Here is a 72,089-nt window from a genome sequence, read left to right on the forward strand (position 1 = left end):
CCCCACTAGTATCCGCCATGGTGGATTTGCCGCACTGGTCCTAGACCCAATCATTGATGGATTCCACCCCACTCGAGTCCTTATGGATGGCGGCAGCAGCCTGAACCTGCTTTATCAGGACATAGTGCACAAAATGGGTATAGACCCCTCAAGGATCAAACCCAAAAACGACTTTTAAAGGCGTCATTCCAGGTGTGGAGGCCCACTGCACAGGCTCAATTACACTGGAAGTGGTCTTCGGATCCCGGATAATTTCCGAAGCGAAGAGTTAATCTTTGATATAGTCCCGTTCCACAGTGGTTATCATGCGCTGCTCGGGCAAACCGCATTTGCTAGATTCAATGCAGTACCGCATTATGCATACCTCAAGCTCAAGATGCCAGGACCTCGCGGAATTATTACAGTCAATGGAAACACAGAGTGCTCTCTCCGAACAGAGGAGCACACCGCGGCCCTCGCAGCAGAAGCGCAAAGCAGCCTCTCAAGGCAATCAATCAGTTCGGTGCTTCAAAGCCCGGACACCTTCAAGCGCGCTCGGGGCAATCGGCAAATAGACCACCTGGCGCGATCTGAGCTCGCGTAGCAATACAGCGTCCACCCCAATCCTAGCCCAACGGCGAAACTCGTGCCGCGCGTACATAATTACGCATTAAAAATACCATGGGCACAGGTGGGGAGGGGGGCACAACTGCGGCACGCCCCAAGACGCAGCTTAAACCGCACTAGGGGCTTCCCGTTTGGTTATTTTTCTTTTTTTTTGAGGACCTTAATCTCTAGAAACACTGTCCGGCAGCACTATTGCTGAACACATGATGCAGCAACCAAGGAGGCAGACAGCTACGTCATACCACAGAATTCCCGGGTTGATTACAGTAACGAGCGAAATATTCGATTTAATATCATTCCTCAGGTTGCCCTTGGAAGGGACATAGTCCTACTCTTTGCTTATCGCACTATCTGTATCACTCTGCTTTAACGCAATTTTTTAATAAACAATGCATGACATTATGACTATTATTGCATTCTTGTTATATATATATACATGTGTGTGTGTGTGTGTGTGTTCATTAATGACGCCTTGCAACCGTACACCTTGGTATGGCTAATACACCAGGGGCTTACGTACCTCACAATACGGTGTGAAAAGTCTGAACACTTTCACAAGTGCGGCACCCCGAACTTATAGCATTATATGCATCGGCTCCAAATCATGTCTTTGGTCAAATGTTGGGTTTGCCCGGCTCCTGTGTTTTGGTACCTTACGTTCCGCTCTATCGGCTAAGGTAGCGCTAGGAGAACTACTGCGATTGTGCCCCAGTTCTGCTGGGTTCAGCACCTCGGTAGAGAAAGCTAAAACTGACTGTCATGATAAGGCGAGAGACTGGTCGCTGTTCGGCGAGGTTTTCGAGTCCCTAAAGACTTATGCCGCTTAGAGCGAGGGGCCGGCCCTGTCCGGCTTAAAGGCGTGTATCGCGCCCCAAATTCGGCCTTCCGAATACCAGGGGCTTCGCCGAAATTTAAAATTATAGAATTTTATGGCTAAGTGAGAGTGATAAAGCATTATTAGTCCGGTTGCCTTGTTCGTTGTGCTGAGCACCTCCCTCGAAGGACCCAAACATGGGAACAAGAGTGCTCAGGTTTATCTCGAACACCCCAGCACTCATGGCATGGGGACAGAAGCCGAGGACTAGCCATCTCTCAGATTGGATAAGCAGCCAAACAGAAGGTAATATTTTAAATTCAAACAAGCGTTGCATAGCGCATATGAAACAAGTTTTCATAAATACAGGATAAAACAAGCAAGTCTCATTCAAATATTACATCTTTTGAACACTCATCCGCGATGAGACGGGCACTCGGCAGAACACCCTCGTAGTACATCTCGGGGTGGCGGTGCTCCTTGCCCTCTAGCGGCCCCTCCTTGATCAGCTTCACAGCGTCTAGCTTGACCCACTGCAATTTCACACGGGCGAAAGCCCGGCGTGCACCTTCAATGCAGACAGATCGCTTGACGACCTCCAGCCGCGGGCAGGCATCCATAAGCCGCCTCACCAGGCCGAAGAAGCTGTTCGGAAGGGCGTCGCCAGGCCACAGACGGACTATAAAGCTCTTCATGGCCCGATCAGCCGCCCTATGTAGCTCGACCATCTGCTTCAGCTGGTCGCTCATTGGCACCGGGTGTTCCGCCTTAGCATACTGAGACCAGAACAGCTTCTCCGTTGAGCTTCCATCCTCGGCCTGGTAAAATTGTGCGGCATCGGACATGCTGCGGGGCAAATCTGCGAATGCTCCTCGAGAGCTCCGGATTCGGGTAAGTAATCGGTAATTTACTTTTACATGCTTGCTTTGCATATAGAAAGCCTTACCCGCCGCTATCTTCTTCATCCCATCGATCTCCTGGAGGGCCTTTTGGGCTTCGGCCTTGGCACTTTTTGCGCTCTTGAGGGTCGCGGCAAGCTCAGACTCCCGCGTCTTTGAGTCAAGCTCCAACGCCACGTGCTTCGCCACGAGAGCCTGGAGCTCTTGATGCACCTCGCCCACCCGAGCCTCGTGCTTCTCTCGCTCGGTGCGCTCCTTGGCCGCTATATCCTCGGCCTTGGTTAGCGCTTGCTTTAGGGTCGCCACCTCGGTCGTGGCCCTTGGCAAATATACGTTGATCCTGTCATTTTGCAATCGCGTCTTTTTTTATTTATACATATCTATAGACAGGGTATTACTTACCCTTGTTCTCCTTGAGCTGCCTCTTGGCAAGGCCAAGCTCTTTCCTGGACCCCTCGAGGTCCTGCTTCAGTACGACGACCTCCACAATCAGTGCGGCGGACGCCAACAGCGAAGCCTGCATATGCATATCGACATACTTATATTAGACTCATGTGATATTATTTGATCCTCTGTTCGGCTTTTCTTTGTGAACGCCGAACAAAGCATCAGGGGCTACTATCTATGCAGTAATATTTCTACTACATTTTAAAACACTTACCTCAAAGCCTGTTAGAAGGCTGGCACAGGCTTCAGTCAATCCGCTCTTGGCGGACTGAACCTTCTGGATCACCGCACTCATGATAGTGAGGTGCTCCTCGTCGATGGAAGCGCTGTGAAGCGCTTTCAGCAGATTGTCCAGCGCCTCTAGATGGACAGAGGTCATCGGCACAGGCGTCTTGCCCTTCTTAGAAGGAGGCCGCCTGCCCGAGCCCGGAACCGCTGGAGGGTCCGGCACGTTGTTCGGCTGAGGGCCGAACTCGGAGCTCTCAGGGGCCCCGTCCCCTCGGCTCCCGGAGTCTGGAAGGTCGCCTTGAGGCGCCTCCAGGACTGTCTCCCCTCGACCCGGTGCCTCTTGAGACAGCACCTCGGCGTCGTCAGCAAGATGAGGGGAGGTGGCGGTCGGGACTGGATCGCTATCCATGTCCAACGAGCCCAGGGAGTCGTCCGATGATACATCGATACTGGCTCGTGGCGGCCTGTATAATTACGTTCGGCGTTAGGAAAAACAGTGTGACAAAGGAATTCTATGAGTTACTCTGGTATCCGAATACTTACGATCTCCCCGGGGGCTTGGCCCGGGGCAACCACTCGTCTTCGCCCTCGGCGGCGGCGGTGGAACTGTCCGGAAGGAGAGTCCTTCCCTTCTTGGACCCTTCGGCCTCCCCAGTTGGGGCGGCCTTCCTTTTCTTGTCTCCCCTGCCTGGAGGGGGAGCATCTTCTTCTTCCTCCTCGTCTTCGGGGGAAGAGTGTGTGTCGCAGAGTTATCGGACGATGAGTCCAATAACACCTGGTGCCGGGAACTCTTTCAGGTTCCCTTGGCCTTCTTGGTCTTCTCCGGCACCTTGTAAGGAGCCGGAGCCAGCATCTCCGTCAGGAGAGCGCCCGCAGTGTCTTCGGGAAAAGGGGCCGGACAGTTAATCTGCCCCGACATCTCCACCCAGTCCTATCAAAGGCATGGAGATTAGACCCTGCGCATAATTAAGCTAGGGAAAACAAATGTCCTACGGGACATATTGAACTCACCGAACGCGCTAGGCGCTTTGCGCTTAGTCCGTGGTCCTCGGCGAGAGAAGGGGGGACCTCGGCGCCCTTGAACAGCACCTTCCAGACGTCCTTGTGCGTCATATCAAATAGCTCCTCAGAGTCTGGTGCTGGGCTGGGTCGAACTCCCACAAGGTAAAATCCCGTTGTTGACACGGGAGGATCCGGCGGATGAGCATAACTTGGACTATGTTGACAAGCTTGAGCTTCTTGCTCGCCATGCTCCGGATACATTTCTGGAGTCCATCCAGCTCCACCGATGAACCCCACGACAAACCCTTCTCTTTCCAGGAAGTGAGCCGTGTTGGGAATCCGGATCAAAACTCGGGGGCTGCCGCCCATTTGGCGTCGCGCGGCTCGGTGATGTAGAACCACGCCGATTGCCATCCCTTTATTGTCTCCACGAAGGAGCCTTCGAGCCATATGACGTTGGGCATCTTGCCCACCATGGCTCCGCCGCATTCTTCTTGTTGGCCTCGTACTACCTTCGGCTTGATATTGAAGGTCTTTAACCACAGGCCGAAGTGGGGCCGGATGCGGAGGAAAGCCTCACACACGACGATGAACGCCGAAATGTTGAGGATGAAGTTCGGGGCCAGATCATGAAAGTCTAGCCCATAGTAGAACATGAGACCACGGACAAATGGATGGAGGGGAACCCCTAGTCCGCGGAGGAAGTGGTGAAGGAAAACTACCCTCTCGTGAGGTTCCGGGGTAGGGACGATCTGCCCCGCAGCGGGCAGCCGATGCGCGATGTTCGCGGCTAAGTATCCGGCTCCGCGCAGCTTCTTGATGTCTCCCTCCATGACAGAGGAGACCATCCACCTGCCTTGCGCTCCAGACATGGTTGGAGAAGGTTGAGGTGGTAAGAGCAGACTTGGGCGCTAGAGTTCGACTGTGCAAAAACGGATGAGCGAAGGAGGAAGAAGGCGTGGATAGAAAGGTGAATCCTTATCCCTTTATATGGGCGGACGAAGCTAAGCGTCCCCACTTGCCTGGTAAAACTCGCTTATCCCCCAAGCGCCGTAATTGATGGTGTGGTTGGGTTACCCACGCCCGTATTGATGAGAATCCCGTAATAAGGGGACACGATCTCTGCTTTGACAAGACGTGTCGAAAAACTGCCTCGCGTTATGTGCGGGGCTGGTTAAAGGGAATGGTTCGAATAATCACCGGGCCATGACATAACGTCATACTGTCAAGACAAGTCAGCAAATTAGAATTGCGAAAATATTATTCTCTCTATGGTGGTATGTGGAACTTATTTTGCAGGGCCGGACACTATCCTCGTTTTCAAATTCTTCTATGATGTATTCGGAGAAGGAACCCGCCTTGCAATGTCGAAGACAATACTGCGCGCCGGACTCATCGTCATTGAAGCCTGGTTCAAGGGCTACTGAGGGAGTCCTGGATTAGGGGGTCTCCGGACAGCCGGACTATCTCCATTGGCCGGACTGTTAGACTATGAAGATACAAGATTGAAGACTTCGTCTCGTGTCCGGATGGGACTCTACTTGGCGTGGAAGGCAAGCTAGGCAATACGGATATGGATATCTCCTCCTTTGTAACCGACCTTGTGTAACCCTAACCCTCTCCGGTGTCTATATAAACCGAAGGGTTTTAGTCCATAGGACAACAACCACAACATACAATCATACCATAGGCTAGCTTCTAGGGTTTAGCCTCTCCGATCTCGTGGTAGATCTACTCTTGTACTACCCATATCATCAATATCAATCAAGCAGGACGTAGGGTTTTACCTCCATCAAGAGGGCCCGAACCTGGGTAAAACATTGTGTCCCCTGCCTCCTGTTACCATCCGGCCTAGACGCACAGTTCGGGACCCCCTACCTGAGATCCGCTAGTTTTGACACCGACAGTGGTTCTCTTGGATGTTTGGGGGGTACGTGGATATATATAGGAGGAAGAAGTACGTCGGTGGAGCAACGAGGGGCCCACGAGGATGGAGGGCACGCCCAGGGGGTAGGCGCACCCCCCTTCCTCATGCCCTCCTCGATCGTTTATTGACGCCCACTCCAAGTCTCTTGGATAACGTTTGTTGAGAAAATCATGTTCCCGAAGGTTTCATCCCGTTTGGACTTCGTTTGATATTCCTTTTCGGCGAAACTCTAAAATAGGCAAAAAAACAGCAATTTGGGCTGGGCCTCCGGTTAGTAGGTTAGTCCCAAAAATGATATAAAAGTGTAAAATAAAGCCCATTAACATCCAAAATAGATAATATAATAGCATGGAGCAATCAAAAAATATAGATACGTTGGAGACGTATCATTAGGCTAGGTGTAGGATCGATTTCCTACTGAACGAACCGTCGATATCGACTAGGTTATGGACGCACGGATGAGGCTGATAATTCATGTAGCAGCACTGGTTAGTGTGATTCATGCATGGGTCATGTTCATGCACCATAGAGTTGTTCGTCATGCTGGGAGACCTTTGATCCGCTATGGTCCATTGTATGTCCGGGAACAGGAGAGGATCCAAAATCTGAACTACATCTACAACTGCGATGACGTTGAGTCTCTGTGGATGCTTCGAATGAAAAGAACACCATTTTCCAGGCTTGTCGAGACCTTCAGGAGCAGGGAGCTGCTACAAGATAACATCAACCCCAGCGTGGAAGAGCAAGTGGTCGTGTTCCTCCATGTCGTTGGCCATAACCAGAGGTTCAGGGTCATTCACAACACGTTCAGGAGATCAATGGAGACCATTGATGTCGCTTGAAGTTACGTTGGTATTTCCCCAAAGAGGAAGGGATGATGCAGCACAGCGGCGATAGGTATTTCCCTCAAATATGAAACCAAGGTTATCGAACCAGTAGGAGAACCAAGCAACACAACGTAAACAGCCCCTGCACACAGATAACAAATCCTCGCAACCCGACGTGTTAAAGGGGTTGTCAATCCCTTTCGGGTAACGGTGCCAGAAATTGTTGCGTGGCAGGAGAAGTTGTAATAGATTGAATAAATAGATCGTAAATAAAATATAGTGCAGCAAAGTATTTTTGGGTTTTTAGATTAATAGATCTGAAAATAGAAGCAAATAAAAGTAGATCGTAAAGGCAAATAATATGAGAAAGAGACCGGGGGGCGTAGGTTTCACTAGTGGCTTCTCTCGAGAAAAATAGAAAACAGTGGATGAACAAATTACTGTTCGGCAATTGATAGAACTTCAAATACTCATGATGATATCCAGGCAATGATCATTACATAGGCATCACGTCCAAGATTAATAGACCGACTCCTGCCTGCATCTACTACTATTACTCCACACATCGACCGCTATCCAGCATCCATCTAGTGTATTAAGTTCATGGAGAAACGGAATAATGCAATAAGAATGATGACATGATGTAGACAAGATCTATCTATGTAGAGATAGACCTCATCGTTTTATCCTTAGTAGCAATGATACATACGTGTCGGTTCCCCTTCTGTCACTGGGATCAAGCACTGTAAGATCGAACCCACTACAAAGCACCTCTTCTCATTGCAAGATAAATAGATCAAGTTGGCCAAAAAAACTCAAATATCGAAGAAGAAATACGAGGCTATAAGAGATCATGCATAAAAGAGATCAAAAGAACTCAAATATTTTCATGGATATAAAAAGATAGATTTGATCATAAACTCAAAGTTCATCGATCCCAACAAACACACTGCAAAAGAGTTACATCATATGGACCTTCAAGAGACCATTGTATTGAGAATCAAGAGAGAGAGAGGAATCCATCTAGCTACTAACTACGGACCCGGAGGTCTACAAAGAACTACTCACGCATCATCGGAGAGGCACCAATGGAGGTGGTGAACCCCATCCGAGATGGTGTCTAGATTGGATCTGGTGGTTCTGGACTCTGCGGCGGCTGGATCAATATTTCGTCGACTCCCCTAGGGTTTCTAGAATATTGGGGTATTTATAGAGCAAAGAGGCAGTCCGGGGGCCACTTGAGGTGGGCACAACCCACCAAGCGCAGCCAGGGCCCGTTGTGTTCCTTCTGGACCATAAAAAAATTTCATAAAGTTTCGTGGCATTTGAACTCCGTTTGATATTGATTTTCTACGATGTAAAAAACATGAAAAAAATAGCAACTGGCACTTGGCACTATGTCAATAGGTTAGTACCAAAAAATGATATAAAATAATTATAAAACATCCAAGATTGATAATATAACAGCATGAAACAATTAAAAATTATAGATACGTTGGAGACGCATCAACCATCTCTAGGTATTTCAAGTAGGTGCTTTTTGCTATTGGGGAGCTTAGAGGAGAGATGATCAGGAGACCATCTGGCTAGACTCCACCCAAGATACACGGAAGCCCAAGATGGTATCCATGCTTCAAGGTGAGCATTGACAATATACACTTTTCATGGCTTGTTATGCTTGTATTGTTCAAGTGAAGCACTACACAGGCTTGTGATGCCATTTTCAGGATTGCATTGGGGCAATAGATGGTACTCATGTCACTGCCAGAGTTCCTAGGTCACAGTCTGCAGCATACAGGGGGAGGAAGCACTACACAAGCCAGAATGTGCTTGTTGTTGTTGACTTTGATCTAAAGTTCACATATGTGCTGGCTGGCTGGAAAGGGTCAGCGCATGATGCTAACATTCTCAGTGACAGTATGAGTCGACCTGATGGGATCAGCATCCCCGACGGCAAGTTCTACCTTGGACATGCCGGCTATGCATGTCGGTCGGGTATTCTTCCATCCTTCGGGAAAACCAGGTACCATCTCAACGAGTTCTTTGGTAGGAACTATCTTAGGACTGCACAGGAGCTGTTTAATCTCAGACACTCCAGTCTTCGAGTAACTGTTGAGAGGGCATTTGGAACTCTGAAGAATAGGTTTAAGATCCTGGATCAGAAGCCATTCCGCCCATACTCCACTCAGGTTAAGCTTGTTCTTGCTTGTTGCATTTTGCACAACTGGATCCTCCAGTGGGGCTTTGATGAACACGTGCTTGAGGAGGAAGTGGTCGAGCCTGACGATGTTGTTAGCTCCGGCCATGGTGTGGAGACATTTGACAATGACGCTTGAAAAAACAAAAGATTGGAGTGGGCAGAGGCAATGCGGCTTAACAGAGGTCGGTGCAAGATTTAAAGAAGATGGAAGAAGAAGAAGAAGCAGCAGCAGCAGAAGCGGAAGCAGAGGAAGATCTGGTAGCAGCAACACCGATGAACTATCATCTATTTAGCCAATGGCTCTTAATAATGTAAACTGTTATTTGATACTCCCTCCGTTCCGAAATGCAGTGCGCATAGTTTTTTGGGGAAAATTCCAAATTGTAGTGCGTGTTTGCTACTTTGCCCCGCTCTTGACGAAAATATCCCTTGTCTTCTTCCTCGCATATCTCCTGCTCCCGTACGCATCGCCTCCGCCTCGCCGTGTCCATGGCCTCGCAACACGGAGGAGGAGCTCCAGCGCGTGCACGCACGTGAAGGTCGCTGGCACAGAGCAGATTCACTAGCCGATGGAGCTTCAGCGCGAGCACGCGCACGCGAGTGTCGGCGGCGTAGAGCATATTCACCACCAGTCGGGCGCGGTCACCGCCACCAGCCCGTTCAACACGTGCAGCTGCGCGCCACGTCTGGCGGCAGCGTGAACCGACCGACGACGGCGAGAATCAAGCTGGACGACTCGGTCAATAAGATGACAGAGGGGTCGGCGGCGGCGGACGCCGGTAGCAGGATCTGGCTGCGGGCGCCTAGCGTGGTCATCAAGTGGAACTTCCTGGCGCCGTTGTGCTTGTGGGGGAGGTGGGGTGTCTCCGCCGGGCAAGCGTGCGCGGGTAGAAGGAGAACCTGGCCCGTGGGTCCGCTTCTACTTCGGCATGACCATGTCTGGAGTTACTCGTCCCCGCCCAGCCTCTCTCTCCATGGCGGGCTTCTCTACGTCCACTGCAGCAGGCATCAGCGAGTTCGCCACCAGTAGCTGGAGCGACGCACCCGTGTACGGCTTCTTGGCGGCCGCCGCGGCCGCGTACGGCTGACCACGGTGACGCTGGCTGAAGGATGAAGGGGAGGGGGGAGGAGGAGAAAGAAGATGGGGAGGAATAAGAAAAAAGAGGAGCCGCCTGACAAACGTCGACGCCGGAGGAGGCGCCGCCTGACGACGACGGCACCGGAGACTAGCGTCGGCAACGCATGGCTGGAGTACTAATCGGTACTAGTAGTACTAGTACTACTTGGACCGGGCGTGAGAGAGATGGAGTGGGGCTTTCTTGTCCAAAATTTAATGCCAGCACACTCATTGGTATGTGTGTTAGAAACTATGCGCATTAGATTTTGGAACGGAGGGAGTAGTAGTTAGGATGAACTGTCATTTGTTTAACTAGCTGACACTACATGTTTAGATTATGTGGGATAAGCTCACCACTACATGTTCATTGGCCCGATCCTCGCACGCAGATGTTTAACGCCGCTGCACGTACTAAGCGAAAAGGACCACGGTGCAATTTCCCTGGAGACAAAATGTTTTCGCCACGGTCCTTTCGACTCCGGGAGATTGGGAGATGGCCCCTTTACTTTCACTCACCACTTGCACAGTCTGCGCGGCTGCCTGCTGCGCCGGTGGCAGGGGAGGGGCTTTAAATTGGATCCGCTTAGGTCACTGCATATGTGGCGGACGTGCGAAACAGATTTGGCGTCGAGGCTTTACTGCCCTCCTCTCTGGGATCGTCGGGTGCCCGCCTGCAGTTACATCTCCTTCCTCTCTCTCACCCACCACGGCGCGATCTCGGGTCTCAAGTCTGAACCACATTCACTGCTTCCGGTCGCCAGAAAATATGGCATCAGGGCGGCACTACCACGCCGGGCAATTGCAGCTCTGGCCGTTCAAAGATCGGGCAGCATAGCACCCAATCCAATCCAATCCAATGCAGTCCAGTCCAGCTGGAGCTGCTGCTGCTGTGCCACTGTACCGTCAGAGTTTGTCCTCTGAATCATTAACCAAGGTCGCAGGTGTAATGTGATGGCCTACTGTACACCAGTACTCCATCCACGGCCACTGAATTGGTTGCTCAACGGAGGCCGTACCGAGTGCACAATGCTGGTGCCCGTGCCTACCGCTACCATTACCAGAAGACAGCGATTCAGCCTCCACCAAAAACTGGCGCCTTTTTCCTCCAAAACAGGCTGCCAGCGTCGCGTCTCCTGATCTCCAAACCCAACGAAACCCGATTTTCTCCAGACGAATGGGAGAAAACTGAAACGGAGGTAGTACCGTTTCAGTCGTTGCAGAGCGGGTCTCGCAGGGGCTTTATGACGGGGCAGCGACCCTGCTGCAGGAGTGCCTTAATTGTGCAAGCACAAGGGACCAACAGAGGAGTAATTTGCACATGTGGCCATGGACAGGTGTCGCTGTGTGTGTGTGGAGAGCTCGACTCGGTAACAACAAGTCGCGGGTGCAAGGGAGGGAGACGATTGGTCAGTCCAATTATTGTACGTGTGCCTGGCCGTAGTCGTCGAGGGAAAAAAATTACCAGGAACGGTGCACTGCCTCTGATCCTGAACGATGTGAAAAAGGGGGAATGCAGGGGTTTCGACGTCCCATTCAGAATTTGGAGTTGGATGTGACTGTTGCCGCCGGACGACGTGTGCTTGGCTCACCTCGATCAGGCGTTGGTACGTCTGTTGAACTAACCGCCCCTGTGAGTCTCTGGGTTTGATCGTCAGATACAGGATAGGGCAGCAGCAGCAACATGACAGCATGAGTTGTAAATTGTATACGTCCGGTTTATATCCTTAGGTTGGTTAACCAGCGCGATTATTCAGATGCAAGCATGACCGTGCGCCGGTATACCCTTTTTTCGGTCACTTTCCCGTCCTATTTAATTAGTATATCATGCCGAAGCAAGTGATTGGAGCTCAACTGTCTGCAGCTCAAAGGGATAGTATCAGGCAAGCAGGCCATGTAAGTACTGCTCCGCCGTGCGACTAATAATGATCACAGGCACAGTTTGTACTACGACAAATAATGTGCATCTAACAACAACTAAATTTCAGGAGCATTGGCGTTAACCGTCACCCTGCTGAGCAGAAGGCCGATGGGAACGGCGCGGATGCCGGAGAAAGCGATCCCGGTGCACGACGAGGAAGACTGTAGTCGCACCCAGGCAGCGCAAGGTCCCGTGCCCGTGTGTGAGCGCGAAGAAGCAGGCGCCCCGAGTGGCCAGCCAAGGCGAGCTCACGCTCCGGTTGGTGGCGGTAGCCAGTCTCCTCATTTAAACTGCCCATCTGCCCCGGCCCTCCCCTCCGCCCCGCCACTCTATTAAACCCCGCCACGCCACCACCTCCTCCGCAACCGCAACCGCAGCCCCGGCATCTCACCTCACCTCGTCGCACTCCAACCCCAACCCCAACCCCACACCCAGCCAGCACCCGGAGACGTGTCCGTGCGCGCAGCACCAACCCAGCGGTGCGCCGCAGAAGCAGGCAGGCAGGCCGGTCTGCCAGTGGCGCGCGGCGTGCGGGACGGAGCCAGAGCGCGAGCCGTGACGTGCGGGCGCGGGCCGGGCTAGAGACTCGCCCCTAAGTAGCACCGATCGACGGACCGGTCATGCCGAGCGCGCTGGGGAGCGGCTTCGCCGGGTCGGTGAGGCTCAAGTACGTGAAGCTGGGGTACCAGTACCTGGTGAACCACTTCCTGGCGCTGCTGCTGGTGCCAGTCATGGCGGCCACGGCGATCGAGCTGGCGCGCCTCGGCCCCGGCGAGCTGCTCGCGCTCTGGCGCGCCCTCCACCTCGACCTCGTGCACATCCTCTGCTCCGCCTTCCTCGTCGTCTTCGTCGCCACCGTCTACTTCATGTCGCGCCCCAGGCCCGTCTTCCTCGTCGACTACTGCTGCTACAAGCCCTCGCCCAGCTTCCGGGTGCCCTTCACCACCTTCATGGAGCACATCAAGCTCATCTCCAACAACGACAGGAGCCTCCGCTTCCAGACCCGCATCCTCGAGCGCTCGGGGCTCGGGGAGGAGACCTGCCTCCCGCCGGCCAACCACTACATCCCGCCCAACCCCAGCATGGAGGCCTCCCGCGCCGAGGCGCAGCTCGTCATCTTCAACGCCATCGACGACCTCGTCCGCCGCACGGGGCTCAAGCCCAAGGACATCGACATCCTCGTCGTCAACTGCAGCCTCTTCTCCCCGACGCCCTCCCTCTCCGCCATGATCATCAACAAGTACAAGCTCCGCAGCAACATCCGCAGCTTCAACCTCTCCGGCATGGGCTGCAGCGCCGGCCTCATCTCCATCGACCTCGCGCGCGACATGCTCCAGGTAAGTACTAATAAACCCATTGATTCGATCACCAGCTAGCTTGCGATATGGGTATGGATCTGATCATGTGATCTCACAGGTGCATCCCAACTCGAACGCGCTGGTGATCTCGACGGAGATCATCACGCCCAACTTCTACCACGGGAGCCGGCGGGACATGCTGCTGCCCAACTGCCTGTTCCGGATGGGCGCGGCGGCGATCCTGCTGTCGAACCGGCGGCGGGAGGCGCGGCGCGCCAAGTACAGGCTGGTGCACGTGGTGCGCACGCACAAGGGCGCGGACGACCGCGCGTACCGGTGCGTGTACGAGGAGGAGGACGACGAGGGGCACTCGGGCATCTCGCTGTCCAAGGAGCTCATGGCCATCGCCGGCGAGGCGCTCAAGTCCAACATCACCACCATGGGCCCGCTGGTGCTGCCCATGTCGGAGCAGCTGCTCTTCTTCTTCCGCCTGGTGGGGCGCAAGGTGGTCAACAGCAAGTGGAAGCCCTACATCCCGGACTTCAAGCTGGCGTTCGAGCACTTCTGCATCCACGCCGGCGGCCGCGCCGTCATCGACGAGCTGCAGAAGAACCTGGAGCTGTCGCCGCGGCACGTGGAGGCGTCGCGGATGACGCTGCACCGGTTCGGCAACACCTCCAGCAGCTCGCTCTGGTACGAGCTCGCCTACATCGAGGCCAAGGGCCGCATGCGCAAGGGCGACCGCGTGTGGCAGATCGGCTTCGGCAGCGGCTTCAAGTGCAACAGCGCCGTCTGGAAGTGCCTCCGCACCGTCAAGACGCCCACCGACGGGCCCTGGGAGGACTGCATCCAGCGCTACCCCGTCCACATCCCGGACGTCGTCAAGCTGTGAGGAGCTCAGCTCGCCGCCGGCGGCCGTGCCATTACCCTGCACGTACGTGTCCCCCGAAACCTGGAGCTCTGTGGGGGTCCCGACCAAATTAAACCAATCTCTTTCTCTCCTTTGCTCTCTTTCTTCCTTTTCCTTTTTCTATTTTTCGTCGCCATAAATGGAATTACATGGATACTCGTGGGATGCGTCACACAAGGAGGGGATCATTCATCATTCACAGGGAGATTAGTCGGCTACCCGTATATTTATGTTGAATTGGAGGACGCTAACGTGGGCGTGCGTGGTTGTTAAATTGTTCGTGTCACGGATTTCCACTGCGGTGAAAGGGATACTTACATTGGCACTGGGGGCTTTGTCAATCAAATTCCCTTCGGTTGTGTAAACCTTCTTCATGCATACATGCATGCACTTCTTTCTCGGTATTGCTTGTAGGTTAGTAGATGATGATGTAACTGCCAGTGTGTATTGTTTGGTGTCGTGTCATTAGAGGTTTTCAGTTCTTACGCATATTGTTGAATGCTACTCCCTCTGTAAACTAATATAGGATCGTTTAGATCAGTAATCTAAACAATCCTATATTAGTTCACAGAGGGAGTAGTATACTTCTCTGCAAGTATTCTGTAAGTGCAACCACCAGTTACTCATGAATTTCATGGTCGTATAATTTGAAGAAAACTCATGGTCCACACAAGACATTACTCCCTCCGTCTAGGTGAGTAAGTCATCTTAGACTGTGCACTGTGACCAAGGAGGAGAAAAAAACGAGAAAACTTAATGTTCATTTGCTAATTAATAGCATTGCATGCAATGAACTAACCACTGCATGTCGTGTTTGATAGTCTCAAGTCATTAAAAGCATGCATACCCCACATCTCTTATTGGTTGACATGTCAAGAAACAAAAAACGAAGTAGAATTTAATGCACCGCGCCTAAGTGTTTTGGGATTATTTGGTTTTCGTAAGGTGACTTACACACCTAGACGGAGGGAGTACGAAAAGACAGAAATCCATCTGCACAATGAGCTCCCTTGCTTCTTCGGAGGAATTTCTTTTCTCTGACAAAGATGCTTTTCCTTCCTGCCTGCCATCAAAGGCTGGCTCCGGGAACACTTCACTCTCGTTCCGTTACGAGTGTGCAATATAGGTACTCCACCATGCCCGCTCCCAACCCACCACCGCTCCACCGGCCCATACCGGCGACGCTCGCTCCGGCGTCGTCGGCCACACCTCACTCCCTTCCCGCTGCCCTCCTGGCCGGCCTCCACCGCCCGTCCCAGCAGCTCCTCTGGGAGTTCCCTGCTTCGCAGGCCTCGTCCCCGGTGCTCCCAGGTGTGCCCGATCCAGATCTGAACTTCGACACGCCTCCGCCTCCTTCCCCGGGTCGACCGCATCTCCCTGCTGATGAGGTGCAGGTGGTGCTGGAAACCCCTCCTGGCCTGCTCGCCAACGCTGCTTCCCCACCTACCGGCTTCAATGCGGCTGGGGCTGCCCGTACCGCCATATCGTCGGATGCCAGGGATCTTAATGGAGGCTCTGCCGCGGGATGGCTCGCTTGCTTTCGGCCTGCGCCAGTGCAGGATGCCGCTGAGCAATCAAGGCCGTGCGGCGCGGCGGCCGCGGGGCTCGAGGTTGAGAAGACCGCGCCATGGGTTGAGGTCAAATCACGGCGGCCACGCTCGCCGGCCAAGCCAACTGGGGCATTCACTGCGCGCGCTCCTCCCCCTGTGTGGATAAAGGGGCTCTGCTTCCACTGCCTTGGCCACCGACACCGGGCCGTCGACTGCCGAAACCCCGTCACTTGCAGGCGCTGCTTCGCTCGGGCCACTGGGCGCGCGACTGCTCCCATGCCCCGCGCCCTCATCTGCGTCCCGGCACGCCTAGGCAGTGCACAACGCCACCCCCTCCGCCGCCTCGGATCCTGCAGAAGGCCGACCAGTCCCCGTCCCCGCCGGCTGCGATGGCCTCCGCTGTTGCGACCTCGGCCTGGGCTGGCGACCACTCCGTCCGCCCGGAGGTGTCCGCCAGCATCCACAACACCCCCGCCATGCAGCTGGAGATGGCCCTCCTGGAGTCCAACGCCGTCGTCGCCTAGTTCGACCGGGACCGCCAAGTCTCCACCAACGAGATGGCCGCGTTCCTCGCTGACAGGCTCGGGGCGCTGCAACCTGACGTGGTCGTCGTCCTCCACCACCCTGAGAAGTATCTCGTGCGGTTCATCCACAAGCATCACGCCGAGCTGGCCGCCTCCCGTCGTGTGCTGCCGTTCGGGGACACCAAGCTACAGCTGCGGGCGTGGCGGCTTGAGGCGCACGCGGAGCACGTCGACCTCGACCAACACGTTCGCCTATGCCTCGAGGGCCTCCCCCTCTATGCCTGGGATGAGCTCGCCGTCGCCAATGCTGTCGGCTCCGGGTGCTCCCTCGACTACATCGAACCCGCGTCCAAGTTGAAGACGGACACCCAGGTCCTGGGCCTCTAGGCATGGACGCCCTGCCTTAGCAAGGTCCCGCGAGTGAGCTGGGTCACCCTTCCCGCTCGCAACGGGGGTGCTCCGATCTACGGCAGGAAAGGACTCGAGCATCGGGTCCTCGTACACCTCGACATCCATGAGGATCCCTCCTCGGGCAGGCTGGTCTCCAAGCCATTCACGTGGCGCTACAACATCGTGGATGGCGAGGCCAAAGCTCGCGACAGGCGTGAGCGCGTCTCCCGTCCCGTGCGTCAGGATCGGCGCGACCGAGATGAAGATGGTGACCGCGGTCGTCGCCGCGACGGGCGCGACGCGTCCAGGGGAGGTCAAGACAGCGGTGCACGTCCCCACAGGAGCCATTCCCGTGCGCCTCGCGACGATCAGCGGCATGGCCAAGACAGGGGAAGCAGGGTTGACCACCGCGGCAACCGCGACGGCCGTAGGCGTGCTGCATCGCCGGCGCCCCTGCCGGCCGGCGCCCCTATCCTCTTGGGCTCCGGCGCCAACTGCAACCCCGAGGCTAGCGCCATGGAGATGGGTCGAGCCCCTCCGGCCATGGCTCTGGCTGCTCCTGTGGAGGCTCGTGGTCGCAGCCCGTCTAGGCACGCGCGCCCTGGTAGTGCCAGGCGGGACTCAAGGGACGCCCGCACTCCTCCAGCTTCGCCGCCCCTCTCCCCCACGTCCGTGCTCCGCTCACCACCCCCCTCCAAGCATGACGAGGCTAGGGATGCTACAGAGGCCATTCAAGAGAGGAGTCCAGCACTCATTGAGCTTTGCTCGCCGGTCTCCATGTTGAGCCCCCTCCTCCACGTTTCGCCAGTACGCCCTCCCGGCTTTGAGGCATCTCCTACACCACCCCTCCTCAGCAGTGGCCCCCTGCAGCGAACCCCGACCTTTCCACGGGCTCGTAAACGTGCAGATGATGATGTGTTGCCGGCGGGGCTTGCTGAACTACTTGTGCCAAGCCTGGGGGTGGCTCTCCCGGAGCCGTTGTTCTGTGCTCGCCAGCCTGCGTTGTTGATGTGTGCTTCGGATCTCCCTCCTTCCCCTGCTTCAACACCACCCAGGAAGCCGACAACCCGCCGGAAAACTCTCGCTGGCGTGAAGATCTCCAAGGTGGGTGGCCTCTTCCTGCAGAGGATCAGGCGCCCTGTTGTCCTCGCAGCAACGACGTCGGCGGCACAGGCGGCTGAGCAGTTTATTGGCCGCAGCCCGGGCATCATCAAGAACGGGCAGGACGTCACCACTGCCACCCTGGATGCCTTCGCTGTAAAGTTCAAAGAGCAGCTTCCTCCTGATGTAATTGTGGCCATGAGAGAGTTCTTTGAGCTAGACAATGGGGCTGTTACAGCAGTGGAAGATGCTCTGATCGAGCATGGTGGAGCAGGGGTCCTCGACACTGTGGGAGCAGATGTTGCCGCGGGCTCGCTGGATGTGAACGCCTGAGGTTTAGATCTTGTAGTAGCTGCTGCTGGGTGCAGTTGTTCCTCATGTTAGTGCAACATCTGTTGTTTTGTAAGGGTCTGTTCCAGTTCAAGGGCAATAGCTCTGTTTGTGGAAGAACTACAACTCTGTACGTGGTTTGTACCAGTTCAAGGGCAATAGCTCATGTTAGTGCAACTATGTACGTGGTTTCGTCCATTTGGCCTTGTGCTAGTCCATGCTTCCATCTTGTTCATGCATGTGTGCGCCCCCATCATGGGCTTCATCCAAACCTCAGGGCCACCTTACTTTCCAATGACAGTACAACCGATAAACACAATTAGCTGGAATGTGCGGGGGCTTAATTGCCCAGACCGAAGAGCTACTGTTAAAGCAACGCTTGCCGACTCCTCCTGCCAGCTTGTCTGTCTTCAGGAGACTAAGTTGAGTGTTGTCGACAAATTCATCATTGCGTCACTTGGGGGAAACAGACTGGGTGGCTTTGCCCAGCGTCCGGCGAACGGAACTAGGGGCGGTATCCTATTGCTATGGGATGAGAATCTACTTGATGCTTCCGACTTTGTCACCTATGCATACTGTATTTCTGCCACGTTCTGTATACGTGCTTCTGGCTCCTGCTTCAAGCTCACTTCGGTCTATGGCCCCACTGATTCCTCGTGCAAAGATGCTTTTTTTGCGGAGTTGCTCAACCACAAACCACCTACGGATGTGGCTTGGTTGGTTGCCGGGGACTTTAACCAAATTTACCGAGCCAGGGATAAGAACAAGAGGAACGTCAACACGAGCAGAATTAACCGCTTCCGGTCGACGCTTCATTCCTGTGAACTCAAGGAAATCCACCTCCAGAACAGACGCTTCACTTGGAGCAACGAACGCGCCAATCCCACATTGTGCAAGCTTGATTCCTTCTTCTGCAATGCCGAGTGGGACACCACTCACAACAATCACTTGTTACATGCCCTGTCGTCTTCCCTCTCTAACCATTGCCCTCTGTTGCTCGCTGATGACAAGGGCCCTAGGCGCCCGCGTACATTCAGATTTAAGAATTTCTGGGTATCTTTGCCCGGATTTCACGAGGTCGTTCTTGATGCTTGGGCGGAGAGGGTGAGTCATTCTGAACTGTACCAGGTCCTCCACCATAAGCTCAAAAAAACGGCGCTCCGCCTTGCTCAGTGGAGCAAGCGTATCTTCTCCAAGGCCAAGGTGCAGCTCCATGCAGCCAACATCATCATCCTCCGCCTGGACATTGCGCAAGAGGAGCGACTACTATCCCCGGAGGAGCTTGACCTACGCTCTAGGCTTAAGAGGCGCGTGATCAGTCTTGCGGTTCTAGAGAGGGCAAGAAAGAGCCAATGCGCTAGGATTGCGAACCTGAAGGATGGGGATGCTAACACAAAATTTTCCACCGCCGCATCAACGCTAGGAGAAGGAAAAATCACATCCATAGGATAAAAAACGCACAAGGCTGGGTCACCGACCATAAGCAAAAAGAGGACATCATCCATAACCACTTTGCCGAGGTCATGGGCAGAGCAAGCACGAGCTGCGTTGACCTTAATTGGGATGAGCTTAATATCCAGTCGCATGACTTGGATGATCTCGGTGATCCCATCACTGAGGATGAGGTTTTGGCGGCCATAAAAGCAATGCCGGGGGACAAGGCTCCCGGGCCGGATGGCTTCACGGGCATCTTCTTCAAACGTTGTTGGGAAATTATTAAGCATGATCTCATGCGGGTCATCCAGAGCTTTGACTCGCTCCACACATCCCACTTGCAATGGCTCAACTCGGCCAATGTGGTGCTTTTGCCCAAGAAGGAGGGGGCGGAGGGAGTCTCTGACTATAGGCCTATTAGTCTTGTCCATGCCATGGCCAAGATTATCGCCAAGATTCTTTCCCTGCGGCTTGCCCCTCACATGGACGTTCTCGTCTCCAATGCCCAAAGTGCTTTCATAAAGAAGAGGAGTATCCATGACAACTTCATGTATGTGCGCAATTTTGCGAGACGGTTGCACAAGCGCAAGACTTCAGCCCTCCTCTTCAAGCTTGACATTAGAAAAGCTTTCGACTCGGTCAAATGGGAATACATCCTCGACTTATTACAACGCAAGGGGTTCCCTTGCAAATTCCGGAATTGGATCGCCGCTCTACTCTCATCTTCCTCTTCGCGCGTTCTCCTCAATGGGCTTCCGGGCCCCCCGATCAAGCACGGCCGCGGGTTTCGTCAAGGGGACCCAATTTCACCTCTACTGTTCGTCCTTGCAATTGACCCCCTTCAACATATCCTCGACATCGCAACTCACAAGGGCATCATCCATAGGATCCGCGGCCGCGGCGTCATGATGAGAACCTCCCTCTATGCGGACGACGCGGCCATCTTCATGGCCCCAATCAAGCAGGACATTGATAACCTCTCAGTCATCCTAAGGGGTTTCGGCGAGGTGACGGGACTCTGCACCAACTTCCGCAAGAGCTCGGTTGTGCCCATTCGATGCAGCCACCTTCCTCTGGAGCATATTCTGAGTAGCATTCCGGCGACCCGCGCCGCTTTCCCAATCAAATATTTGGGCCTCCCGCTCTCAGTACGACAACTTCGGAAGGTCGACTTCCAGTATCTTGAAGACAAGGCGGCCGGAAAATTAGTAACTTGGGAGGGACAAAGCATCACAACTATTGGGCGCACTACCCTTGTCAGATCGGTCATCACCTCTCAAGCGGTCTTCTCCATCACATCTCTCATCGTGCCACAGGGCACACTTCATAATATCAACAAGATTGAGAGGGCCTTCCTCTGGTCAGGGTCGGACAAGACGACCGGCGCAAAATGTAAGGTCAATTGGGACATGGTCTGCAGGCCTACGATCTATGGAGGCCTGGGCATCCTCAACACCGACAAGTTTGCTCGGGCCTTGCGACTAAGGTGGCCATGGTACGAATGGAAGGAGCCTACCAAGCTTTGGGTTGGCTTGGGCAACCCGCGCACCGACGAAGATATGGATTTCTTCTATGCCTCCACCACAATCATCGTTGGCAATGGTGCAAAAACACCGTTCTGGGACTCCCCGTGGTTGCTTGGCCGCAAGCCCAAGGATATTGCCCCTCTTATTTTTCAAGCCTCAAAAAGGAAGAGATCGACGCTTCGCCAGGCCCTGCGAGGGAACGCTTGGATGACCCACATCAAGCATGCCACTATTGTCTCCGCCGCACACATCCGGGAACTTTTCTCGCTTTGGGCACTTGTGCATGACTTCCATCTTGACGATCACGTTGAGGACGACATTGTTTGGAAACATGCTGATGATGGGCAGTACTCGGCGTCCACAGCTTATAAGGCGCAATTCCTTGGCCTGACGCACTCGCCCATTCACCACATGGTTTGGAGAGCTTGGGCCCCCCCTAAGGTTAAATTCTTCGCCTGGTTGACCTTGCAAGACCGGAACTGGACCGCCGACCGGTTGGTGCGGCGTGGTTGGGATAACTGTGGGCTTTGCCCTCTTTGCAAACGTGAGCAAGAATCGGGCATCCACCTCTTCGTCAAGTGCCGCTTCTCCATTAGGCTCTGGCGATCGGTCATTGACAAGTTTGGTCTTGTGCACATGGACACCTCCAATTGGCACCTTGAGGATTCCCTCATGCAATGGTGGGATAAAAGGACCGACATGCGAAACCCCAATAGACGAGCGAAGGCCTTCCTCACCATGCTCGTCTCTTGGACTATTTGGAACGAGAGAAATGCGCGGGTGTTTCGTAACAAGAGCGCGCCGCCGCCTATTCTGCTCCAAAATATCGTGCTTGAGGCAAAATTATGGGTTACGGCAGGTGCTAAAAAACTAGGGTGTTTTGTTCTACGAGAGTAATTGCCATGCCGTGTTGCAAGGGCGCTTGTAAAAACTCTAAACTCTATTCTCCTCTTATTTAATGGATGAGGCAAATCTTTTGCCTCCGTTTCGAAAAAAAAGGCTGGCTCCTTTGCACGTACTGCTGCTCTGTTGTTGAAGGAGGAGGAGTATGTGATTAGCAGTGAATGCAGCTGAGTTGCAGCGCCGACAAGTTTGCCCGGACGGACGCTTCCGTCGAATGGGAGAAGGGAGGCTTCGGGGTTTTGGGAGAGCCAATCAATCAGTCAATCGAAGCCGCGCCCCTGCTTCAGTTCTACCGCCTGCCTGCCTGCCTGCCTGCCGGAGCACGCAAAGCAAAGGAACACGGACGGGGCTGGCGCCGCATTTATGGCGGGGAGGCAATCTGCTGATGACGATACGGCTGGAAGTCAGTACGCCGTGGCCGGCCATGTGATGATCCAGCCGGCCACGGGCTCGCCCCACTACGTAATATGTCTGCCCACGTCCGCGTCCTGAATTCAGAGCCATTGACAGCACGATCGATCAGACGGGACGAGGGGGGGTAGGCGCCGGCCGGCGAGCGCGGCCGACGGCGCCATGGCCGTCGCGGCGGCGGTGGAGGGGCGGTGTGTGTGCGTGCGTGACGCGACGGAAAGGGGGTGTTTGTTCGGGACGGCGTTGCGTGGGACGGGGGGCACAGCTCGGTCTGGGCTGTGGTCGCGGTTGGGAGGCGTTAAATGCGTTGGCTGGCGGCGGGTGGGCGGGTGTTGGTTGCGCCGAGCCGAGCCTGGGCTGGCCTTTTCACTGGGCTGCCACGCTTTCGCCTGCTGCCGCGGAAGGGGCCGCCGAGTTAAATGGCGATCGTCGTCGTTGGCGTCGCTTTTGCTGCTTTTTTTTTTTTTTGAGCTGGGACGCTTTTGCTGCTTTGCTGTGGGGGAGGCCGCCGTGGAAGTGGGAACAGGGCTGATCAAGGGCCCCCAGCGCGGATGGAATTTATTGCTCCATCCGTTATCGGTTCAGACTTGGGGCACGTACGAGTGAGTACGACTGCTCGCCCCTTTGTTTGTTTGGTGACTTTGGTCCTTGCTCTTACCAAAAGGTCTCTGCTTTCGTTGCCATCTTTTGTCTTCAGGGCTTGAGATTCCAGTGTCGATGAGGTGGACGCTGGGCAAGATAATACTTGCGTGCATTTTCATGCAATAATACTTGGCGAGATCGACAGAATTGCCTGCCTATGCAATTTTTTTTAAAAAAAATCAGGCAATTTCCTCAGCAGTCGAAGTACCGTGTCTGTGTCTCAACTCTCAACACCCTATGCTTGTCTTATCAACACTGAACTAGCAGTCAGTTCGTTTCGTGCCGCATTTATGCAAAAGAAAACATGAAAGTGATTTTGTGCAAGAGCATATTTATTAGATATTATAGATGCTAATAATTTCTAATATAAATTTGGTCAAATTTAGCAAAGTTTGACTTTCGGCAAATTTAATGTGCAGAGTAAAAAGGACCGGAGGGAGTACAAGCTATGGGGAAATTCTAGGGTGGTCCATGGACCACCCTGGCCACCCCCCACTGCCTGACCAACCGTGAAGCCCATTTCTACTTCTGCGGCTGAAAAAAAGGTATTATATGTCGTTTAGCAACCTGTAATCTCTGAACATACGCAAGAAGTGGAGTTCTGGAGTGTGTTCTGACTTGAGCAGCTAACTTTTCGCCACGAATTTTGCTCGGCGGAGCAGAGAATGTTCTGCTCAGTCTTCTCACATGGAAAATACATGAGCAGGATACCCGATCCATCTCTCTTTAGCTGGGGAATTTTCTCGCTGGTACTTAGCATGAAACATCCTCCTTTTTTCTCTCTCTCTGAAAGCGCTCACAAGGGGAGGAACAGCTTGCTGCATGCGCTCAGAAGAAACCTTGCTATATGAGCATAAATGCGCACAAGTGTAACAACACTGTGATCTCACTATCCATGAGTTAACTTTGCAACACCATCTGTGTCTCTAAATTTTGATTTGGCAACTTTGCTTGGAGAGTAAGAGATTGTTGTTCCATCACGTTTCCGTCCACGGGTCAATCCAGACGTTTCGAGGGTATTTCTAGGAAAAAATTTAAAATGTCGATGACGAGGCATCTAGACCTGTGTATTATTGTTCAAAAAATACTTGGCAGTGATATTAGACCTCAGATACTTAGTGAATGTGTTAGCGCGTTGCTTAACTAGTTTGTCAATGTGGCATTAAACAACTCAAGATTGACCATCTACATATGACCATTCCAAAATGTTGCCACACAACGTTCATACGAAACCAACATGATAGAGAGCTAGTTATATGATTTGGATTTAAATGAGCTAGTTATATGTCCATCTAAAATAGGAAGTGCTTCTATCAGCTTTGCTTTTTAAATTAATACATCCATAGACTGTTAATGCTGGGGTGGAATGGAATTGTAAGAGAAATGTTTACCAGGAAATTCAGTGAGCATATAAACAATTGAAATGATATACAATAAGCCAGTTCAAAAGAGAAGTGACAATGTCAGGAGGGATCAAGAGAACAGGATAGTTCTCACCAATGCAAAAATAAATAAATGATACTCCCTTGGTTCACAAATTGTTCTAACTTTTTCTGAATCAGATGTATATAGACACGTTAGTGGGTTTGTTCACTCATTTCAGTCTGTATGCGAGATATCCAGAACATCTTATAGATTACAGATCATGAGCACTATAATCATGGGCATGCACATAATGTAATGTCCTAATAGGACAAGTTACAGGACGGGGAAGCACTCCTTGGCGGGCATTTATGTTTGAGCAATCATAGAAAAACAGTAGTGTTTGTATAGGAACACCAACTGGAATGGATGGATCACCCACTGATGAACACCGAGGGAACATTAAAGTTCAGCCTACAGTTTCTAGGGGAAATGTACTGTCCATACTACCAGATCAAGTCAAAAGAGAAATTCCTCATATTTTGCAGAGTCGGCGTTAACTCCAGAGCCCCTAAGGTGGTACGAAGAATTATCATGTAAAAGTGTTTGTACTTAGCAACGTACTCCCTCTGTAAAGAAATATAAGACATTGAGCATATACCTTGAGCTGTCTAATCAAACTCCTTCAAACACGCAACCTTAGGATGAGCTCTGTTGAAATGCTCTGTTCACAGGACAGTTGTTATGCGTGTATAGGATGAGTTGCACCTTTGTATAATAATAATTGCAGATTCCTGTCATTGGAGAACAGTGCACCATATGTGCACGCCCTCCACTGGTCAGGAATAATGAAAGGGAGTGCACGCACAATTAAGAAGCCCACAGGTACACATTAGGTCATTAATGAAGACGCTGAGATGGCGATTTCAAAGATAACCCAAATTACCCCATAGATGAACATGAACATAGACACCCTACATTATTCACAGTGTTTCTCCTTGCACGATCTTGCCACATCAGGTTTTAGCCTCAAGTGTAAAAAGGAAGTTGGCAAGATAATAACTGACATATAAATCATCGTCAGATCTGTATCTCATTGGTCAGACTATTGTATTTCCGTTATGCGAGTAATGGAAAGGGGTTATGCCCGGTTCAAAAAAAATTCTGTATCTCATTGAGCCAAGTGCTGGTACATGGATATATATTTCAGAAGTTATAATATCTGATGCAAGTGGCACATGATCTTTTCTTTTTGTAACATTAACCAATGATTCCTAAAACCTGGTGCAGTGTGTGACTACTGAGCTTTGTGTTAAGAGCCAAAATTCTAAAACATAAGGCTTTGTTTTACGATGCCCGTTTACGTGGTGAATTGTGAAAGCTGCTATTTGTTTTAAGAAACACCACATAAAAGTGGCATGGTAACATTTTACTAAAAAAAAGGGCACAATATACTTGCTTATCACATAAAGACAAAATCCATCTTACATGGTAATTCTGAAATGAGATGGGTGCAATGAACATATGCTAAAGAGAAGGGTAGAGAAGTACAGTGTGTATGAACTCTATGTGGTGGCTTCATCAGATTCAACAGCGCCGCCTTTTTTCTTGCTAAAGTACTCTTCAGCACGAGCTTGGTTCTTCACATAAGCTGCTGGTAGCCATTTCTTCCGCTTGGGCAACACTGTTAAAGTACAGCCAGCTGCCTCAAGTTTCTCCTTGGCCGCGGAGGAGAATGCCCCAGCCTTGATGTTCAACTTGACTGATAGATCACCATCTCCCAAAATCTACATATTGGGCGAACAGGACATCAACATACAGTCATATACAAACCATACAAAATGGCACTCACAAGTAGCAGATGAAATCCATTTTTTTGGTGCAGAGACACAAATGTATAGTTATTCCTGAAACTGTTTTGTCTATAGGACAAATGTAAGGAGAGCCCTGACACAAAGATAAATAGGCTCACATGAAGCTGTTATTCAAAATTACTCCCTCCGTCCCGTAATATAGGACGTTTTTTAACACTAGTGTAGTGTCAAAAAAATGTCTTACATTATGGGATGGAGGGAGTACTGTTTTCTGCAAGCATGCTATTGGGATGTTGAACTGAGACAACAAACCTTTTATCCTCATGATGCCCAGGAAATTTTAAAGATCCAGATACCAGTAAATGATAAATATTCAAACAATACTCAATTACATGGCTCTACGATTAAAATGGGTGTTTTTCCAGTCACAAGTGCTTATAAGTTGGCTCACCGCTATCTGCTGAAACTAAGAAAGATGGGAGTGGCCATTTGGCTGCTGGTAAGCGTAATTTATTGTAAAATATATGGAAGGATTTTCTCTGGATAATCAAAACCCGGATTCTCAAATCTGATTCTATGTTGGTAGTTAACACCCACATCAGCTGGACTACAGATAAGGCAAGTTGGACTGTTGGAGTATGCTGATCATTGTCGTCGATGCTAATATGACGCAACTTCTACCTGGGAACCAGGTGCAAAGGTTACGAGAGATGCTAATAAGGTCGCTCATGAGCTCACGCAACTTGCGACAAGCGGGGTGTGGTGTTTGGGATAATCAAGTTCCTGCTTGTATCTCTTCGTTTTGTGTGCATAACTGTACAAATTTGGTCATTGATTAACCAATCTCTCTTTTCCCTAACAAGGATATACTAATAAAGCTCTTGAATGCAACATAACCCTACCAAAGTTAAGAAGTAACATCAACTGTTACCAGCACTCCAGCAGGACAAGATATGTCATAAGGAACTAAGGACAAAACCAATAGCACTCCACATTACAAAATTAGTATTGACAACTGTTCTAGGTTCAGTTCGCAATTGCTGTGCTGTGTTACGGAACCTACTTAGTTAGGGGAATATCTACTAATTCCAGTAAGAATTTCTTATTACATCTTAAGAAAAGATGATGTCAACTAACTGTTACAACCTAGATAGGAATAAATATTGCTTAGAGCAACCACAACTCCAAGTTATGCCCCTTAGCCTCGTGCGCAAAACCTTATCTTAGCTGTGGAACAACAGCTAAGATACAGAAAGATCAATCAAGTTACACAGGGCGAGAAGTTGAGCTAAACTAAACATTCAAATGAGAGGACACTTAGGTTTCAGTAGAGATAACCATGTAAATCATGATAGGTTGTACCTTGAGTGGAAGCTTTCTTTCCCTGCCGGATGGATTGATCAAGCCCCTCGATTTCAAGGACTCCAAGGAAATCTCATCGCCATCCTTGAACCCACCCTGCACTATGTCCCTCAAATTGAACGGCACGTACTTTGGCAACCCGATATGCATTCCTGAAAAAGGCAGGGCAGAAGTAGCTCAGGTTACTGCGCAATCACGCCCGTTCCCCAAGCACGGTCACTTGTGCGTTTTGCAAGCCAATTGGGCACATTATGGCTATATATGAACAATGTAGAGTGTAGAGGCGAGGTGACCCACCGCCGGCGATTCCGCGGAGCTTGGGAAGACGGCGGTAGAGCGGCATTTGCCCGCCCTCGAACCCTCGGCGGACGCCGGGCCCGGAGCGCGACTTCTGCCCGCGCATACCGAACCCGCAGCTGGCGCCCTGCCCCGCGGAGATACCGCGCCCCTTCCGCTTCGGCTTCCGCCGCGCCCCCTTCTGCGGGCTCAGGTTGTCGAGCCGGAACTTCTCCACGGGCTCCGCCTCCGAGGCCTCGGCCGCCGCCGCGGCGCTGCAGACGACGGTGACGCGGCGGGGCGCGCGCGCGGAGAGGAGGAGGGCCCGGCGGCCGGCGAGGGAGCGGGGAATGGCGGCGAAGTGGGGGGAGGAGGAGGCGGTGGAGGCCGGGAGGTGGAGGAAGGTCGCGGCTGGAGCGAGGGAGAGGAGGGTGATGGACGCCATGGCGGTGGAGCGGAGGGCGCGCGCGTGCGCAGCTCGACGGTGTGGATAGAAGTGTAGATGAGTGGGGGTTTGGGAGTGAGATAAGACGGGGGATATGGCAGTTCCGTGTGTTTTAGTCGCTTTTTATTTATTTATTTTTAATAAAAGAGAGCTTACTCTTCGATTTCTATTACTCTCTCCGTTCTAAATTACTCGTCGTAGAAATACATGTATCTAGATGTATTTTAGTTCTAGATACATCCATTTCTGTGATGATTAAATTGAAACGAAGGGAGTACCAGAAAATAACACCATTACCTAATTTTCATAGGGTCCAGCAAATTGCAGAGATCCCTACCATCATCAAATTTCTCTCTACTTCATTAAATTTTCTCACCCAATCCCCAACCAGAGAGTCTATGTTATCAGGCACACCAGTGAGGTTGATAGCACATTTTAGTACATTTCAGAGTAAACGCGCAACCGAGCAGGTAAAGAAAAGATGATTAATAGTTTCGTCCCTTCCACAAAAGGGGCACTTATTATCACCTCTCCAACCACATGAAAACTTTCACCCTAGGTGGCATTTTAACTTTCCACATAAATAAATGTGGATATTTAACCCCATTTTCAATCAAATGTCTATAGAAAGACTTAACAGAATAAATGACATTCTTTGTCGAGGTAAATACACTAGAAGTCTTAGAACTTGCGTGCGACGGTCAGTTTGGTGCATAAACTTGTAAAATACATGTTTCTGGTCATCTAACTTGTGCGGGCGTGTAAATACGGTCACATTTTCCGTACGCAGGTGTATTCGCTGCCTACATGGCACACCAATGGCCGGCATTTTTTTCATAAACACCCTCATTCTTTTTACTTTTTATAAAAGCAATCCAACAATAGTTGCCCGCTGGGTCCAACCGTCAGTGTATGTTGTAAATATATTGGGCCCATTGTCAGTGGCTAGTGCACGTGATGATTTTTCCGGAAACACATTCGTTCTTTTTTACTTTTTGCAAAAGCACTCCAACAATAATTGTCCGCTGGGTGCCTGGGTCCTACGGTCAGTGTAAGTTGTAAATATATTGGGCTGGAAAAAACGGGACAAGCGAGTTCTAACCAAGGACCAATTGGAATGGAGCTAGCGACCTATCCACCGCAATTGATCGTACTTGGTATTTCATTTGGACTACTAAGGTATATCACCTCTAAAATAAAAGGTGCACATTCTGAATATATTTTCATTTCTCTAGATTTTCAAATTTAAAATTATTCGGATTGAAACAATTTTTATGATAATTTGTTTGAAAAATAATTAGGTACATTCATTCTGCACTATATATTCTTTTGTCTAGCTATATTTCTTTTCGTTGATTTCTTTGAAATAAAAATTAGTTGATTTGTCCCCCAAAAAATGTGTACATTCATTCTGACCCATATTTTCTTTTATCTAGATTTTCAAATTTAAAATTATTTGAATTCAAACAAAATTTTGCTGGTTTGCCCCAAAAAATATGTACATTCATTGGGCACTAGATTTACTTTTATCTTATTTTCAAATTTTAAATTATTTGAATTCAAACAAAAAATTAGATGATTTGTCCAAAAAAAGATGTACATTCTTCTTCACATATAATTTCTTTCAGCTAGATTTTTGAATTCATAATAAATTACGTTTATTTGTCTGAAAGAAATTTACGTATATTCATTATGAACTTTATTTTATTTTATCTAGATTATTCAAATTCAATCAAAAAATTAGTTGTTTTGTCCGAAAATTTACATACATTCATTTTCACCTATGATTTCTTTAATATAGATTTTGAAATTTAAAATTATTTGAATTAAAAAATTACATTCATTTTGCACTATATTTTGTTTTATCTACATTTTTAATTTAAAATTACTCGAATTCATACAAAATGTTTGTTGGTTTGTGCAAAAAATACGTACACTCATTCTGCACTATATTTTGTTTTATCTACATTTTTAATTTAAAATTACTCGAATTCATACAAAATGTTTGTTGGTTTGTGCAAAAAATACGTACACTCATTCTGCACTATACTTTGTTTTATCTACACTTTTAAATTAACATTACTCGAATTCATACAAAATGTTTGTTGGTTTGTCCAAAAAATATGTACACTCAGTCTGCACTATATTTCCTATCTAGATTTTTAAATTTAAAATTACTTGAATTCAAACAAAATCTAGTTGATTTGTCCAAAAAGTTTATCGAGAATATAAGTAATTTTCTTAAATATAAAGAAATAATACATAAGAGAAATTGTGTTTATCTATTTAAATGTCAATGTGGCCAGATGGTTGGCGCTCGCACACGTGGCGAGCTTATGTGGTCATAGGTTAGAACCGGTGTTTTGCCCTTTTCTCGTTTGGTTTCTACTTTAACTCGCATGGTTTATCTTATATAAAGCTAATTGTGCTTTATAAACGTCAATAGTAAGGAGGTCAAGTGGCTATCTAAGTTAGCGGGGCGTGTGTTTGAATCCTGCTGCTGCTCTAGCACTTTTCATTTTATTTGAGGATTTTGTGCATAAATAAATAAAATGCAAGGGTGCTTTTTGAAAAATAACGGTGCACGCAGATTACCCACTGCCTCATCCCCTGATAGTGGGCCCCTGCCATGTTTTTTTTTGCGTGCACATGATACGGTAGAAAGCACCGTATATGAACGGAAAGACAAGTTAGATGACCAAAAACACGGATTTTACAAGTTTATGCATCAAACTGACCGTCGCGTGCAAATTCTATGACTTGCGGTGTATTTACCTCTTCTTTGTCAGAGTCCATACAGCCTCGTCTTTCCTGTTATTCAGAACAAGAGAGGCACAAGCTTCTTTGATCTGGTTCCATAATTCAAGAGAATCCCCCATCAGAGTTCTCCTGAATCTCACATTATCTACTCCATTGTCAAGGATATATCAACAGACTTGTTTTTATCAAAACATATATTGTACTCCCTCTGTCCCATAATATAAGAGCGCTTTCGACACTATACTAGTGTAAAAACGCTCTTATATTATGGGACGGAGGGAGTATAATCTAGGGAAACTACATTTCAATATAATCTAACATTCTTTGATGTGGTTTCAATATCAGTATACTACGGAAAAGAAACTAAAGATGCAAGCAAATGCAATAGAAGCATATAGCACAGTGAGGCTTATAAAAAAATAGCAGAGTGACGTATAGATTACCAAAAGTCTATTAAAGAACAACTTTCTAGGCAATAATAAATCTATTCACGAAATGTATAGATCAAACTTTATGCAAGGTCACTTCCTAATTTGGATGTAACTTTGACAACTGATTTGACCAACAAAGTATATGTTACATGCCATAACAAATCTAACATTGGAAACTTATTCCGCATACAAATCATGTGATATAATACCTTTTGTGACATGTAACATTCTTGTTGGTCAAATCAGTGGTCAAAGTCGGAACCAAATTACAAAGTGGCCTTGCATCAAAGTGTGGAAACTTTTCTCGCCTCCCGCCAAAAAAAAACTTTTCTCACATCTACAGTAAAAATACACAAAGAGGGGGAAACCATACGCCCACAATTAGATGACTTGCCGCTGTCGTCAGTACAGAAATAGAAAAGCGAAATACGGTAGCCCAAAGTGAGCTACAGCATACAGACCTAACATTGCAACCCCCTCTATGCTAGTAAAAAAATGAAGTAAACTGCAACAGAAATAAACAAGACTATGTACAGCAGCCAAGGACACATATTTCACAGGACGACGCAGCATCCTTGCCATAGCGGCGATATGCGCAAACCAAACCGGGTTCCAAGTTTACAACCTTTGCACTTTTGCAGTGTAGCGAGATGTCTAGCAGTAGCAAGACGCACAACGGAAAGCTTGGGTTGATAAGAGGAGCTAATTAAACTGTGATCGTCACCCATCTGAAATGTCCACAATTTCACCAATTGCGGAGTCCACAGTTTCATGTTCTATTTGACCTGGAGCAGCTACAGCACGAGATGATCTGGTAACGACTGTTCTTCAACTTGAAAAGCAGGCGCACTTTCAGATATGTTCTTGTCCCCTGAGCCTTGAGAACAAGAACCAAAACACACATCCTTTCTACAATCGTTTGATTCTGTTGCCTGAGAATTTTTCAGTAACCTTTGTCGTTTTCTCATTTCGGTTCTTTTATTGATCAAAGGTACCTCATCTTCATCCGAATCATCAACACAGTAATAATTCAACCGATCAACTATTATCGAATAGGATCTATCCCACTTGCTAGTTTTCCTTTTCTTTTGTCTGCTGCACTCTTGGTTCCTTTTTGCTGTATCTGTTCTTGGTCGCTTTGGTGCTTGCTGAACAGTTTTGCTTGTCAGGTTGCCAAAGCGAACGTCCTTGGATAATTTGATTTTCTTATTACACCTGTCCCCCAAAGAGGAGCCCAGACCTGATTTGTTAATTGCGTCATCAGTAGGATGAAGGAACTCAGCTGATGCATCTTCCAGCTCATGTTTATTGCTTGTCCCCGACTTATTTGATGTATGTTTGGCATGCCAACTTCCACTGGCTGATCTGGCAGCCTTGCGTTCATCAAGTGTTTCTTCACCTGAAGCTGTCAAAAACAATAAGTAACACTATTACTCTATGCAACTTATACTAGTAATGAAACAAAATGAAAAGTGGTCCGGACATTTCTAGATGAACTACTAGGTCTTGTGGCAAAAGCTACCTATAGAACCCCCTAGTTCTACACAGCCTGGTGGTGATTTTCCAACTCTATAATAGCTACCAGAGCATCGCTTCTTGTGCCTGCATATCAAGACCAACATTAAAAGGTAAACATCTAAGAGTATATGGTGGAAAGGAGGTACAAAAATAGGGTGCAAGTTGGCAATAGATTAATACGAAAAAATCCAAAAAAAATTAGAAAGGCATATTTGGGTAAGATTTTGCATCATAATAATAATCTAATTTGCAGTCGGAGACTATCCTTCTTTTGTCAGGCTTAAATTTAGATGCCGTGTCAGATACATAACCAAACTCGGATACCTGCATAATTAGCAGACAGTGACATGTAACTAACAAAGTTAATATTTTAGCCTCGGTGCCATTACATAACATTTTGACATTAGTGACCCACTCAATCAGATTTTTGCAAATCAGCTTTAGGGTTAAAAAATGTTTCATTTCCCACCATCGGTGTAACTGACTTCATAACATTCCTTGGCTCAATAACAGTCACACAAAGAAGGGGAAGTTGCCATATGGCATGTTTTTTTTTTTTTGTCTAGAATGCTGTATGACATTATTGCTTGAGAGATCACTGTATGACATGTTTTTCTCATCTTGGTTGTTGGTGTGCACATCTTGCTACACAATTTAATCCCTCATCAATGGCGCATTTTCTCTCGTTGGTTTCTTGTGGTTCCACTCTATATTTAGAGACGAAAAGTAACAATTTTTCCATGCACATAGAAATAATAATCTAAAGGTAGATCAGATTAAAAATGCATATGTATGTATGCACGCTTGTCAGTAATCTTTTGATGATTTTCTTCGAGATGCAGGTCTTGCAGAAGCCGTATAAGTGTGGCACTTGAAAAGATGTATCCTGAAAGGTAGGTATATGAAGTTGTAGCACGGATCAGGAATATAACGCTCCATTCTCCTCCAGCTTAAGATCTAGGCTGGACATGTGATTACACACAGGATGCAACGCCCATAACGCCTTACCAGCATTTCTTAGCAAGCTCTGGTATCCAGCATGCTCCAACCCAATATAATCATAATTGCCACATGTAGCCTCAATAAAGAATTAAACCATTAAACATAACCCATGTTTAGCTAACTCTTCGTATTGTAGAGTTTCATGATAATTTATCAAGCAATCAACCGATTAATGTGCTCCAATAAACCTAATTAAGCAATGTGAGCTCAGACTATACAAAATATGAGCCCACATTGTTTAATTAGGAGTAATGAAGCACATCGTCCAACCAATTGTTGATGATTTATTTCGAAGCTATAAAAAATCAATCTATTTTTTGACAGTCTAGAAAATTAATCCTTAGCTACAACTAGGAAACTCGTATGTGCAATGCACGTTAACATTAGAGAGGAAATTAATTGCATGTTTATATTTGGTAGGATATCAATTATGTGTCAATTGCATGTTTATATTAGGTAGGAAATCAATTACGTGTTAATTATGTGATCTGCTCATATGTTGATAATTTGTATGATATTAATTGCACGCTAAACATGTTCAGCGCTCACCAGAAGCAATCTAGGTCGTCGGATTGACATGTTTTGATGGCCGAGATTAATTGGATCTGCCCCCTTTGGGTCTTTTTATATTGGTATAGATATAGATATAGATTATTTCGAAACATGGGTATTCTTTTATGGTTTAATTCTTTCATGCTACACTAGGTAATGACAATTATTTAGGTTCAAACAGATGGATGATATAGTTGGCTTGCCAAGAGATGTCAAAGAGGCTCTGTGTGTTGCATTCTACGTGCAGTCCTATGTGCCTTCTAGATCTCGAGCTGGAGATGGAAGCCTTGTCTTCTCTGTCCGCCTACACCTATCAGGAGAGGTTGGTACTGCTGTTGCAAAACCTACAACCCTGAAGAAAAAATACTTCGAAAGATTTCAGACAATTAAGCATATATACATATATATTATTTTTTTAGTCCTATCTACCTTTCAGCTTATTATTTTTTATGTGCATTGGAACAATCTTATTTTTGTCTGTATATGTAAAAGTAGGGACTGCAGGAATCAATGAGTTGTGATGTCATAGATGTGCACAACAACAACCAGGATGGGAAACCGTATCATGATAGTGATCGTGAGAGCAATATTGAATGATTCAACGGTAGCTTAATTACTTGAATTACTTGCATGTGACCTTTTGGATTGCTATTTCATATGTAATACCATGAAAACATGGATTATGGCAATTACGTAATCATAAGATTGATGATGTGACTCCTCCATCACATAAACAGGAAGATATAGATGGACACAACTGGATCTGAAATGTAAATTAAGTCTTCTTTAAGACACATTTCGTCGCTATTTTTCATACCAATATATTTGTTGTTGTGGCAATGTGCACATATTAACATATATGCATAGTGCTTTTTATAGTGCAGATATATTTCTTGTTCTTTCTAAATACATAATGGCAACTCCCCCTTCTTTATGTGACAGTTGTTGAGAAGCCGAGTGGTATAGCTAGAACAAGTAAGGAATATCGTCAAGTCAGTGAAATCGGTGGCAGGAATAAAACAGCAGATATACCAAAAAGGCAAATACCAAATCAGAAAATGCAGTGAAGCATAGAGCTAATACCTATGCCACCGACAAGCTAAATTCGGGCATGAGGAATTAGCACCCATTCTCTCAATGTAGTCATCATGTGAAGGTCCTCTGATCTTGGTTGATCTAACAAAATCTCCACAGCCATCACACTGCAAAAGAGGTTAGCTGTCAATCTCAAAATTTAACTTTAGATTTACTTACAGTCCAGATACTTACTTCGTATTGATAACATTTCTTTCTGATATCATGGAGTATAATTATGTTGTAGCCACCAACAGGACGCTGAATATAATTGACAATGTTAATAAGGAATCTCTTAAGTACAGATCGACTGACAGTCAATACTTGAATTCAACTTACATGATGATCTGGTAAAGAGCTGGAATTGATTGTATTCATTAACTTCTGAAAGTTTGCACCATGGTTACTGCAATCACGGTTTGAAATTAACAAGAAGAAAATTAGAAATTTTAAGGCATATTAGAAAATTCCAGTCTTTGTCTTATTGAACAAGTACCTATGGTTAGTGTTATTATCTTTGATGCACACATAGGCATGAATCATCTCATGGAGCAAAACATTCTTCAGATCGGAGTATGTGTGATGTTCATACAATGACTTCGAAAGAAGTACAATACAGCCACCACCGCCAGGATAATACTCACAGCCACTTGTATCACTGCAAAAAAAAAGATTAAACATGAGAAGTTTCAAGACGGTTATTCTGGTGATACGGTAATGTGAACCAACAAGTACTTTGATACATACTAATGTGGATGATAAACCACACATGATTAAGTCTGGCTTTAGCATTGGTTGGACTTCAGAAAGCTATTTCTGGTATAAATCCATTCAGTTTTTTCACTCAAATGAATCAAACTATTAGTATAATGGTGAACTATTTCCTAACTGGAAGTCCACCACTATGATTGATGCATCACATGGTATAAAAAACTCTAGACAGAAGGAGGAGGAGCCCCTGCGGCTTTTTAATTAAGGAGGTGTGGGGCGCAACACCTGAACCCACGAAATTAATCGTGTCCACAGGGTTCGAACCTGCGTCGGCCGGGATACACCACCATGTTCCAACCACACGGTATACAATTCATCTTTGCAACGTACTAATGTCAGCACGCTTTGGTTCCACAATTTCTCATCGCTTTTCACGACTGATTAAAATGGATGCATTATACACTTCACTCGTATTTTTAATTAATGTTAAGTCTCACGCATACTGAAGCCTTGGTATTATTGACTTGTTTTTACCCAAAAAATGCCCATATCACATAAATATTCTAGACCTTATGTGGTAAGGTTATATGATGTAATGAATACTTAGGAGAGGTAGACATATCTATTCTGTAAATTGCATGATCAGTATGGAGAAATGAGACGACTGGGCACTCTCTTGAGGGTTGAGGCTTCTTTCGTGGTAGACTGGTAGCCTTTTAGATTTATGGATTTGAAACAAACGTATTTGTTGATTGGTGGTACAGGGGTTATTCCTTGAGTGCAAAATTGCCACTGTACCCAATCACACAACGAAATCATCCCACCAAAAGTTTTGCTTTCATCAAATCTACAAGTAAGAAAATCGTAATAGATCCTTGTGTTGGAGCTCAGAGCTATCGCACCATGTCTTAAGAGATTAGCATTATTTTTCAGTAATATCCCAAGCATATTATAATGTATAATATATGTACAATAGGAAGGTTTTCGGCCCTAAGGGGCCATTTGTATTGTGCCTGCGGTCGCCCTGCCAATAATGGCATGCCAAAATTTTGGCGGAGGAAACAGCCGCCGGCCACTTGCCAAATAATTGGCTGCATAATGAAAGGGAAGGGCGGACAGGGCTGGTGCAAGCCAAATAATAGGATCTCAACCAAACGCACACCATCGCTCTGGTCATCGAGCAAATATTTGGTCGGGCGCGCCAGGGCTGTGTCCAAACAGGCCCTAAACCTTTTCAGCCACCCAAACAATGGCATCCAATGGTTCACAACTTCACATCTAGTGGAGCCATCCAGCACTAGCTACTTAACTGAGTGTGGCGTTAATCGAGATGGCAAGTGCATAAAAATTATCATCTCTACACTGTTTTCCTATTTCCTTCCCAGAAAGGATGTGGAAGATACATACTGTTTCATCCTGCTTTGTTCTTCCCATACACCCAACACTTACTACCGAAATCACAGCCGCTCCAAACATATCTTCAACTCAATGCACAATATAACAATGCAAGCATTCAGAGGTTAGCACTGAAACTTCAGCCAACATCGATGCGCACGCAGCAGTTTATAGGGTTATCTGAGCCACATATGTTCTGGCTGGAACTTTTGACTGGAATACTGAACAACGGATAGCATTAGTGTTGCCTCTGGTGCCCTAATTCTTTTTTAGGGATTGGTAATTCTTGTGAACACAAGAAAGCGACTGGACTCTTCCCCTCCAAAAGTAATTGTGAAAGTTTCCCCTGATAGATGAACGGCCGTCTAGACTCGACAAGGCTGCTAAACCTCTAGCACCTCCGGAAGGACCGAATCACAGCTCCTGCACAATAGGGTTCTTCTCCCTGCAATTTCCCCTCGAAAATTATCAAAATGCATCAAATCTAGACAGCCCGCGAATGCGCAGTGATTTTCGAAGGGGAACAAAGAAATGCAACATATATCTTGCAATCCGGGAAACAATCCACATCTGAAGCCTCGATCTGCATAAGCCCGGCCAGGAAGCGAACCTAGATGGCACCCGAGAAGATAGAGAACTCGAGGATTGGGAGGGGCGGTTACCCGTAGGGGAGTGGCTCCTCCGCCCAGGAGACGGCGCACGCGCCGAGGGAGTCCTGGAAGTAGAGGGCGTTGTAGTGGCAGAAGAGCTCGGCGATGTCAGGCTCCGGATCCGAGCCCACCATGGCCGCACGAAGGGGAACGTCAGGAGGGTCGGGAAGTTGGGAGTGACGGCGAGGGTTTTAGGGGAAATCTTTTGTCAGGAATCCGGCGGATGTAATGGGCGCATAGGGCAAATTTGGCAATGCGAGGACGCCGCCGGTCGTCATATATTTACGCCCTTCCGCCGCGGCGTCTCCCTTTGTGAGCCAGAGTCAACTCCACCGAACACTGTTGCTTACGTTCGCTTGCCGGTGCTTTGCCTGACGTTTGCAAATAGGGGGCGAGTTAGTATCAATGACTGTATTGGGTTAAAAGAAAGCATGTTTTTTACCACGAATATGCAAAAGCTTTACGTATCTTTGCATTGATAGATAGGATGACAGTATAATAGAGTGTTACAAGTCAGATATAGAGGCGGACACAGGACAACCGGGTGTGCCGCCCGGAGAGACCCGTGCCTACGCCTCGGGTATGATTAGGGCTAGGCCCTTAGCGCCGGCGCGTGCCCAAAGTCACGCCTCCTCTTGGATCATGTGCACCGTGCGGCCCACAGCGGGTTGGTCGCCATCAAAGAGACAACCATTGTGATGTTTCCACAAATGTCGGGCAGTAAGTATGGCGATGGAGGCGAGGCCGCAGCGGAGATAGGTCGTGGTGCTGGAGATGGCCGAGGAGAGCCAGGCGATGAACTCCTCGTCTTAGGCGGGGATCGTGGCAGTGCATCGACACCAAGAAAGTACCTCATGCCAAACTTGGTCGGAGAAGGAGCAGCCCGTGAGGAGGTGTTGCATAGTCTCGGGCTCTTGGTCACATAGAAGGCAATGTGGCTCGTGGGGAAGACCGTGACGCGCAAGGCGATTGGCAGTCCAGCACCTGCCGAGCAGAGCGAGCCAGATGAAAAAACTTGATGCGAAGCGGCGCCCAGGATCTCCAAATGATTCGCTAATGCGGGTCGGGGGTGGAGCCAGTGAATAGGGCTTGATAGCAGGAACGAGCGGAGTAGATCCCCATGCTAGTCCAACACCAGGACAACCAAACGGCTCGTCGGTCAGAGTCAGGTGCCATAGGCGTCGCTCAAAGTGAGACGTACTGCACGGTCATGGCCGCAACCATGGCGCCTTGGATGTCGGTGGTCCACGCCCGGTTGAGCAGCCCATCGCGCACCAATCGCGTCTTGCGCCGGCGTTAGCACCTTGCAGTAGACTAGGGGCGCGATCTTGGACATGCTTTGCCCGTCCAACTAGTGGTCCTCCCAGAATCTGCATGACTCACCATTGCCGATGGTCCAAGTGGTCGAGGCTCTGAAGATGGCCTGAACCTCCGGGCAGCGTGGGATGTGAAGGTGTTGCCACAGGCGCGAGGCATCCGTTCTCTGCAGCCACAACCACCGGGCGCGCGACGAGATGCCGACACGCAGGAGGTCCGGGATACCGAGGCCGCCGAGGGAGACAGGCCAACATACCCGACGCCAATTGACCATGCAGTGTCCGTTGCTCGCATCTTTGCGACCATACCACAGGAAGCTACGGATCAGGTGGTTGATTCGCTTGAGGGTCGGCGGATTGATGGCCATCGCAAACATGATGTGTACGGGCATGGCCAAAAGCACATGACGACACAGGGCTAGTCGATCGCCCCGCGACATCATGGATGCCCACCACGGCGATAGCCTACGCTCCAGCTTGTCAATGATAGGTTGTAGAGCGTTAGCACTGGCTTAGCGGATGGACAGTGGTAGGCTGAGGTAGGTGGTGGGGAAGTCTTGCGGTGGGCAGGCGAAGTTCGCGGTGATCATGGACCGGTCCATGGCTGCGCACTAGATGGGGGATGTCGCGCACTTGGCGAAATTGGTGTGCAGCCCCAAGGCGGCCCCGAAGACCCGTAGCAGCTCGCGAACGACAGTCGGGTCTTGCCTATTTGGTCGGCAAAAGACGACGACGTCGTCGGTGTAGATGGAGACACTCGATGGCATGTGCCGTGCAGTGAGGCGTTGCAGCACCCCCCGTGGGTCGCGCAACAGATGAGGTTGTTGAGGGTATCGATTACCATGACAAAGATCATAGGGGATATGGGATTCCCCTGCCGTAGCCCGCATCGGTGGTGGATTGGTGGTCCGGGGACGCCGTTGGTGAGGATGTGTGTGTGTGCTGGCCATACCAAGGAGGATGCATATCCACTCGCGCCACCGGTGGCCGGACCCAATATGACATGGAGTCTCCAGCAGGAATGCCTAGGAAACGAAGTCGAACACGCGTGCAATATCCAGATTGAGCATGACACGGGGGTTCTTGAGGTTGTGGAGCTATCGCGCGGTTTGCTGAACTAGCAAGAAGTTGTCGTGTATGCACCGACCGACAATGAATGCACTTTGGCTGGCGGAAATCATAGCACCGAGGCGTGGCACGAGGCGGAGTGAGAGCACCTTGGCAAAGAGATTGGCAAAGAGATGGATCAGGCTGATCGGCCGATAGTCCAAGAGCATGCCGGCATGTTGCTTCTTGGGTAACAGGAGGAGGAGTGCCTCATTGAGCCGTTGGAACCCGCGGCTATTGAGGGTATATAGCTTGTCGAACACAGTGACAAAGTCATATTTGATAACAGGCCAAGAAGCGCAGAGGACTTCAGAGGTGAACCCGTCAGGCCTGGGCGCCCGCCCCTTCGGCGGTTGCGGGATGGCCTCCCAGATCTCGCTCTCATAAAATAGGAGCTAATCATGCGGCTCAAACGAGTGTGGGGCGAGGGCATCAAGGTCGATGGAGGATGTACGCTCAGCATCGGTGCCAAGGATTGTCGTGAAGTGGTCAAACGTGGCCTCGGTGATAACCCACAAGTATAGGGGATCGCAACAAATTTTGAGGGTAGAGTATTCAATCCAAATTTATTGATTCGACACAACGGGAGCCAAAGAATATTTGTAAGTGTTAGTAAGTTGTCAATTCAACCACACCTGGAGATTAAATATCTGCAGCAAAGTGATCAGTAGCACAGTAATATGATAGTTTGATAGTGATAGCAATAGTAGTGGTAATAGTAACAGTAGCACCAGTAGTTTTGTAGCAAGTGTAATAGTAGCAACAGCAGTAGTAACTTAGCAAAGATCAATATGTGAAAAGCTCGTAGGCATTGGATCGGTGATTTCGTTGGATGATATTCATCATATAACAGTAATAACCTAGGGCGACACAGAACTAGCTCCAGTTCATCAATGTAATGTAGGCATGTATTTCGTAAATAGTCGTACGTGCTTATGGAAAAGAACTTACATGCCATCTTTTGTCCTACCCTCCCGTGGCAGTGGGGTCCATAAGGAAACTAAGGGATATTAAGGCCTCCTTTTAATAGAGAACCGAAACAAAGCATTAACACATAGTGAATACATGAACTCCTCAAACTACGGTCATCACTAGAAAGTATTCCAATTACTGTCACCTTGGGGTTTATGAATCATAACACGTAACAAGTGCATATGACTTACAAGATCCAATCAAGAACATAGATATAATGGTGAAAACATAAACGGTTCAGATCTGAAATCATGGCACTCGGTCCCTAGTGACAAGCATTAAGCATAGCAAAGTCATAGCAACATCAATCTCAGAACATAGTGGATACTAGGGATCAAACCCTAACAAAACTAACTCGATTACATTATGAATCCCATCCATCCCCTCACCATCCAGCAAGCCTATGAAGGAATTACTCACTCCAGGTGGGGAGCATCATGGAATTGGTGATGAAGGAGGGTTGGTGATGATGATGGCGGCAAATCCCCCTCTTCGGAGCCAGAACGGACTCCAGATCTGCCCTCCTGATGAAGAATAGGAGGCGGCAGCGGCTCCGTATCATGAAACACGGTGAAACTTCCTCCCCTATTTTTTTCTCCGAAATGTGAATTTGTAGTATCCAGAATAGGGTTGGAGGAGCCTCGTGGGCCCCACTAATGATCAGGGCACACCAGAGGGGGTGGCGCGCCATGGTGCCTAGTGGGCAGCCGGGGGGGCCCTCTAGTGGGTCTTGGTTCCAATATTTTTTATTTATTCCAAAATAATTCTCCAAAAAGTTTCGTTCAATTCCGAGAACTTCCATTTATGCACAAAAACAACACCATGATAGTTCTGCCGAAAACAGCATCAGTCCGGGGTGGTTTCATTCAAATCATGCAAATTAGAGTCCAAAACAAGAGCAAAAGCATTAGGAAAAGTTGATACGATGGAGATGTATCAACTCCCCCAAGCTTAACACATTGCTTGTCCTCAAGCAATTCAGCTGACAAACTGAAAGTGACAAAGAAAAACTTTTATGAACTCTTTTGTTCTTGTGTTTATACATATGCTTAAATAATATCTAGGTTTTCAGCAAAGATTATAACTAACCATGTAGATGATAACTCTTAGAAATTATATTTACGCATATCAATGGCAAAATCAACTAGTGAGTAATAATAAAATATTTCAAATGCCAACACTTTGTCAAAACAATCATGATATAATATGACAATAGTGATATCTCGCTAGCCCTTTCTAAGACCGCAAAACATAAATGCAGAGCACCTCCAAAATTCAAGCAGTTACTAAACATTGTAATTCATGGTAGAAGAGATCCAGTCATGATGCATTCAACATTAAGTATACACAATGCATGAGGATGACTGATACGTCTCCAATGTATCTATAATTTTTTATTGTTCCATGCTATTATATTATCTATTTTGGATGTTTTATATGCATTAATATGTTATTTTATATTATTTTTGTGACTAACTTGTTAACCCAGAGCCCAGTGCAAGTTTCTCTTTTTCCTTGTTATTGAGTTTCGCAGAAAAGGAATATCAAATAGAGTCCAAAAGGAATAAAACTTTACGATGATTTTTCTTGGACCAGAAGACACCCGTAGGACTTGTAACCAAGTCAGAAGAGTCCCTAGGCAACGACAAGGGTGGAGGGCGTTCCCTAGGGGGCCCTGCCTTGTGGGTCCCTCGGAGCTCCTCTAACCCTATTCTTTGGCCTATAAATTCCTAAATATTCCCAAACCACCAGAAGCGTCTACCAAAATACTTTTTTGCTGCTGTAACCTTCTATTCCCATGAGATCCCATCCTGGGGCCTTTTCCGGCATCCTGCCGGAGGGGGATTCGATCACGGAGGGCATCTACATCAACCCCTATTTTCCCTTCCGATGAAGCATGAGTAGTTTACCACAGACATACGGGTCCATAGCTAGTAGCTAGATGGCTTCTTCCCTCTCTTTTATTCTCAATACCATGTTCTCCTCGATGTTCTTGGAGATCTATCCGATGTAATCTTCTTTTGCAGTGTGTTTGTCGAGATCCAATGAATTGTGGATTTATGATCAGCTTATCTATGAATATTATTTGAATCTTCTCTGAATTCTTATATGCATGATTTGATATCTTTGTATTTCTCTTCGAATTATCAGTTTGGTTTGGCCAACTAGATTGGTTTTTCTTGCAATGGGAGAGGTGCTTAGTTTTGGATTCAATCTTGCGTGATTTCACCTAGTGACAATGTAGGGGTAGTGAGACACGTAAGGCATTGTTGCCATCAAGGATAAAAAGATGGGGTTTTCATCATATTGCTTGAGTTTATCCCTCTATATCATGTCATCTTACTTAAGGCGTTACTCCGTTCTTTATGAACTTAATACTCTAGATGCATGCTGGATAGCATTCGATGTGTGGAGTAATAGTAGTAGATGCAGGCATGAGTCGGTCTACTTGACACGGACGTGATGCCTATATTCATAATCACTGCCTTGGATATCATCATAACTTTGCGCTTTTCTATCAATTGCTCGACAGTAATTTGTTCACCCACCGTATTATTTGCCTTCATGAGAGAAGCCTCTAGTGAAGCCTATGGCCCCCGGGTCTATTTTCCTTTATATATTTTAAGATCTATATATCAAAAATACCTTCCTGCAATTTATTTACCTTTACGTTTTAGTAATCTTTTATATCTATCTCTATCAAGTATCACCTTTGCAAGTGCCCGTGAAGGGATTAACAACCCCTTTTTCGCGTTGGGTGCAAGTGTTTTATTGTTTGTGTGGGTGCATATATTGGGGACTTGCGTGTTTCTCCTACTGGATTGATACCTTGGTTCTTAACCGAGGAAAATACTTATCTCTACTTTGCTGCATCGCCCTTTCCTCTTCAAGGGAAAAACCAACGCAAGCTCAAGAAGTAGCAATGACAATAGTGCTCTCAGGACTGGTGCTTATTTGAGAAGGTGATGACTCAACATAAAAGTAAATAGATAGGCCCTTCACTGAGGAAAGCAGGAATTTGCAGAGGTGCTAGATCTCGAAGCTTAAATCAGAGATAAATATAATTTTGGGAGGTATACCCTTCCTGTCAATGTTACGACCAAGAGTTTTCAATATCTTCCATGCTAAACAAATTAGTAGCGGTTCCCAAGCGGTAAAAGTAAAGTTTACTCCCCCTCCACCAACAAACGCAAGCGATGGATAGCCGAATCCTAGGGTGCCCTCCATGCCAACAACAATCCCTGGGAGTTTTGTTTAATTATTTATAATTTTTGATTTCGGGATTGGCATCCCTATTACGAGCTCCTCTTGTGCAAGGATGAGTGAATAAACACTGATCATGAGAATAACCCGCTTAGCATGGAAGATACTGACCATCCCCTATCTTTATATGAGCGGTCCAGGCACACAAAACAGATGTTCATTTGAACTTTTAGAGGTGGCACATGCAAATTTACTTGGAACGGCAGGGTAATACCACACATAGGCAAATATGGTGGACTCATCTGGAACAACTTTGATTTAAGGATTTTGATGCACAAGCAGTGTTCCCGCTTAGTATAGGCAAAGGCTAGCAATTAGATTGAGAAGCGACCAGCTAGAGAGCGAAAACGGTCATGATCATGCATTATCAATAATTAACATTGAGTACTAGCATGAGTAGGATATAAGCACCATGAACATAAATATCGTGGAGGCTATGTTGGTTTTGATTCAACTACATGCGTGAACATGTGCCAAGTCAAGCCACTTGAAACATTTAGAGGAGGATACCATATCATCATGCTACATCACAATCATTTTAATGCATGTTGACACTCAAGATAAATCATTATCAACTCCTAGCTACTTAAGCATGGCATGAGAAACTATAATCTCTAATTATCATCACAAACATGTTTAATCATAATACACTGAATCATGGATACTGAGTTAAACATATTTTAAAAACAAAAACAAGTTGAGTTCATACCCGCTTTTCCTGCCACAATCACTTCATCATATATCATCATTATTGCCTTTCACTTGCACAACTGAATGATACGAAAATAATAATAGTGCAAGAGTGTCGTGGACTAAGCTGGAATCTACAACATTTTATTCAAAGGAGAAGACAAAATAACTTGGCTCTTTGTTAGATCCACAATAACGCATATGAGAGCCACTTTTCACCGTGGTCTTCCTCTAGATACGACTCAAAGAAAAGAAAAGAATTTCAGAGAAACACATCGAAATATTTTTGGAGTTTTTAGTTTTCTTGAATAAAGCAAATTAAAGAAGGAAAAACAAAAAGGAGAAAAACTATTTACACGGGAAAGCTCCCAACAAGCAAAAGAAGAACGAGAAATCTTTTGGGTTTTCTTTTAGTGCTACAACTAATTTAAACTTGAAAGAAAAACCAAAAAGAAACAAGAAATATTTTTCAATTTTCTCAAAGTTTTTCAAACACACAAGAAGAAAGCGATAAAAAATAAACTAACATGGATAATACAATAAAAAAGTGTGGACACCGACAACTGAAATGTGTGAACATGAATGTAGTGTCGGTGGAAATACGTACTCCCCCAGGCTTAGGATTTTGGCCTAGCTTGGCAATCACCGCCCGTAGTAGCCATTTGGTCCAATGTCAAAGTGCTGAGGCGGAGGCACATGAGCGTCCCACTCCCAGGGCTCCTCCTCTACCACTGCCTGTGCATTCTAGTAAGTGATAATGTCTGCTGGCATGACCCTATATCCGTCCCTGGTAAGAATCAAACAAAGCAGGTGTAGGTAACAGGATAATATCATATGTGTTCTCACTGAACACCAAGTTATACCGAAGAGGCTCTAACAGTTCAGTGTTATCAAGAAATTGGTGGTCCACCATCGACTGGCGGTCTAGATAAACTCTAGGCAACAAATAATCATGCTGGCGTAGCGGAATGCGCCTCGCCAAGCGAGTATCATAAATACCACCATGAATTTTACCTTTAGTTCTATTAGTGTGCAGACGGCGTGCTACGATAGCCCCTAGGCTAAAGGTGTGATCATCATGCAATGCACGACGTAAAATGGCAAGGTCAGGTGCATTGAGTTACTGCCCTTCTCTCTAGCAGTCATGCATTTTGTTATAAATAGAGCAAAATAGTGCACAAAAGGAAATTGCAAGCTAGTGGCGGTGGCTTTTGACACACCCCTCTCCTCACCCACAGTTAGGGTGTGAAGGAAACCCTCAAACTCCATTGGTCTAGGTTCTCTTAACTCCCCATCAGAGGGAATTAAGCATATCTCACAAAATTCAGTAAGCAGTATTTGACGAATTTCAGAGTATAAATTAAACCGCACCTCGGGAGGATTGTTCCTATTTAAGAAATGGAAATTTTGCAGAAAGGAATTTGTAAGGACATGTTGTTGTTCACACTCATCTATGAGGTAGTCAGTAAGCCCAGCATTTTCAATGAATTGAGCGAACTCTTGGTGGAATCCGGCTTCATCCATGAAAGCAATGTGCGGCCACTCGCACAGCCGGACCTCCGTCCATTGCAGAGTGTTGATGTCACCATAAGATGAATCACTGGTGACTCCCTTAGCATTCTTCTTAGATGAACTCCTTCGAAAGAAATCCATTTTCCTAAAAATAAATTTCTGAAATTTTTTGAGACACAAAATGATGTCAACAAAACTTAACAAAATTGATAGCAACTACTCATATTGATGTCTAGAGGCTCTATCAAGCATTCAAACTACCTGGAACTCAAAGAATTCAACATGCAAGCTTATTTATAGTAGCACCAAGAATAGCTAATTACTCAAAATATAAACCAGTAAAACAAAAACTAATTGGAGCAATGGAGGAGTCACATACCAAGTAGCAATCCCCCAAAAATAGTTTTGAAAATGGAGCTTCGAGCAAAGAGATTGAAATCCACGGGTTTAGAGCAAAAACACGAGAGAGAGAGAGAGAGAGAGAGAGAGAGAGAGAGAGAGAGAGAGAGAGAGAGAGAGAGCTGGTGCAAATTTTTTTCTGGAGGTAGGTGACGAAGTGGGCAGAAGGGATAAGTGAGGGGGCCTTGTGGGACCCACTACCCACTAGGGCGCGCTTGGGGTAGCTGGTGCGCCCTGGTGAAGGAAATATGACCTAGAGACAATAATAAAGTTGTTATTTTATATTTCCTTATTCATGATAAAGGTTTATTATTCATGCTAGAATTGTATTGATCGGAAACTTAAATACATGTGTGAATACATAAACAAATCCCGTGTCCCTAGTAAGCCTCTACTAGACTAGCTCGTTGATCAAAGATGGTTAAGGTTTCCTAACCATAGACATGTGTTGTCATTTGATAATGGGATCACATCATTAGGAGAATGATGCGATGGACAAGACCCATCTGTTAGCTTAGCATATTGATCGTTTAGTTTATTGCTATTGCTTTCTTCATGTCAAATACATATTCCTTTGACTATGAGATTATGCAACTCCTGGATACCAGAGGAATACCTTGTGTGCTATCAAATGTCACAACGTAACTGGGTGATCATAAGGATGCTCTACAGGTATCTCCGAAGGTGTTTGTTGAGTTGGCATAGATCGAGATTAGGATTTGTCACTCCGAATATCGGAGAGGTATTTCTGGGCCCTCTCGGTAATACACATCATAAGCTTGCAAGCAAATGACTAAGGAGTTTAGTCACGAGGTGATGTATTACAGAACGAGTAAAGAGACTTGCCGGTAACGAGATTGAACTAGGTATGAAGATACCGACGATCGAATCTCGGGCAAGTAACATACTGACACTACAAAAAAATACACTTCCGTGATGATACGTGTTTGTCACAGTAGGTCACGTTTTCTGTCATGCATGTACATCCATGACGATTTTATGACAGAATCAAGATAGTCATACCCGTGCTGTCATAGAAGCGTTCCATGACATTACCAAAATTATCATCACAGAAGTGTCCACTTCCATGATGATAAATGGCGCGTCATGGAAGTGTTTTCGTCAAGGGTAACCGACGCGTGACATCTACCGTAACGAGTCGCCGTTAAGCTATCGGGTCCGGTTTTGGATCCGATAACCCGGACCAATGGGGATTTTCCATGTGTAAAATTCTCATTGGTCGGAGGAAACATGTGTTGGCTCACCGTTGGGACAGATGTCATCCACCCATTGGACACGAGGCACCTATGATACACCGACAAGTGGCACGGCCCAACAGAGGCCCATTCTAGTGAAAAGGCGGACCCGTTTGACTTGGTTAAAAGGTAACGGGTTGGCCCACGGAAAGCCTATTAACGGCGTGTTCGTATATAGCCCATTTACGACCCGCTAACCCATGGCTTGCTAACTCACGACCCATTACGGCCTATCGGAATTAAGCCGAGTAGCTTCATCTGGACCATCCAATATGATTCCAGCCCATTGTAACTTCCGGCCCATGTATGGCCCATGATGTCTTTCAGCCCATATGAGGCCCTTTGTAACTCTTGGCCCATTAATGACCCATGGTGAAACTGGCTCGTAATGAACAGTGCACCACTTTATACCCATTAACGGACCATTATTTCATTAGGCCGTTTCCAACCCGTGTTATCTTTCAGCCTTCTTAGGGCCCATTTATTCTTGGGCTCATTTCCAGCATTCGGTTACTTACGACCTGTTACTGGTCTTTTCTGCTTGTGGGCCAAATTCAGCCCATGGTTACAATCGGCCCGTTTGCGGACCGTTAATCCATTGGGCTGTTTTCATAGCGTCATCAAATACAGCCGATTAACGACGGCCCATTATGGTCGGCCCATGAACAGACGATTCCAACTCTAGCCCATTTATGACCCATAGTGCGGTCTGTTAGTGGCCCATGTTTGGCCGATCAATCATACGGCCCGTAGAAGGCCCATTGTTTCTACGGCCCATAGAAGACCCATTGTTTCTACGGCCCGTAGGAGGCCCAGGGTCACTACAGTAAATATGTAGCCCGTGGTTATTGTGGCCTAGTTTTAAAAAATAGGTTATTGCAGCCACTAGCAAACCGCGGAAAAAGAACTGCACTGACTACAAGCAAACAAATAAACAAGACAACAAGGAAATAAATAAGCAAGCAACTTACGCTAGGCTATCACGACTATTACACATATTACATCCACTTGGCATCAAAGTTCGCCACCAGTGCAAATATAGGGAACAAAGCAGCATATCACTTACACTTGTTGTCAAAGTTGGCGACCAGTGCAAATAAACGCCGCATCAAAACAAGTCCAGAACTGAAACCACTTCAGAAGAGCTCAAGAAACAATATTCTGGGTACCCATAATGCTGGCAAGATGCTTAGCGAGCTTATTAACTTTCTCTTGTTTGGTGCTTAAATCCTCCAGCACTTGCTATTGCACTAGAAAGTATGCATCTGAATTCTGCAGGGACTTCCTCAGTCCTTCGGCTTCCTGTCGCATAACATCTGATCGATGTATTTCACTTGAAGTTGAGACTCAAGAAGCGGAACTGATTGAAGCAGCGAGTTCAAAGATCTGGTGCCAGCACTAGTAGCTAGTAACTTGAACACTACATCAAGACATGACTTTAGGATTGTCTCAGTGTCTTCAATATAGTTTTTATCAACTTTCTTGGAGACCAACATGGATGTCTCACTATCTTGAACCTTATCTACATTACTTCCTTTACCATTGCATAATGATAACCCACAAGTATAGGGGATCAATTATAGCCTCTTTCGATAAGTAAGAGCGTCGAACCCAACGAGGAGCTAAAGGTAGAACAAATGTTCCCTCAAGTTCTATCGACCACCGATACAACTCTATGCACGCTTAACGTTCACTTTACCTAGAACAAGTATGGAACTAGAAGTACTTTGTAGGTGTAACATGATAGGTTTGCAAGAATATACAGAGCACATAAATAAAAACTAGGGGCTGTTTTAGGTAAAGAAGCAATAAAGTTAGTATAGCGAGTGTGGAAAAGTGGTGGTAGGAGTTGCGAAATTGTCCCTAAGCAATTGACTACTTTACTAGACCGATAGCAAGTTTTATGTGGGAGAGGCCACTGCTAGCATGTCATCCCTGACTTGGAATTCTATGCACTTATGATTGGAACTATTAGCAAGCATCCGCAACTACTAACGTTCATTAAGGTAAAACCCAACCATAGCATTAAGATATATTGGTCCCCCTTCAATCCCGTATGCATCAATTTCTATGCTAGGTTGAATCTTCTGTCACTCTTGCCCTCCAATACATAGTCCTATCAACATACAACTAACACTATGGTGTGATCCACGCGCGCGCTCATATGATGGGCACCAAAGGACAACAACATAACCACAAGCAAATTAAACAAATCATAGCAATTCACCAATTACCGATAGGACGACGAAAATCTGCTCAGACATCATAGGATGGCAACACATCATTGGATAATAATATGAAGCATAAAGCACCATGTTCAAGTAAAGGGTACAGTGGGTTGCGGGAGAGTGGACCGCTGTAGATAGATGGGGGAAGGTGATGAAGATGTTGGTGAAGATGATGGAGGTGTTGGTGTAGATCGCCGTCACATGATGATGGCCCCGGCGGCGTTCCGACGCCACTGGGAGAGAGGGGGAGAGAGCCCCCCTTCTTCTTCTTATTCTTCCTTGACCTCCCCCTAGATGGGAGAAGGGTTTCCCCTATGGTCCATGGCGGCAGAGGGGCAAGAGCCCCTCCGAGTTTGGATCTGTCTCTTTGTCTCTCTCTGTTTCTGCGTTCCAGATTCTGGCCTTTCACCGTTTCTTATATTCCCGGAGATCCGCAACTCCAATTGGGCTGAAATTTTAACACGATTTGTATCCGGATATTGGCTTTCTTGCGGCGAAAGAAGGGCACCAACCGCCTTACGGGGTGGCCACAAGGGTCAGGGGCGCGCCCACCCCCTGGCGCGCGCCCCCTGTGCCTCGTGGCCCCCTCGGGCATCGTCTCGCGTTGATTCTTCTTCCCAAAAATCACATATATTCCAAAAAAATCTCCGTAAGTTTTTATCCCGTTTGATATGGATTTTCTGTGAAACAAAAAACATGCAACAAACAGGAACCGGCACTGGATCAATATGTTAGTCCCAAAAATAATATAAAAAGTTGCCAAAAGTATATGAAACTTGTATAATATTGGCATGGAACAATAAAAAATTATAGATACGATGGAGACGTATCACCATCCCCAAGCTTAATTCCTGCTCGTCCTCGAATAGGTAAATGATAAAAAAAGATAATTTTTTATGTGGAATGCTACCTAGCATAATCTTGATCGTGTAATCTAGTCATGGCATGAATATTAAGACACGAGTGATTCAAAGCAATAGTCTATCATTTGACATTAAGACAATAATACTTCAAGCATACTAATAAAACAATCATGTCTTTTCAAAATAACATGGCCAAAGAAAGTTATCCCTACAAAACCATATGGTCTCGCTATGCTCCATCTTCACCACAAAAAGCATTCAAATCATGCACAACCCCAATAACAAGCCAAGCAATTGTTTCATACTTTTGATGTTCTCAAACCTTTTCACTTTCACGCAATACATGAGCGTGAGCCATGGATATAGCACTATAGGTGGAATAGAATATGATGGTGGAGGTTGTGTGGAGAAGACAAAAAGGGAGAAAGTCTCACATCAACGCGGCTAATCAACGGGCTATGGACATGCCTATCAATTGGTGTCAATGCGAGGAGTAGGGAGTGCCATGCAACAGATGCACTAGAGCTATAAGTGTATGAAAGCTCAAACTGAAACTGAGTGGGTGTGCATCCAACCTGCTTGCTCATGAAGACCTAGGGCATTTGAGGAAGCCCATTGTTGGAATATACAAGCCAGGTTCTATAATGAAAATTCCCACTAGTATATGAAAGTGATAACTCAAGAGACTCTCTATATGAAGAACATGGTGCTACTCTGAAGCACAAGTGTGGTAAAAGGATAGTAACATTGTCCCTTTTCTCTTTTCTCTCATTTTTTTATTTTTCTCTCTTTTTTGTAGGCTTCTTTGGCCTCTCTCTTTTGGGGGGGGGGCTTCTTTGGCCACTTTTATTTTGATAACCTCACATGAGACAATGTTCTAATAATGATGATCATCACACTTTTTATTTACTTACAACTCAATATTACAACTCGATACTAGAACACAGATATGACTCTATATGAATGCCTCCGGCTGTGTACCAGGATGTGCAATGATCTAGCGTAGCAATGAAATCAAAAAACGGACAAGCCATGAAAACTTCATGCTAGCTATCTTACGATCATGCAAAGCAATATGACAATGAATGCTCAAGTCATGTATATGATGATGATGGAAGTTGCATGGAAATATATCTCGGAATGGCTATGGAAATGCCATGATAGGTAGGTATGGTGTCTGTTTTGCGGAGGATATAGGGAGGCTTATGTGTGATAGAGCGTAACATGTCACGGGGTTTGGATGCACCGGCGAAGTTTGCACCGACTCTCAAGGTGAGAAAGGGCAATGCACGGTACTGAAGAGGCTAGCAATGATGGAAGGGTGAGAGTGCGTATAATCCATGGACTCAACATTAGTTATAAAGAACTCACATACTTACTATAAAAATATATTAGTCATCGAAACAAAGTACTACGTGCATGCTCCTAGGGGGATAGATTGGTAGGAAAAGACCATCGCTCGTCCCCGACCGCCACTCATAAGGAAGACAATCAATAAATACCTCATGCTCCAACTTCGTTACATAATGGTTCACCATACGTGCATGCTACGAGAATCACAAACTTCAACACAAGTATTTCTACAATCCATAATTACCCACTAGCATGACTCTAATATCACCATCTTTATATCACAAAACTATTGCAAGGAATCAAACACTATTCAGTGATCTACAAGTTTTATGTAGGTTTTAATGACTAACCATGTGAATGACCAATTCCTGTCATCTCTCTAAATAGATATACGTGAAGCAAGAGAGTTTAATTCTTTCTACAAAAGATATGCCCACACTCTGACAAATATAAGTGAAGCAAAAGAGCATTCTACAAATGGCGGTTTTATATGTGTAGGGAAACATGCAATCCAAACTTCAAATGATATAAGCGAAGCACATGAAGCATTCTATAAAGCTATACTCAAAAGATATAAGTGAAGTGCAAAGAGCATTCTATAAATCAACCATGGACTATCTCATACCAGCATGGTGCATCAAAGAAAATTGAAAACTAAATGCAAAAGACGCTCCATGATTTGCACATATCATATGAACGAAACAAAACCAAAAACATACCGTTACTTGTTGAAGAAAGATGAGATGCCTTCCGGGGCATCCCCAAGCTTAGACGCTTGAGTCTCCTTAAATATTTACTTGGGGTGCCTTGGGCATCCCCAAGCTTCATCTCTTGCCTCTCCTCCTTCTCCTCATATCGAGACCTCCTCGATCTTTGATCACTTCATCCACACAAAACTCAACAGAAAGCTCAGTAAGATCCGTTAGTATAATAAAGCAAATCACTACTCTGAGTACTGTTGCAAACCAATTCATATTTTGTTTTTGCACTGTAGCTACTATAATATAACTTTTCCATGGCTTAATCCACTGATAGAAATCGATAGTTTCATAAAAACAAGCAAACAATGCATCAAAAAATAGAATATGTCTTAAACAGGACAGTCTGTAGTAATTTGAACATTCACCATAATTCTGGTAATCCAACAGTTCTGAAAAATTAGGAAAAATAAACAATTTGTATAGAAATACAATTCAAAACGTTTCAGAACCTTTTGACGTTCCGGTAAAAAATGTAAAATCGCGCACTACAACCAAAGTTTCTGTTTTGCACCGCACAAACCAACAAGCAATGTAAACATCCTAAAGGAAAATCTTGGCACATTATTTTTGTTTTTTAACTTTATAAAAGCACACAACATAAATAAATGACTCTCTAAAACTTTCGGGTTGTCTCCCTGGCAGCGCTTTCTTTAAAGCCATTAAGCTAGGCATATGGTGCTCAAGTAATGGATCCACCCGGATCCCAAGGTATATCAAAGCCAATTTTAATTAACAATAATTTGTGATTTAGTAGTGAGCACAAAGTAACATATATCATGCAACAACGAAGTCTAACTCCGTTGTTATGCATCGGCATGTCATAAAAGAACAATTCATGCACACATAGTAAAGGCCAATGCATAGTATAAACAGTTTCTTGCAATTTGATCATATTGGAAACATGGAGAGGCGGAGATGTAGTTCCTCTCTCATAATAATTGCAAGTAGGAGCAGCAAGCACATGCATATTATATCTATCAAAGTCATCATGTGTAGTAGTAAAATGCAACCCATCAATATAATCCTTAATAAGGGCAAACTTCTCCGATATAGTGTAGTCGGGAGAATTAAAAAAGATAATAGGACTATCATGCGTGGGTGCAATAGCACCAATTTCATGTTTAATATAAGGAACTATAGCAAGTTCATCTCCATAAGCATAATTCATATTGGCATCTTAGCCACAAGCATAGCAAGCATCATCAAAAAGGGATATTTCAAAAGAATCAACGGGATCATAACAATCATCATAGCATTCATCCTTCGGTAAATTCGAAGGGAAATTAAACAATGTATGGGATAAAGAATTACTCTCATTAGATGGTGGGAACGGGTGATCAATCTGCTCTTCCTCCTTTTGTTCTTCGCTCTCCTCCTCATCTTTTTCATCCAATGAGCTCACAATGTCATTAATTTCTTCTTCCATAGACTCCTGCAAAATATTAGTCTCTTCTTAGACAGCGGAGGAGTCCTCAATATATGGTTTAATATAAGGATTAGAAGCATAATTATCATAGCAATATTTAAGTATGGCCAAATTTTCAGATTTGTAGAGAGCAGTATCACACTCTTCAATAAAAGAGGCAATTTCACAAGTACCCCTAAAAGCAACAAATTCTTCAATTTGTCGAACATCATAGTAATTATAAACACCCTTAGTATACGAAGATACGATTCCATTATCACTACACTCACATTGGTAAGGAAGGCGTTTCTTAGGATCTTTAGAACAACAAGTACAATCATATATTTCACATAAATTCCAAGCATAACACTGCAAACGATGAATTTGATCCAGTAAAAGTTTCCCTTTTTCAGATATGTAGTGTCGCACATAACAAGCATGCTCATCTAAAGATTTTCCCTCAACTAGGCTAGTTGGGGTTTCAGCCCGAGCACATAGGGGTCGAAGATGATCCAAGTAAAAAGCTTCAGTAGTGTGATAGATTTTGAGTGGTTCTTCAACCATTGGTTCAGTAGGTACCACTATTTTTTTGGTATTTTGTGTTTCCTACCCATAACTAAAGATAGAAAACAAGAGCACAAAATAAAAACTACTTAGTGATAAAGTAAACAAGCACACATGAGAATATTCACCCCACGCTATAACTCCCCGGCAACGGCGCCAGAAAAAGGTCTTGATAACCCACAAGTATAGGGGATCAATTGTAGCCTATTTTGATAAGTAAGAGCGTCGAACCCAACGAGGAGCTAAAGGTAGAACAAATATTCCCTCAAGTTCTATCGACCACCGATACAACTCTACGCACGCTTAACGTTCGCTTTACCTAGAACAAGTATGAAACTAGAAGTACTTTTTACGTGTAACGGGATAGGTTTGCAAGAATATAAAGAGCACGTAAATAAAAATTAGGGGCTGTTTTAGGTAAAGAAGCAATAAAGTTAGTATAGAGAGTGTGGAAAAGTGGTGGTAGGAGTTGCGAAATTGTCCCTAAGCAATTGACTACTTTACTAGACCGATAACAAGTTTTATGTGGGAGAGGCCACTGCTAGCATGTCATCCCTGACTTGGAATTCTATGCACTTATGATTGGAACTATTAGCAAGCATCCGCAACTACTAACGTTCATTAAGGTAAAACCCAACCATAGCATTAAGATATATTGGTCCCCCTTCAATCCCGTATGCATCAATTTCTATGCTAGGTTGAAGCTTCTGTCACTCTTGCCCTCCAATACATAGTCCTATCAACATACAACTAACTCTATGGTGTGACCCACACGCGCGCTCATATGATGGGCACCAAAGGCCAGCAACATAACCACAAGCAAATTAAACCAATCATAGCAATGCACCAATTATCGATAGGACAATGAAAATCTACTCAGACATTATAGGATGGCAACACATCATTGGATAATAATATGAAGCATAAAGTACCATGTTCAAGTAGAGGGTACAGTGGGTTGCGGGAGAGTGGACCGCTATAGATAGATGGGGGAAGGTGATGAAGATGTTGGTGAAGATGACGAAGGTGTTGGTGTAGATCGCCGTCACACGATGATGGCCCCAGCGGCGTTTCGGCGCCATCGGGAGAGAGGGGGAGAGAGCCCCCCTTCTTCTTCTTCTTCCTTGACCTTCTCCCTAGATGGGAGAAGAGTTTCCCCTGGTCCATGGCCTCCATGGCGGTGGAGGAGCGAGAGCCCCTCCGAGATTGGATCTTCCTCTCTTTCTCTTTCTGTTTCTGCGTTCCAGATTCTGGCCTTTCACCGTTTCTTATATTTCTGGAGATCCGTAACTCCAATTGGGCTGAAATTTTAACACGATTTGTATCTGGATATTGGCTTTCTTGTGGCGAAAGAAGGGCACCAATCGCCTTACGAGGTGGCCACGAGGGTCAGGGGCACGCCCCCTGCCTCGTGGCCCCCTCGGACATCGTCTCGCGTTGATTCTTCTTCCCAAAAATCACATATATTCCAAAAAATCTCCGTAAGTTTTTATCCCGTTTGGAATCCATTTGATATGGATTTTCTATGAAACAAAAAACATGCAACAAACAGGAACTGGTACTGGGCACTAGATCAATATGTTAGTCCCAAAAATAGTATAAAAAGTTGCCAAAAGTATATGAAAGTTGTATAATATTGACATGGAACAATCAAAAATTATAGATACAACAGAGACGTATCACATAACGAGGTACTTCTCTCCAATATTTTATCCGCATTCTAAAAGAGAAACAAACAAACACATCACATGTTTACCATGTTGTATATGAAACTCATTTTGGTAACCAGTTCAGTAGTAAGGTGGACAGGATAACAACATGAAACATACATATATCTATGTAGTATGGTCACTGTATGGTCTATATCATTCTAGTCTATGTTGCCAAATCAAGATAAAGACAGTTCAAATCATATCTATTTAAGACAAAGCAGCATATACAGAATATAAGTGTGGGAAACTACACAACAATAGCAACACTTATAATGTGCATGGCATGAGAACATAACTGTTTATTTCAGTTGAAACTGGAATCAATATAGAACAATGTGACGCCCAGATAATTAAGCTACAGTAATTCTCTGCTAATGATGCCAGGTCACTTCGATTACTGTTGCCAATCTCGCATTAGTTCGAAATCGATTCAAATTCAAATTCGAAATCAAGCAAACAATAAAAGTTTTCCAATATTTAAACTAAAATGTTCGGAGTGAACCAAATATTGCGTAGATAATTATGGTGAAGAAGCCACATTTTTTGAATTGTTTAAAAACTCTAAAATGAATAAAACACTAGCAAAAACAATTATTTGAATGCTTTTAAAAAAGTAAACAAATATTTAAATTGTTCCAAATTAATTTGAGTATTTGTGTGCTGCTTCAAATCATTACCTAGTATTTGTGTGCTAAATATTAGCTTTAGATAAATATTTTTACTATAGAAGAGAAATACAAATTAGAAACGAATAAAAGTAAAATAGGAAAAGCCTTTATGCACCATGGCCATGTTAGATTGGATCGATGGAAGCGTTCCTACTCCTCCATAGAGGAGCAACGGGTATATATTGATTGTGGGCAGAAACAGCCTCTGCCTTGGCGTACAAGAAGCCCACCGATCGCAAGGATCCAGCGGGATAGAGATAGGAGGTTAAACGGGAGAGGAAAGATAGAGATGGTAGTTGAGATTACATGACGTGAATATCTCTAAGTCTAACACCCTCCCTTAATCTGAACTACCTATCCTAAATTAAGATTGTTCTTGAATGCTTCAAATGGCTTGTACGGTAGAGCTTTAGTGAATCCGTCGGCCACTTGATCTCTGGAAGGAATGAAGCGGATCTCCAGCTTCTTTTCTGCAACCCTTTCTCGTACAAAGTGAAAGTCTATCTCAATATGCTTGGTTCTGGCATGAAAGACAGGATTAGCACTTAAATAAGTGGCACCCAAATTATCACACCATAGGCATGAAATTCGGTGTTGCTTCACACCCAATTCTTCAAGCAAAGATTCAAGCCAAATAATTTCAGCAGTAGCATTTGCCAATGATTTGTACTCGGCCTCAGTACTTGACCTTGAGACTGTTGCTTGTTTCCTGGCACTCCAAGAAATAAGATTAGAACCAAAGAAAATAGCAAAACCACCTATTGATTTTCTATCATCGCTGCAACCTGCCCAGTCTGCATCAGAGAAAGCACTAACAAGTGTAGAGTTGGACCATCTAAAATGAAGTCCCAAACCTACAGTGTGCTTGACATGCCGAATGATCCTCTTAACAGCTGTCCAATGAACAGAAGTGGGAGCATGTAGGTATTGACATACTTTGTTAACAGTAAAAGAAATATCTGGTCGTGTCAAGGTTAAGTATTGCAAGGCTCCAACAACACTTCTATATTTGGTGCTTTCTTCCTCCTTAAGTAGCTCCCCTTCGTATGCTAACAATTGTTCTGATGAAGATAATGGTGTGGGTGATGCCTTGCAATCCTTCATTCCTATCCGAGCCAAGAGTTCAGTGGCATATTTTTCTTGTTTCAACACTATACCATCCTGAACCTTTTTAACTTCAATGCCTAAAAAGAAGCTCAAATCACCAAGATCCTTTAAAGCAAGTTCTGAGCTTAGATCATGCAAAATGGCATCTGTAGCATTCTGAGAGGAGCTTGCAACTATAATATCGTGAACATATATGAGCACAAAGATAACAGTGTTTGCCTTATTGTATATGAAGAGAGATGTGTCAGCCTTTGATGCAATAAAGCCAAGACGTTTTAACTGCATACTTAACCTGGAGTACCATGCTCTAGGTGCTTGTTTCAAACCATAAAGAGCTTTGTCAAGTTTGCATACATAATGAGGTTTTTATTTGTTTTCATAACCTGGTGGTTGCCTCATGTAGACCTCCTCTTCCAGAACACCATGCAAAAACGCATTCTGTATGTCTAGCTGCTTTAGGCTCCATCCCCTAGACACAGCAATAGCTAGCACAAGTCTGATGGTTGCAGCTTTTACCACAGGGCTAAATGTATCCTCATAATCAATACCATAACGCTGCTTAAAACCTTTAGCAACGAGACGTGCTTTATACCTGTCAATGGAGCCATCTGCCTTTTTCTTGATCCTATACACCCATTTACAATCAATAATGTTTTTACCTTTCCGGTTTGGCACCAAGTGCCATGTTTTGTTTCTCATTAAGGCTGTATGTTCCTCATCCATAGCCTTTTTCCACTTCTGATCTCCAAGTGCGTCATCCAATTTTGTTGGCTCGCCTGAAATGCACAACATGCCATATGGAATAGTGCCATCAGTTCTTATTTTTGGATTTTTAATACCTTTTTTGTAGCCGAGTTGTAACTCTTGATGTGGTTGGTGGAGGCTGCTGTACACGCTGGCGCACGACATTGCTGGTCGCAGAAGACCCTGGAGAGGAATCGGGAGATGCCACACCGGATCCAGTGGCCACGGGTGTGGTTAGCTCATTCGGCACCGCACCGTCATTTGCCGCAGAAGATCCTGTGCCAGATGAGCCTGTCGGGCGCGTGTGCAGGTCGTGCCTCGCGGTTGGCTGCATGCGCGAGCCGTTCGAGGAGGATTCCCCGCGTGGAGGCGTGGCGGCCGCGGATTAATTCGCCCGCACCTGGCCATGCAAACTGACTGGCTCGCGATCCGGGGCGGATATCCGCGCCCAATCCGAGGAGGATTGGCGCGCAGGGGTGGCAGGCACCGCCAGATCGTCCTCGTTCGCCGCGTCAGCTTCGTCCTCTTCTTGCACATGAAATATAGCATCGTTTTGGACAAGATTTTGATCATTTTGATCATTTTGACCATTTTGAACTCCATTTTCTTCAGAGACCTACACACACGGAAGACAAGGGCTGGTTCCAGTAGGAGTATTATCATCATGTTGGTTAGTGGAATTGTTTCCCCCGTGATCAGAATCTCGAAGTGTGGTTGGAAGAAGAATAATCTCTTGACGAAGGAGAGCGCCGACATTGGGATGTAGACATTCAAACGGAAAAACGAATTCATCAAACACAACATCGCGAGATATATAAACTCGGCCTGTGGGAACATCTAGACACTTTACTCCCTTGTGCATAGGGCTATATCCCAAAAACACACATTTTTTGGAACAAAACGCAAGTTTGCGTGTGTTGTATGGTCTTAGATTTGGCCAACATGCACAACCAAATACTCGAAGAGATTTGAAGTCTGGTTTGACACCAAAAAGACGTGTGATGGGACTCTCAAATTTGATGACTTTGCTCGGTCGAATATTTATGAGATATGTGGCAGTGAGAAAGGCTTCATCCCAAAATTTGAGGGGCATGGAAGCATTGGCTAGTAGTGGTAGTCCTACCTCAACAACATGGCGGTGTTTGGGTTCAGCCGACCCGTTCTGTTGGTGAGCATGGGGGCAAGAAACATGGTGAGAAATTCCAATCTTTTGTAAGAAAGAATTTAGTTTTTCATACTTACCACCCCAGTCGTTTTGCATAGCAAGAATCTTTGAGTCTAGTTGGCGTTCAACAAGGTTTTGGAAATTGAGAAACACTTGAAAAACATCAGATCGTTTCTTTAGCAAATAGATCCAAGTGAACTTGCTATAATCATCAATTAAACTAACATAATAGGAAAATCTGCCAACTGATGTGGGAGCTGGTCCCCATACATCTGAAAAAACTAACTGCAATGGAGCAGCGGATACACTTGTAGATATAGGATAAGGTAGCTGATGATTCTTAGCTTGCTGGCAAGCATCACAAATTGACTCAACACTAGACTCATAGGGAAGATTATTCTTGCTAAGGACATGTTTAACTATGACTGAGGAGGGATGACCAAGACGACTATGCCACTTTGCCGAGGAAGGTTTGGTGACACTCAACGCTTGTTTATTCGACCATGATGAAGATGAAGATGATATGAGTGGATATAGGCCTCCCTCACACTTTCCTCTAAGTATGACCTTCCTCGTTGCCAAGTCCTTGATCACAAAAGAGTAGGGATAAAATATTATGAGAACGTTGTTGTCAAGAGCAAAACGATGAACATAAATGAGATTTTTGGAAGCATGTGGAAAATGTAAGACATTATTAAGATGTAAATCTTTTACGGTGGTTTTAACAATTGATTTTCCAACATGAGTAGTGTCCATACCAGTTACACTTGCCGTGTGTATCTGATCACCGCCATGATACCTTTCCCGCATTGTCAGCTTGTCAAGTTCTTCGGTGATGTGCTCAGTAGCACCGGAGTCGGCATACCAGTTAGTGTCAATGCCGTAGTTGTTGGTGACGAGGTTGGCTGCCTTCTTCTCCTCATGATCATCATCATAGTGATGCCAGCAAGCTCTTGTGCCACCGGCATGAAACTTGTAGCAGATCTGGCACTCTGGATAGTCTCCTTCTTGCTGCTGTTGTTGCTGTGGTTGGGGACGAAGCCGTTGCTGCTGATAGCCGCCACCACCACCGCGGCCAGGAGAGGAAGAAGGGCGGTTCCCTCGACCGCGTCCTCCTCTGGTGCTTCGACCACGGCCTCCCCTGCCACGGGACTGCCTGCGCCCCCTGTAGACGGCGTTGGCAGAGGAGCGGAAGCCTGCTGGTCCGTCCCCCAGCATCTCCATGCGCTGATCGAACGTAGAAATCTGCACGAAGAGGTCGTCGACGATGATGGAGTTCTTGATTACGCCGATTGCCGCCACGATAGGATCATAGTCCCGATCAAGGCCAGCCAATATGTAGTCCACCATCTCTGGATCGGTCACCGGACGCCCAGCCGCAGCTAGCTCGTCCCCGAGGTTCTTCATCTTGGCGATGAAGGCGTTGCTCGACATGTTGCCCTTCTTGGTGTTGGAGATGGCCATCCGTAGATTGGTTATGCGGGATTGTGACTGTGTAGTGAATATTGTGGTAAGAGCAGTCCACAGATCAAAGGTGCTGTCCTTACCGATGACTTGTGCAAGAATTTCCTGCGTGAGCGAGTTCAACAGGTAGCTCAGAACCTGCTGATCCTTCGACAACCACGGGCCGTACAAAGGGCTGGGCTCAATGGTCGTGGTTTTATCCGCCTTGGCGACTTCTGTGGTCTTTGGCGGTGCGGCGTCGCTGCTGTCGAGGAGGCCAGTCACTTGCACGCCTCGCAGTGCCGGATGACCTGCACCTTCCACAGGAGGTAGTTCCCCCTTGCGAGCTTCTCTGTTGGTGGAGCTCCTAGGTTGAGGCCGACGGTGCTTGAGCTCATGGACATGGCGATGGAAGGGTGTTTAGGGTTTTGGTTTTGCTAGACGATAGGAAGAGACTTGGCTCTGTATACCATGTTAGATTGGATCGATGGAAGCGTTCCTACTCCTCCATAGAGGAGCCGCGGGTATATATTGACTGTGGGCAGAAACAGCCTCTGCCTTGGCGTACAAGAAGCCCACCGATCGCAAGGATCCAGCGGGATAGAGATAGGAGGTTAAACGGGAGAGGAAAGATAGAGATGGTAGTTGAGATTACATGACGTGAATATCTCTAAGTCTAATAGGCCCAACCACTACAGAGTCAAGCCCAGCCCAACACTGCTCCATCCCCTACCTAACGCTCTCTCTCCTGTGTGTGTCATGCATCCCGGTCGCCATGGCACGGATGCTCGACGCGTGCTGCTACAGGGAATCGAGAAGAGGACAAGAAGGCCACCAGGAACCCTCGACGAACTCTAGCTCCCTTCGTTTTCCCCTCGCGCCTTCTCCACCAAATTGAGCCGCGCCCGAGACCATAGTCGCCGCTGCGTTCGTCGATACCATAGCCACCGGGGTTCCCGCGCCATGGGAGCACGTCTACGAGGTCCACCATGGTCATCTTCACCCGTTCTGGACGCCGCATCAACCAGGGAGCTCCATTGCCGACATCGTCTTTTGTCTTTTTCGCCCGTCTGCCGCCATCTCGCTGTCGATCTACACCATCCCCTCGTCCTTGGCCTCCCCAACCACGCCCTCAGGCTCTGTGGTGAGCTTCTCCTCCGGATCCCCTCCTTCCCGGTCCCGATTCGATTCACGCCATATGCTGCCACCCCATGACCTCGGCTACATGTTGTTGTGCCTGCACCTCACGCCGTGGCCGTGCCCTCTGTCCGCGTCCGCCGTGCTCCGGCCCTGTCCCGCCGCGATCGTGCCTCGCTAGCCCACGTCGCCCACGGCCGCTCCTGGCCGAGCTAGGTGCTGCCCCTGCTGTTAGTTGCTTTTGCTGCCGCTGCTCTTGGTTGCTGCATGCCGCTGTGTCGCTTGCCCCACTCGCGATGATGCCGCTGCTCATCACCTCGCCCACGTCCCGCGCATCACGCCGGCGCCCGCCTCTGCGAGCCGGCGCACCGTCCGCCTCTACTGCCCCGTCGCCTACCACCTCCTCACGTACGTGTTGCATGAGGTTGCTGGCGCGTACTGCTCTTGCTAATGCGCTGCTACTCCCCTGTACTGCTTGCTCTATTGCTGCTTGCTCTAATGCGTGTGCTTGCTAGCTGTTGCTGCTAATCGCCGGCTGCTGCTGCTGCTCGCATACAGAGGCTGCTGCCCGCCCATGGCTACTACGGCTGCAGCTGCTACCTTTGTCCAGGGGGCAACCCATTAGATTAGTCTAGGATTAGGTACATTAGTTAAATTGCTTAATTAGTATAATGTGTGGATGACATATGGGTCCACCTATTTAGATTAGATAAATCTTTTGGAAATTAAAAAACAGTGACATGTGGGCCACCACCTCTGCTTTTGACCAGCCAAGTTGACTTGGTCAATTTGGATTAAAAATCAATTACAAAATTCCACTATTTCAGAAAAATGTTTAAAACTATAGAAAATAATAGAAAATAAACTGTAACTCGGATGAAAATAATTTATACATGAAAGTTGCTCAAAAAAACATGACGAATCCGAATACACTGTCTGTTCGTCCGCCACGCGTCTCTAGCATAGAGAACATGAAACAATCCGCCTCAATTTTATCTGCCCAAAAATGTCAAACACCGAGAACACTTTCCTGGATCTTTTCCCCCTTCACCGGTATCACCTATTCCTGTGTTAGGTCACCCCTAGCATTGCGCAATGCCATGTTATGCTTTGTGATGCTTTGATTGCACTGTTATTTATTGTGTTCCCCTCCGTTACTTCTTTCCGGTAGACCCCGAGACCCTGGTTGAACCAGTGATCAACTACTTCACCTTCAAGGGCCCATTTCTGTCTGTAGAGCAACCAGGCAAGCAAACCCCCTTTGATCAACCAGATATCGCCCACTCTCTTCTCTCTTATTCTTGCATTAGGTTTGTTACTATTGTTGATTCGATAGCTCCTATTCTATTGCATAGCCTATCATTGTTTCTAATTGTTGATACATTTACCTGCTATCCTAATGCTTAGTATAGGTTGCTAGTATTACATCAGTGGCCCTACACTCTTGTCCGTCTGCCATGCTATACTACTGGGTCGTGATCACGGGTATATACTATACTATTACATATTTATGTTGATGTTTCGGAGATGGGGGCTGAAGGGGAAGGTGGTTCCACCCAGGCAGTGGTGGGCCTGGGTTCCCGACAGCCCCCTAATGGTTACTTTGTGGCGGAGCGACAGGGCAGGTTGCGACCACCTAGGAGACAGGTGGGTGACGGTGTCCTGGACTAGGGGGTACTCAACACGTCATCTCCCGATCTGATAGATTGGGCCGAGGACCCCCGTGGCCGTATACTCATGGGCCAGTTCAGACAACTGCCGCATACAAGGAAGATTCCACAAGACTTGGCGATCAAGACAAGGATTTCTCCCCACCGGCGTATTTGGCTAGGACTCGTGTTAACCTAGGCCTCTGGTGCATTATATAAACCAGGGCCAGGCTAGTTGATAGATCATATATACATACAATCATACCATAGGCTAGCTTCTAGGGTTTAGCCTCTACGATCTCGTGGTAGATCAACTCTTGTACTACCCATATCATCAATATTAATCAAGCAGGACGTAGGGTTTTACCTCCATCAAGAGGGCCCGAACCTGGGTAAAACTTCGTGTCCCCTGTCTCCTATTACCATCGATCCTAGATGCACAGTTCGGGACCCCCTACCCGAGATCCGCCGGTTTTGACACCGACATTGGTGCTTTCATTGAGAGTTCCGCTATGTGATCGACAAAAGGATCGATGGCTCGCCTATAGATCAACTGCGACTTCGGCATCTTCGTCACCAGCTCGACTGGTCACCTTGGTTCGACCAAGAATTGTGCCCCGTGTTCGGATCACCATGTTCGGACAAGGGCCTTCATCAAACATCAACTCCGATCTCTATCAAGATCACGGAGGAATCATCTATGGAGCTTGGGGGCTCAACGTCAACATTGCCCTCAAGCGACCGTGCTGTTTTTCCAAACAGCGAACTTGTATCCATTGCCACCACCTCTTAGAGCATCGCTTTGACGATCCCTTTGGTGGAATTGTGCGGAATTGAGTCTTCAAAGACCATGCAAAATTTCATTGAGTTCCGATGGAGGAATCTCTGGCAATCTATAATATACCAGAGCCGTGTCAAATCTGGACGGGAATCTGGACGAGTTTAGGGCGTGATGTCCAGCTTCTAGCTCAGATGTCCTTTGGAAGATCCAACCGTTGATCGGCTGTGGAATTCCTATATCTACCACTTCTCAAAATTTCAGCTCAATCCTACCGTCCAAATTCCGAGAACCTTCCGATTAGTGCATCACTTTTCGGATCTGTTTTCTGCGCGAAAACGAATCCGACCCGAGTTCATCTTTTTTATGAACGGGATTTCGGACATCCCTTTTGAAGGAAGTTTTGTATGGGGTATTGTGTTTTGTTCCCGAACATATCCCACTAACTTTAAAATCTTTTGAACATGATATTCAATATCATGCTGGTGTCAAACCAGTCCGGCAATATTGCTCCACGGCTGCCGACCTGCGCTAGACACGTCGTCACTTTATTGAGCCGAGCTCAACTTCTTCGGATCATCACCTCGGCAAGCTAAACAACAGTTCGGCATCGCAAAGAATAAATCATCACCAACATCGCCGCCCCACGAGTTACACGAAGCGGGCACACCGGCATCGCCGCACGGTCACTTCATCAAGCCGGCATTGACCGCGTCACGAACTGCATCGGCAAGGCCGCACTATTGCTCCTCCGAGCCGGTGTCCATCACATCGACCTACTTCAACATCTCGGCTGGACCGAGGGCTTCATCATCTCTTCATCAACCTACTCCGATAACGGGTGTGCGGATCGAGTCCCAATGGGAATCACCTTCCTTCGGATTGCTACAACAAATAAACCAGGTGCTATTAATCCTAGTATTTTTTGCTTGTTTGGGTTCAATTTTTCCCAAGGAATTATTACTCTGGTTTGTCCATCATATGTAAATAGGTCTATCAAATGGTGTCCGCATTAACGAGGTCGCATGGTGGTCCGGTCAGTCTCCGTACATAGTCCGGCTAATGCCGCATCCAAAACTCGGACCGACCTGTGAATTTAGGCTTTGCCACGCCCTTACCGCATCACGCCGACGCCCTGCATCGACATTGACTTTGGCGCCAGGCCATATTTCTTTTATTACTCACTTTGCATAAACTATTAATTATGCAATGAATTATTATTATTATTATTATTATTATTATTATTACTATTATCTCCGGTTTGCACTATTTTATGTGGCACAGGAAAATGATCCAGGCGGACTATATCCTTTGGCGTCACCTCGGCTGGACGGGGGGCTTCGTCAACACTTCATTACCCCATGCCGGGGACTTCGGCATCACTCGGCCGGCCTGCATTGACCATGCTATGTCACCATTTCGGAGTGCCAAGCTCTTTGCTCCGCCACCTCGGGACCGGCTTGGGGGATGGAACCTTGTCCCGCATCAAGCTCGGACCACGTCGTCAATACCGAACACATTAACCAGCTAAGTTGCCTTCATACTCCAAGTTTTAAATTTTTTACTTGTGTTCGGTTCGACCAAGCATTATACTTTTTTGGAGAAAAGTTGTTTGTAAAAATTTCCTTGTCCAAACTTTGTTTGTGATGCACAAATTCAAGGACCCAATTCATTTGGGGGCTTCCTTTATGAAGCTTTTCCTCTTGCATATGATTATACTTGTACGGCTTCGTTCCTTGTTCGTGTATTACGCCACAATATGCACCATATTGACTTAAGCGATTTGCAAGCTGGGTTGCCTGGCTCCTGTGCTTACCCCTACGTTCCCGATTGTTCGGCTAGGGAGTAAAGGGAGCACCTCTGCGATTGTCACGACCGGGTCCTCCGAGCTCTGACCTCAGACTGGGTGAAGCCGAAAGCTAGCGCTCTTATTGTTTTCAATCATGGTCGGCACACAACGGAACTCATGAGTACAAAAAATCTATTGCACAAGTCTCATAATAACAATGAGCACCGAAGAAAGGTATCGGTGGGGGTACTATTTTCTTCGAAGATGCTTCTTACACTTCACGGTAATATAGCATAAGTTCCCTGAGCGCGCTTTGTCTGTTACAGCCTTATGGCCTGATTGCCTGGTTATTGGAAACACCGTCGATATTCTCGACCGATGGAGTACATAACACTTTTCGGTCCTTGACCGAAGAGGGAGAAGCCGACTGTCAGGACCCTGACTCAATGCCACATCGATCTAGCATGTAACACCTCATATCACTTTGCGGCCTCACGCACGGTATTCCCACGGGTGTCGCCTTACCTTAGCCCGGGACCGTTTGTGCCTTTTGGCACACGTATATGACAGTGTCGCTAGCATCCATATGATAAGGAGCCCGGGCTGACATGGCTAGTCGTAAACCCAAAGTGGCACAGACTTACAGGGACAGGCATCCATGACCCAGCATCGAACGTGTCGGTCATCAGCGAGTGAATCCAGGCTGTAGCACCGGGCTAGCAGGACTCCGGTGAACCGGGCTGTAGCGGGCTAACAGGACTCCGGTATTCATCGCGTGACATTTCCCCGAAGGGACAGACACAGGAACGAAGAAGGACACGTGCCGGCCAGCCTAAGTGTTCCGGAGCAGTAGCAAGCTACCATGGCTCGGTGGAAACACTAGGAGACATTTCCCGGTAAGAGAGGCTACTAAAGATAAACAACTAGATGGTCAGATCCCACACATACCAAGCATTTCAATAACATACACACAATATGCTCGATATGTGCAAATACAACATGGCATCACAACATGACTCTACGACTCAAGTATTTTACTCATTAGGCTCCGAGGAGCGAGATATTACAAACATGGGTCTCATGACCCAACAATCAGAGCATACAAATCAAAGCACAAGCGGAAGCTATCATGTCTGAGTACAGACATCTATAAATGGAAAAGGCTGAAAAGCCTGACTATCTATCAGATCCTGCCGAGGGCACAAGATCGTAGCTGAGGTATCAAGCTAAACGTCGAAGACCACGCGGAAATACTAGTTAGACTGAAGTCTCTCTGCAAAAACATAAAATAGGCAAACATGAGTACAAATGTACCCAGCAAGACTTACATCAGAACTATCTACATATGCATCATCATCAACAAGGGATGGTGGGGTTTAACTGCAGCAAGCCAGCTTTGACTCGGTGGCTATCCTGAACTACGACTGCAAGTAACTCTTTTGAGGTGGCGCACACGAGTCCACATATTCACCAACCAATACACCACTATGGATCCGCTCCCGTCTCCCTACGAGAACGCCATCCATAGCACTCACGCTTATCTTGCGTATTTTAGAGTATCCACTTTCACTTGTCTATGAACTATGCAAGGGGTCCAAGTTTCCATATCCGAGGAATCCGGCTATTCGAATAGATGATGTTAACCCTGCAGGGGTGTACTTCTTCACACACGCTTTCACCACTTATCGCCCTGTACACGTCATGTACCTCGGCAACCTTCAAGCGGAAGCCGGGCGAGGGAGTCGGCCACGACCTGACTAACCGAACAAGTCTCTAGTCCAGGTTTATCGCCTATTCGGGTTCCATCCGCAAGGAGATCCAGCCGGGGTGTCGCTTACGGCCCCAAACAATGTGAGCAGGGTTCCCAAGCCCACCAACCGGGTGCCACTTGGTACACCGTGCCACTGTGCCTAGTCTGTCCCAAGCCCACCTGTACCGGGTGCCACTTGGTAGACTACTAACACTACCTACAAACACCAGAAACTAGTTGCAACTCTTGGACAGAGATCAAGTTGATTAATAAGTCGAGAGGGGCACTTAAGCATTCCAATGTGTGGTAGTAGCTGGTCATGGATCACAAACACAGAACTCAGTTCCTGAGGACGGCTGCAATGAGACAACCCACCATGTACTCCTACATGGCCTCTCACCGCTACCTTTACCAAATCGTGTTCACACACTTAGCTCACACACATTGGGACATGTTCACACGCCTCTGATTCATCCCCGATGAATCAGACCTGACACAACTCTAAGCAGTAGCAGGCATGACAAACAATCATGAATGAGTAGGCACATCAGGGCTCAAACAACTCCTACTCATGCTAGTTGGTTTCATCTATTTACTGTGGCAATGACAGGTCATGCAAAGGATAAAGGGGTTCAGCTACCGCAGCAAGTAACAAATATGTCGTTGTTGTCCTAATGCAGTAAAAAAGAGCAGGAGCGAGAGAGTGGGATTTTATCGGAATGAACAAGGGGGTTTTGCTTGCCTGGCACTTCTGAAGATAACATTGAGTCTTCATCAGTGTCAACGATCACATCATCGGTATCACGTCTATCGAGAGGGGACAAATACCGGCAACACAGAAGGGAACACAATCAATGCAATGCACAATATGATGCATGATCATGACATGGCAAAATGAATGTGTTTTGGGCTAATGCAACTAGCAACAGATTAAATGAAGTTGGTTTGAATACAAGATTCAAATTCAAACTCCATATGTGATTATTCAAATGCCATTTAATTGATTTGTGCTAAACAGCAGCTATAAGTTGTTCTAACATGCATGAAAATGGTACAGATGGATTCCTTGAATTTTTCTGATAATTTTTCATATATAAATTATTTAATTTGGAGTTACGGTTGAATTTCTATGAATTTTAGAAGTTTTAGGCATTTTCTGGAATTAATAAATCATTTAAGAATTATCTAAATTCCAGAAACATTTACTGCGTCAGTAGTGCGTCACCGTGACGTCAGCAGGTCAACAGACGCTGCTGCTGGTCAAACCTGATGTGTGGGGTCCACACGTCAGTAACACAGGTTAGTTAACCGGGTTGATTAGGGTTAAACTAATACTAACGAAAATGTCAGCAGGGCTGGGCCCACATGTCAGTGGCTTAAATAATTAACTAACTTAATTAGTGTTAACTAATATAACACCTAAACTAATTAACAGGGGCTGGCCCCACCTGTCATCGACCCAGGGGGGTTCCGCCGTGGTCAAGTGGGTCAACCCCACCGGCGTCTCGACGCCGGCGAGGTCCGGGACGGTGGCGACCGTCGGAAACATGCTACAGGGCACGGACGAGGCCGTGCTTGGGCTCGTTGGAGAGCCCTTTCTCCCGTGCGTCGAGCGGTGCGGTTGCTAGGTCGTGGGGAGGCCGGAGCTGACGACGGCGAGCTCGGTTGCGGCCGCCGGAGCTCGGGTAAGACACGGGCGACCACTAGGGAGCGTGAAAGGGCAAGCTGCGGCAGGCAATGGGCTCGTGGAAATGTTCTGAGCACGATGGTGCACTCGGGTGGGAGCTCCAGTGGCTGCAGTGACGGCGGCGATGAGGTCAGCGGCGACCGGAGTTCGGCCGCGGCGGAGCTATGGCCTAGAGCTCGCAAACGCGAGGGGAAAGAGAGGGGTTCTGCACGGAGGCTCACTGCAGAGCTGTAGGGAGGGTTAGTGGGCTCGGGGGCGTGCCGGAGTGGCCGAATTGACGGAGAAGGGCGCCGGGGCCGAAGCTTGAAGACGATGTCGATGGCGGCTGCTCGGGGCCCTTCTGGTCGCGTGAGACGATGAGGAGGACGAGGGCGGAACAGCGGAGCTCTGGGAGGCGTCGGGGAGGCGAGAGGG

At 46.9% G+C, this 72,089-nt stretch overlaps 3 protein-coding genes across 3 annotated transcripts; 1 reads left to right on the plus strand and 2 right to left on the minus strand.

Annotated features, from left to right (window-relative positions):
- Positions 1-12,351: 12,351 nt before the first annotated feature.
- LOC123085149 (3-ketoacyl-CoA synthase 6) lies at positions 12,352-14,850 on the plus strand. Its single transcript, XM_044506747.1, has 2 exons — positions 12,352-13,322; positions 13,402-14,850. The coding sequence occupies exons 1-2, from the start codon at positions 12,606-12,608 to the stop codon at positions 14,173-14,175; spliced, it is 1,491 nt and encodes a 496-aa protein (XP_044362682.1). The 5' UTR covers positions 12,352-12,605; the 3' UTR covers positions 14,176-14,850.
- Positions 14,851-25,799: 10,949 nt separating this feature from the next.
- On the minus strand, positions 25,800-28,345 carry LOC123085150 (50S ribosomal protein L15, chloroplastic). Its single transcript, XM_044506748.1, has 3 exons — positions 27,840-28,345; positions 27,543-27,694; positions 25,800-26,153 (listed from the first exon to the last, which is right to left on the minus strand). The coding sequence occupies exons 1-3, from the start codon at positions 28,261-28,263 to the stop codon at positions 25,932-25,934; spliced, it is 798 nt and encodes a 265-aa protein (XP_044362683.1). The 5' UTR covers positions 28,264-28,345; the 3' UTR covers positions 25,800-25,931.
- Positions 28,346-31,768: 3,423 nt separating this feature from the next.
- On the minus strand, positions 31,769-38,705 carry LOC123085151 (DNA-dependent metalloprotease dvc-1). The gene is made up of 7 exons (XM_044506749.1): positions 38,369-38,705; positions 36,097-36,258; positions 35,940-36,006; positions 35,796-35,861; positions 35,610-35,728; positions 32,977-33,056; positions 31,769-32,859 (listed from the first exon to the last, which is right to left on the minus strand). The coding sequence occupies exons 1-7, from the start codon at positions 38,488-38,490 to the stop codon at positions 32,249-32,251; spliced, it is 1,227 nt and encodes a 408-aa protein (XP_044362684.1). The 5' UTR covers positions 38,491-38,705; the 3' UTR covers positions 31,769-32,248.
- Positions 38,706-72,089: the final 33,384 nt, after the last annotated feature.

The sequence above is a fragment of the Triticum aestivum genome, chromosome 4A, assembly GCF_018294505.1.
Source record: "Triticum aestivum cultivar Chinese Spring chromosome 4A, IWGSC CS RefSeq v2.1, whole genome shotgun sequence".
Lineage (NCBI taxonomy): Eukaryota > Viridiplantae > Streptophyta > Magnoliopsida > Poales > Poaceae > Triticum > Triticum aestivum.

Excerpts from the sequence above, each read along its gene's own strand:
- LOC123085149 (XM_044506747.1), top strand. The coding sequence starts at position 12,606 with ATGCCGAGCGCGCTGGGGAGCGGCTTCGCCGGGTCGGTGAGGCTCAAG. Across the intron at positions 13,323-13,401 it reads TCGCGCGCGACATGCTCCAG|GTGCATCCCAACTCGAACGC; the intron begins GTAAGTACTAAT and ends GTGATCTCACAG.
- LOC123085150 (XM_044506748.1), bottom strand. The coding sequence starts at position 28,263 with ATGGCGTCCATCACCCTCCTCTCCCTCGCTCCAGCCGCGACCTTCCTC. Across the intron at positions 27,695-27,839 it reads GCTCCGCGGAATCGCCGGCG|GAATGCATATCGGGTTGCCA; the intron begins GTGGGTCACCTC and ends TGCCTTTTTCAG. Across the intron at positions 26,154-27,542 it reads AAAGAAAGCTTCCACTCAAG|ATTTTGGGAGATGGTGATCT; the intron begins GTACAACCTATC and ends CCCAATATGTAG.
- LOC123085151 (XM_044506749.1), bottom strand. The coding sequence starts at position 38,490 with ATGGTGGGCTCGGATCCGGAGCCTGACATCGCCGAGCTCTTCTGCCAC. Across the intron at positions 35,862-35,939 it reads GCTCTTTACCAGATCATCAT|CGTCCTGTTGGTGGCTACAA; the intron begins GTAAGTTGAATT and ends AATTATATTCAG. Across the intron at positions 35,729-35,795 it reads AGAAATGTTATCAATACGAA|TGTGATGGCTGTGGAGATTT; the intron begins GTAAGTATCTGG and ends CCTCTTTTGCAG.